The following is a 62,269-nucleotide window of genomic DNA, read 5'->3' as shown; positions in this document are numbered from 1 at the left end:
ATGTGGGAAGATTCAGGGAGGACAAAAGGAAGTTCTTTTCCAAAAAGCGCTTTGAGAGTTTTCTTTTACAACCAATCAGTGTATAAATCTTATGAAATAAATAAACAAATAGTATGTATCGATGTTTGGCTGTATCGATGGTTTTTTTAAAAAGTGTTAGACAAATTCATGGAGGAGAAGGCTACCGATACAGTGGTTGTTGTTGTTCAGTCGTTCAGTCGTGTCCGACTCTTTGTGACCCCAGGGACCAGAGCACGCCAGGCACGCCTATCCTTCACTGCCTCCCACAGTTTGGCCAAACTCATGCTAGTCGCTTCGAGAACACTGTCCAACCATCTCATCCTCTGTCGTCCCCTTCTCCTTGTGCCCTCCATCTTTCCCAACACCAGGGTCTTTTCTAGGGAGTCTTCTCTTCTCATGAGGTGGCCAAAGTACTGGAGCTTCAACTTCAGGATCTGTCCTTCTAGTGAGCATTCAGGGCTGATTTCTTTGAGAATGGATAGGTTTGATCTTCTTGCAGTCCATGGGACTCTCAAGAGTCTCCTCCAGCACCATAATTCAAAAGCATCAATTCTTCGGCGATCAGCCTTCTTGATGGTCCAGCTCTCACTTCCGTACATTACTACTGGGAAGACCATAGCTTTAACTATACGGACTATACAGTGGTACCTCGGGTTAAGAACTTAATTCATTCCAGAAGTCCATTCTTAACCTGAATCTGTTCTTAACCTGAGGTACCATTTTAGCTAATGGGGCCTTCTGCTGCCACTGCACGATTTCTGTTCTCATCCTAAAGCAAAGTTCTTAACTCAAGGTACTATTTCTGGGTTAGCGGAGTCTATAACCTGAAGCGTCTGTAACCCGAGGTACCACTGCACCTAGTAATTTGGATGCTGGAGGCAGTAATGTTTCTTAATACCAGTTTCTGGTGCTTTCTGGTGGGGAGGGCCCTGCTGTGCTCAGGTCCTGCTTCCTATTGAGGCATCTGGCTACCCAGAGTGAGAACAGGATACTGGACTAGACGGGCCTGTTGGGGGGGGGATGTCTTCTCCCCAATTGTGCTCCTGTTGTAAAAAATTCTGTAATTGGGTCCGTCTCCAAAAGGGAGTCCATAACTCCGCGAAGAGCGCTATAATTTAAGAGCCCCTTCCCAACAACGCAGCACAAAGACAAATACTGAGTCTCCCAAAGCAAGGCCTTGTTTATTAGAAACTGTTGCAGCAGGGTGTTTTGCAAGCCAAAGACCTAGAACAATGGAGCGCACGCTCCTATATAGACTTTTGAAATTGCCCCCCTCCAGCTCAAGACCACCCCTCCATACATCATACATACATCAGAATTACATCACAAATTGGGGTGGTCAGAGGAGGTAACTTGGGAATTTTCCACACCTGTGCCATCTCTCCTTGACCCCTCCCAGACACACATTTCTGCAAAACAAAAGTGTTCATGGTTTCCTGTCCTGGGCAGGCAGGGCTAATGACCGTCCTTTGTTTTGTTGTTGTTCAGTCGTTCAGTCGTGTCCAACTCTTCGTGACCCCATGGACCAGAGCACGCCAGGCACGCCTATCTTTCACTGCCTCTCGCAGTTTGGCCAAACTCATGTTAGTAGCTTCGAGAACACTGTCCAACCATCTAATCCTCTGTCGTCCCCTTCTCCTTGTGCCCTCCATCTTTCCCAACATCAGGGTCTTTTCCAGGGAGTCTTCTCTTCTCATGAGGTGGCCAAAGTACTGGAGCCTCAACTTCAGGATCTGTCCTTCTAGTGAGCACTCAGGGCTGATTTCTTTAAGAATGGATAGGTTTGATCTTCTTGCAGTCCATGGGACTCTCAAGAGTCTCCTCCAGCACCATAATTCAAAAGCATCAATTCTTTGGCGATCAGCCTTCTTTATGGTCCAGCTCTCACTTCCGTACATTACTACTGGGAAAACCATAGCTTTAACTGTACGGACCTTTGTCGCCAAGGTGATGTCTTTGCTTTTTAAGATGCTGTCTAGGTTTGTCATTGCTTTCCTCCCAAGAAGCAGGCGTCTTTTAATTTCGTGACTGCTGTCACCATCTGCAGTGATCATGGAGCCCAAGAAAGTAAAATCTCTCACTGCCTCCATTTCTTCCACTTCTATTTGCCAGGAGGTGATGGGACCAGTGGCCATGATCTTAGTTTTTTTGATGTTGAGCTTCAGACCATATCTTGCGCTTTCCTCTTTCACCCTCATTAAAAGGTTCTTTAATTCCTCCTCACTTTCTGCCATCAAGGTAGTGTCATCAGCATATCTGAGGTTGTTGATATTTTTTCCGGCAATCTTAATTCCGGTTTGGGATTCATCCAGTCCAGCCTTTCGCATGATGAATTCTGCATATAAGTTAAATAAGCAGGGAGACAATATACAGCCTTGTCGTACTCCTTTCCCAATTTTGAACCAATCAGTTGTTCCATATCCAGTTCTAACTGTAGCTTCTTGTCCCACATACAGATTTCTCAGGAGACAAATGAGGTGATCCGGCACTCCCATTTCTTTAAGAACTTGCCATACTTCCTTTGTTTTTGTTGTTGTTGTTGTTCAGTCGTTCAGTCGTGTCCGACTCTTCGTGACCCCATGGACCAGAGTACGCCAGGCACGCCTATCCTTCACTGCCTCTCGCAGTTTGGCCAAACTCATGTTAGTAGCTTCAAGAACACTGTCCAACCATCTCATCCTCTGTCGTCCCCTTCTCCTTGTGCCCTCCATCTTTCCCAACATCAGGGTCTTTTCTAGGGATTCTTCTCTTCTCATGAGGTGGCCAAAGTACTGGAGCCTCAATTTCAGGATCTGTCCTTCTAGTGAGCGCTCAGGGCCGATTTCCTTAAGAATGGATAGGTTTGATCTTCTTGCAGTCCACGGGACTCTCAAGAGTCTCCTCCAGCACCATAATTCAAAAGCATCAATTCTACGGCGATCAGCCTTCTTGATGGTCCAGCTCTCACTTCCGTACATTACTACTGGGAAAACCATAGCTTTAACTATACGGACCTTTGTCGGCAAGGTGATGTCTTTGCTTTTTAAGATGCTGTCTAGGTTTGTCATTGCTTTTCTCCCAAGAAGCAGGCGTCTTCTGATTTCGTGACTGCTGTCACCATCTGCAGTGATCATGGAACCCAAGAAAGTGAAATCTCTCACTGCCTCCATTTCTTCCCCTTCTATTTGCCAGGAGGTGATGGGACCAGTGGCCATGATCTTAGTTTTTTTGATGTTGAGCTTCAGACCATATTTTGTGCTCTCTTCTTTCACCCTCATTAAAAGGTTCTTCAATTCTTCCTCACTTTCTGCCATCAAGGTAGTATCATCAGCATATCTGAGGTTGTTGATATTTTTTCCGGCAATCTTAATTCCGGTTGGGGATTCATCCAGTCCAGCCTTTCGCATGATGTATTCTGCATATAAGTTAAATAAGCAGGGAGACAATATACAGCCTTGTCGTACTCCTTTCCCAATTTTGAACCAATTCCGGGCCAAATCCATGGGAAATGGCCCATCAGAATGCCAGAGATTATCCACTCAGGCAGAGGGCTGCTCACCTCCTCCCTCCTTGCAGAGAAACAGTTTGTCAGTTTGGGAGTGAAAAATGGTGTGAGCCCTGTTCTTCCTGTGTTTGCTTGGTGAATTAATAATATATATTATATATATAAATAAAAGACCTCAAATTCTTACAACACTCCCCAGCTATTGTGTCTAGCAGCAAGGCTCGGAATCCAGGCTTTAGCTTTCCCTTCTAAAACTACTTCCTTCCTACCTCCTACTTGGATTTCAATGTTCCATCTTCTTTAAAAGTGTCAACGGGACCCAAAGGCTAATGGATCTTTGAATGTATAAGGTCCGGACCTGAGCACAATTTGTTTCTCATCCTTAATCATTACTGAATGATGAAAATGTGTAAATGTGTTAAATACCCACAGTCTGCAGCAGCCTTTCGCAAGATGCTGTTGGACTCCTGTCATCCCTAGCTGGCAGAACCTTTGGTCAGGGATGATGGGAGTTGTAGTCCGACAACATCTGGGGACCCAAGCTTCAGAACGGCTGGTTTGCAGTGAGATCTGAAATTACCGATGCTGCCTGGCCAAAAATGGATGGTTCGCTCTTTATTTGGTAGCTACCACTTTCTGCCACAAGAGGTCACATTCGTATTTTACCACACACCATTTAACCAGGGGCTCTGCCTCCATCTACAATACCTGCTTTTACTACAATTACTACTTTTAAACTACAATTACTGCTTTTAAACCAATTTGATGGTAAGTTCAACTGTGTTAGCATGACCAACAAACCTGAGGAAGGTGGTCTTCACCAAAAGTTATTGGAACTCGTAGTGAGGCTATAATCCCCAGGGAGAGGTTTCAAATTGGTTTAAGGCCCCCGTCAGACATGCCTTTTATAATGATGATTATTGTCCATGCTTATGATAATACTGAGGAAGTTATACACATACTGCTTCAGTTCCAGTCGTGAATTAAGTTGGAGTTCTTATTGCTAAGTACACTGAAATAAATGTTACTAAGAACTCTGGCCGCAAGTTCCAACCCAAAAAGATACGTTTACTCGTGAGTAAATTCAAATACAGTATTAATCCTGTTAAGAATTACAGTCTTAAATGAAGAAAATGGTTTCACATTGAAAAGTCGTAGAAAACACAGGAAAACTTTCTCTAAGATGCCACATTTACTCAAGAATCAAAGAAATAGAAATTATATATTTTTTACACTTCTTAAAAAAAAACACAACGAGCTGAGGGAGGCGTCTACGGCGAAACGGGGCCCTGTCCTGGTCTCCAGTTGTTTCATCGTACACCTGACTCGCTTCGTAGAAGCCCTTACATCAACCTCTAAAAGACTTTCAAGAGACAATTCAATGTGAAACCATTTTCTTTATTTAAGACTGTAATTCTTAACGGGATTAATACTACCGGGTATATTTGAATTTACTCACGAGTAAACCTATCTTTTTTGGTTGAAACTTGCGGCCAGAGTTCTTAGTAACATTTATTTCAGTTCCAGTCGTTGCATGCCCTGTAACTTCCAGCTTGAAATCCCGTATCTTTTTATTAGAGAATGTTTTCATGACAGAGTAAGCTGCAGGCACTGAAGCAGAGTACACCATTCCTGTGGAAACTGAGCGCATGTTTTGGAGAAATTTATAAAGCGTTTTAACGAGAAACAGAAAGGACCAGCATCTATCTAGAAAGGTGTGTGAGTCCCAAGTTCCAGGGAAGGTAGGTGACAGGTCAGAATCCAGTTAAGGTGTTTTGAGGAAGGTGTATATTACACAATTGGAGCTTATTTTAGGGGGGGGGAACCCAAATTGTTGAGCTTTTATATGTCTAAGATCCAGTACAAAGCACTGCCTTTCAGAAATTCCCCCCAGGCATCAATTCTGCCTTTGTCCTCCACTGTATAACTTTTTACAGTGGTGCCCCGCTAGACGAAAATAATTCGTTCTACGAGTGTCTTCGTAGAGCGAATTTTTCGTCTAGTGAAGCGGCAATGCAGCGCGGAGGTTTTCGCGCTGAAAATTTCTTTTCCCCGTCTTGCGAGGCAGCTCCATTGACTTTTTCGTCTTGCGGGGCAGCCTTCCGCTAGCGAATGCCGTTCGTCTAGCGAGTTTTTCGTCTAGCGAGGCATTCGTCTAGCGCAGTGTTTTTCAACCTTTTTTGGGCAAAGGCACACTTGTTTCATGAAAAAAATCACGAGGCACACCACCATTAGAAAATGTTAAAAAAATTAACTCTGTGCCTATATTGACTATATATAAAGTAATTTTTCAATTTTTCCCACGGCACACCAGGCAACATCTAGTGTGCCGCGGAACAGTGGTTGAAAAACACTAGTCTAGCGGGGCACCACTGTATATAATTTTTATTGCAGGGTTTATGCACTCTTGATTTTTAAAAAAAATTAAAATGGCATATAAATATTTTTTATTTAAAAAAAGGACCTTTCATGTAGTGTCAAGGGCTGCTGTGACCTCAGCAGCCGGTTGACCAATCGCCTCTCCCGTTCTCTGTCGCACACCCCCACCCCAGCACATCTGAAAACGCTGAGCTCGTATCAGCGAGTTGGGTGTCACACGGTGTAGATCTCAAATGTTCTCATCCCCAGATGCCCAGCGGGGCTTTCCGACTTGAATGCCAGGCTCCCTCCTTCCAGCCCCCCAACATGTCGGTTCACATCTTAAGCTTGGGGTGATTTCAGAAGCAGCGATATGGCGACAGGGCAGTTCAAAGACAAATAAGAGGCGCTAATGAACTGCTGAGCTGACATCTATGCTTGCAGGCACGCCTTGCTGCTTCCTGGACCCCAGCCATGCGCTTGAACGAGTCAGCCGAAACATTTATGGGAACTTTTTGCTGCGTCATGCTCGTTGATAAAGGCAGAGTCGTGTGTGGCTCATCCTCAGTTGCAATTAATTCCAGCCGCTGGGCGCCAGGCAGAATCCGTGCCACCTGTCTTACAACCACTGCCAAACAACACAAGACGGAAAAGAAGGTGTGATAATGATGAACTGTTTGCAATGATGAACTGGGGGCACAAAAACAGTGCCATGGGTGTGTAGCCGGGATCCATGTTCAGGGTGCACATGACACCCACCTGTCGTCTTCTTCCTCTGTCTGGCTCTGCGGCAGATTCGGGATGGAATGTCTCAACATCAGGCGTCTTCAATTACTTTCTTTTGACCCCAAGGGCCCAGAAAAAAACCTGTCAAAATCTCCAGTCGTTTGAAAACTAGGAAGTTAAGCAAAAAAATTAAGTACCTTCCATGCGGTTAACGAGCATATTTTGCACAACTACAAAGAGCACGCCTTTTTACATCTTGTTTTAAAAAAAAATCTAAACTGAAACAAGTTTTCTTGGATTTGCTGAAAACCTTTTCAGCACTTTCTTCTCAAATAACTCCTTCCTCCCCCCCCCCGGTAGTTTTTCTGTGCACGCTCAGTAAGCAGAGCCCATGGAGACGCTCTCCTGTCAGCCAGGTCTTTACTCTCTGCAAGGTACTGAATGACCGCTCTACAGTACAAGCGACCTCAGCAAGCATTTCGATTTTGAATATTCTGATCATTTCTACTTTTAGTTAAGTATTTTTATTGATTTACTTGATTTAGGGGAGTCAGCTGCCCCTCCCTACCCCCTGGATACGCCCATCCACCCATCTTCCAATGACAAACCCCACCCCCAGCCAATACCACCTCTAGGTAAAGGTAAAGGGACCCCTGACCATTAGGTCCAGTCGCGGATGACTCTGGGGTTGCGGCGCTCATCTCGCTTTACTGACCGAGGGAGCCAGCGTACAGCTTCTGGGTCATATGGCCAGCATGACTAAGCCGCTTCTGGCGAAGCAGAGCAGCACACGGAAACGCCGTTTACCTTCCCGCCGGAGCGGTACCTATTTATCTACTTCCAGTTTGATGTGCTTTTGAACTGCTAGGTTGGCAGGAGCAGGGACAGACAGAGCAATGGGAGCTCACCCCGTCGCGGGGATTCGAACCGCCGACCTTCTGATCGGCAAGCCCTAGTCTGTGGTTTAACCCACAGCGCCACCCGCGTCCCTAAGTACCACCTCTAAGTCCGTGTAAATCAGTGGCTGGGCAACTTTTGGGGGGAGGAGGCGCTGAGGGCTGCAATGGGCAGTTGTCCTGGGTCCTGGCTGCCACCCCACTCTCTTTCATACAGACCAGGAGTGGGGGCTCTCAGGCCCAGGGTGCAAATTTGTCCCCCTCCAGAGCTGTCTAACAGGCCCCAGACCAAAGCCCTCCCTGCCCCTGCTACTCACTCTCCTTGAGTGCTTTCGCCTGGCTGGAACATGCCCTCGAACTCTGATCCTTCTTCCTGCTTGCCTGGATGGAGGACAAAGGCAGGTGCCCAAGTGTGTGAGGAAACCAGCCCACTGTAGAAAGGTACATATACAGGTGAAACTCGAAAAATTATAATATCGTGGAAAGGTTCATTTCTTTCAGTAATTCAACTTAAAAGGTAAAACTAATATATGAGATAGACTCATGACATGCAAAGCAAGCTACATCAAGCCTTCATTTGTTATAATTGTGATGATTATGGCATACAGCTGATGAGAACCCCAAATACACAATTTCAACTTTGCGGTTTTCATCAGCTGAACGCCATAATCATCACAATTATAACAAGCCAAGGCTTGACATATCTCACTTTGCATGTCATGAGTCTATCTCATCTATTAAACTCCAGTAGCTAATGAAAACAATTGCTTACATAAATGGGCTTTTCCACAATATTCTAATTTTTCGAGTTTCACCTGTAGTGGCACCTTAGTTCTCATCCTTAATCCCTTCTGGAAGTCCGTTCTGAAACCAAAGCGTTCCAAAACCAAGGCCACGTTTTCCCCATAGAAAGTAATGCAAAACGGATTAATCTGTTCCAGACTTTTAAAAGACCCTAAAACAGCAATTTAACATGAATGTTAACTATCTAACAAGACCACTGATCCATAAAATGAAAGCAATAATCAATGTTCTGTACTATAAAACAAATAAGACATTATTGTAGATGATAAAAAAATAAAATTGATTTTTCTTCTTCCCTGCACTGATGATAGTCATTGTTTGGATTGGGGGGGGGGGGCTTTTATCCATTTCTGCAGTCACACAATCAATCAATCAATCAGTCAATCAATCAGTAGCTGAACTGGGTTCCACACAGTCACAAAAACAAATTAACTGAAAAATCCTCAAAAACAAAAACACAAAATAAATAGCAAAAAGCGCTAAACTTCATCCATTCTGGAAGTCCGTTTGACTTCCGAAATGTTCAGAAACCAAGGCGCAGCTTCTGATTGCTGCAGGTGCCCCGGAAACAATGGCCAACAACCGCATCGGACGTTTGGCTTCCCAAAAATGTTTGAAAACCGGAACACTTACCCCCGGGTTTTCAGCATTTGGGAACCAAGGCGTTTGAGCACAGTCCTGAATAAACAGGGGAGGGGGATTCCCTAATTCTCACTTCCTGAAACAATGACGTGAAGCAAACCTCAGCCATCCTCTGAAATTTGCGCCTCTATGAATGTTGCCGTCCGTTCCTCCGACTCAGTAAGGTGTACAAGAACGCACATATCTCTCAAATTAGAGGACGTTACATTAAGAAGCGGCAATAAATGCATCCATTAGGCAAAACTGCTTTGCAAAAATGTGTCTGCTAGCAGAAATTCGCAGGAATTGTGGAATTGTAGAACAGTGGCGGTTATTTGTTTGTCTTAATGTTTATTTAAAGCACTACTTTTCGTATCCTTCCGTTCTAAAGTGAAAGTGAAAGTAAAACTCAGTGAGCACTTTGCCACTGAGATCACTCCGCCTAAAACTGTAGTTCCAGAGGTTTTTGAAGTTGTCAATGGACGTTTATTCTGCTTCCCGCTTTTTGGAGGGCAGCAACAGCGTTTCTATTGGTAATATATCGATCGTGATGTCACACTTGGTGATCAATAAAAGGCTGAGGCTCCCCGCTTAGGCAAGTCTTTTGTTTTAGGTCTTTCACCTTTTAGTTTCTTAGTCAGTTTAGTTTAAGGGGTTTTGGGGGCTGAGGGTTGGATGGGCTGGACGGGTTGGAAGCGCGTGCAGGTGGTAGTTAGGGTCTAGCTCGCGGAAGACTTGGCGGTGAAGGTTAGATAGCCCTTAGACCTAGCATAGGTTTCGATCGCGGAAGATCTGGCGGGATGTCTAGCTAGCCTTAGCATTGCGGAAGGTCTGTCGGTGCAGGGTTTGTTAGCTTAGGAGCCTAGAATAGTTTTAGGTCAGAATCAGTGTAAAGAGCCTATGCGGGTCAGCCAAAGCCATAAAAGAAACATCGGTGTCTGTCTTTATTGGGGAAAAGGTTTTTATTTTAATTTGAAAAACGTCAGGGGTTTCACCTTAGTGCAGGGGTCTGCAACCTTTAAGACAAAAAGAGCCACTTGGACCCGTTTCCGAAGAGGAAAAAAAACTGGGAGCCGCAAAACCATTGCGGCCAACAAAAATATAAACACCCAGAAGCTCATAGCACAATTTAGACAGGTAATGAAGAGCAGGTAATGAAGGCAAAATGGCAAAATATCACGAAACGCTCCCCCCCCCCAGCCAAACAACAAGCACTGTATTAAAGGAACCGTCTGAACGCCTGACGCTGCAGGGGCAAATCTAGAAGGGGAAATCCAACCCCCCCAGAATACTTCCGCCCCATGAACAGCACAAAAACCTCTTTCCCCCTTCTCTCATTGCACACACTTTGTAAACCAAGAAAATCTTTTTTTAAAAAAAACAATTTGGGAATCAAGTTGCGGTGAGGTAATAGCCCAGCTATTAAAGAACAATATGGCTAATTCCAAGGCAACTGAATAAAAAAGAGGCCAGCGATTAAGCTACAGTGCCTGGGGGGGGGGAAGTCAAAGGGCAATTCTAAAATGCAGCAGGGTGACTTTTAAAACGCGAAGTTTTTTACCCACCAAAAATGGTGACCTCCAATATGTCCCCAAACCACTGCCCAACACGGATGCAAGTACAGGCTCCAAGCACTATAAACACGCAGAAGCTCATAGCACAATTTAGACAGGTAATGAAGAGCAGGTAATGAAGGCAAAATGGCAAAATATCACGAAACGCTCCCCCCCCCAGCCAAACAACAAGCACTGTATTAAAGGAACCGTCCGAACGCCTGACGCTGCAGGGGCAAATCTAGAAGGGGAAATCCAACCCCCCAGAATACTTCCGCCCCATGAACAGCACAAATGCAACCCTAAAAGTTTAGCAAACTTATGCAAAAGCACACAGCATGCACACTGCCCCAATCACTATTGGCCAGCAGAGGGGCTGGGCAAGGCAGCTGAGAGGGGCTGAAGCAGGGGGCTGATCAAGTCCCCCCTGCAGGCACGGGAAAACATTCCTTCAGAATGGATAAAACCCTTCTTTCAGTCCATGGGACTCCCACTTCTGGGGGGGCGCTGCCCCCTCCTGCCCCCCGTCGGTACGCCCATGCTCGGGCCCCTTTCGCCACGCTGCTTAAGGGAAGTCTCCTGCGCGCCCCCGAAACAGAGCCCGGGACTGGTCGTCCCCTGAACTTTTTCACGCGCCCATCTCATCCCGTTGGGCCGCCCTTAGCTGAACAGCCGGGCTTTCTTTTCCTTCCCAGACTGCCACGTGTCCTGGAGCCGGGCCCTTCCACTTTTTTAAAAGAGGGCTTCCTCCTCGCCCGCCGCCCCTGGCCCAGCCCACAGCTGCCTCCTTACCTCGTCGAGTCGTCGCGCCTCGTCGAATCACAGCAGCCAGCAGCTCCACCAGCAGCAGCCAAACACAAGCGCTGGGACAGGCGCCAAGGAGGGAAGCTGCTGCGGTCTGCTGCTGCGCCTGCGCTGGCACGAAACGAGGCACGCATGAGCAGCACAGCCGCTGGCAAGGTAGAGAAGTGGGTGGGCGCAGGCGGGCCAGCAGCGCGGCGCAGCGCCCCCTACATTTCGCGCGCTAAACGCACCGGCCCTGCCCGGAGCCGCAGCAAAAGTGCAAAAGAGCCGCATGCGGCTCCAGAGCCGCAGGTTGCAGACCCCCGCCTTAGTGCTTTAACTTTGCCCTTAGTTTAATTGCTTTCACTTCAGTAACAGTACAGGAGGTCGCAAGTAACTTCAAGTTTAGTTCGAGGCATCCATTCACTTTCGAGGCATCCATTCATTTCCGAGGCATCATCATTTCCGACTTACTCACGCAACTTCAGATTATGAGGCTTGGCCGGCGCCCGTGCCAATACGCACGTGGAACGCTGGCCGCATTTCCCCGGCAACTGGTATCCCGTGTGTAGGTGGCCTATACTTACACACGGGAAGCTCCAGCACCGAATCCCCGCAATAGTGGGTTGCCGCCAGCGTCATACGGACGGTGCCGGGATCCTCTTCTCGTGGCTGCAGTCGCCAATGGACGATACTCTACATGCGGCTGCAGCCAGAAGCAGAGGATCCCGGGACTGTCCATATGGTGCTGGAACGGTGCCAGCGCCAAACCGCATACCTTGTCACCCCCAGAGACGTTGCACAGGGAGCGCACTGCCCCCCACGTTGCTACGCCACTGTTGTAGAGTTGGAAGGGACCATGAGGGTTATCAAGTCCAACCTCCTGCAATGCAGGAATCTTTTGCTCAATGTGAGGCTCAAACACATAACCCTGAAATTAAGAGGCTCGTTCTCTACTGACTTGAGCTATCCAGGAACGTTCCGATGAATTTTAACACAGGCTTCTTTCGAAGAAAGAAAAATCGCAAACTGAACTGTAAATGTGGATAACTGGACGTAAGTGGGGGGGGAAATGAAATTGAAACTGACAGATTCTCCCTTCCCTAGCCAGGAGGACATCTCCCCCCCACCCCCTGGCAAAGAAAACCAGGTGGCGCTGTGGTCTAAACCGCAGTGCCTAGGGCTTGCCGATCAGAAGGTCGGCGGTTTGAATCCCCGAGACGGGGTGAGCTCCCATTGTTCGGTCCCTGCTCCTGCCAACCTAGCAGTTCGAAAGTATGTCAAAGTGCAAGTAGATAAATAGGTACCGCTCGGGCGGGAAGGTAAACGGCGTTTCCATGCGCTGCTCTGGTTCACCAGAAGCGGCTTAGTCATGCTAGCCACATGAGCCGGAAGCTGTACGCCGGCTCCCTCGGCCAATAATGCGAGATGAGCGCCGCAACCCCACAGTCGTCCATGACTGGACCTAACAGTTAGGGATTCCTTTGCGTTTTTTGAAGGCCCCCAAATTGACTAAAGAGAGAGAAACGAGGGCTTCAAATAAACAGGCACAGTTAGAGATCATGCCATCCCAACATGTGCTTTCATTAATGCCCGTGTGAGTTTAGGAACTGGACCAACCGGAATCCATATCTTCTGCGACTGTCTCCTCCTGAGCTCTGAGATCTCCGAAGGGCGTGTGATCACCTGGCTACAGATGGATGGGGTGGGTGGGCCAGGAAAGTGCTCCACTTTCTTGGGAGTCAGCTTTTCCCTTAATGAGTTCCTTTACAAGACCACGCCTTCCTCGCCCGCCGTTTTGGCATCCTCTTAGGTGTGTGCGCGCACATATATTTAGAGGATCCCTCTGGGTATAAGCAGATCTTGAGCAGCTTCTTACTACCGCCAGACGCACAAACCCAGGCTGCGAGAAAATGTATCAGACAAAAGGAGGGGTTGTCCCGCAACAAGAGGAGCCCAACAAAGGAGGTAAGAAATGACCCTTTCTGTCTTTGGCTGGCTGGAGCAAAAATTAGCATTGTCTTTTCTTTTTATTATTATTATTTATATATACAGTATATGATTTTTATTAAATTTTCTGTTTTACAATTTAAAATACTCATTTTAACATCCTTAAAATATAAATGACTTCCCTCCTTCCCTTTCCATTGTTCATTTTGCATATCACAAATCCCTGCATATTTTACAAAAACTAAACCCTTCAGTATTCCATTATTGAATCCATCGAAGCTTGTTTACACTGCTGAATTTATCTTAATGCTGATGTTTTCAGGTGTACACAATTTCCCCCCATATATTTAATAAACGTTTTCCAACCTTCTCTAAACGTATGCTCTTTTGTTCTCTTATTCTATATATGTTAAGTCTGTAAGCTGCGCATATTCCATCAGTTTATGTTGCCGTTCTTATTTAGTTGGGACATCTCTTGTTTTCCATTTTGGGGCTAACAAAATACGGGCCCCAGTAGTAGCATACATAAACAAGCTTTTTTGATACCTGGGAATTTCAGTCTGAATTATCCCCAACAGAAAGGACTCTTTTTTTTTCGGGGGGGGGGGAGTACTTCTAAACATTTTTTTCAATTCATTATGGATCATTTCCCAATACTCTTTTACCCTTTTACAATTCTACCACATGTGAAATAACGCTCCCTCCACCTCTTTGCATCTCCAGCACTTATCTGATTCAGTCTTGTACGTCTTAGCAAGCCTACTTGGAGTTAGCATTCTCTTTTAGTTCATTCATTCATTCATTCATTCAGGGTCTCTCCAGACTGGTGAGGCTTTTCAGTAGTGCATTGGTGCTGGATTGATACCAGACCGTCCACCACTTCCGTTAGTTCTTTTTCTGCGATGCTTCCCCAACGTTACTGCACGATCGCCCTCGGGAGTGGGCACTTTTGCAAAACGAAAGCAGGACGAAAAATAAAGGGGAATGTTGAAGGTAGGATTTAGGTAGGATGTTACGGGAAATGCTCTGATTGGAAATGAAGCCATATGCCCTCCCTGAAGCTTTTGAAAGCAGGATTGTGTATAAGGGCCCTGACACCATCATGAGCACAAATCATCATGAATGCACAATGAAAAGCATAATAATAATAATAATAATAATAATAATAATAATAATAATAATAATTTATTTAATTATACCCCGCCCATCTGGCTGAGTTTCCCCAGCTACTCTGGGTGGCTCCCAATCGAGTGTTAAAAACAATACAGCATTAAATGAGAGCCAGTGTGGTGTAGTGGTTAAGAGCGGTAGACTCGTAATCTGGGGAACCGGGTTCGTGTCTCCACTCCTCCACATGCAGCTGCTGGGTGACCTTGGGCTAGTCACACTTCTCTGAAGTCTCTCAGCCCCACAGAGTGTTTGTTGTGGGGGAGGAAGGGAAAGGAGAATGTTAGCCGCTTGGAGACTCCTTCGGGTAGTGATAAAGCGGGATATCAAATCCAAACTCTTCTTCTAAATATTAAAAACTTCCCTAAACAGGGCTGACTTCAGATGTTGTATAAACGTTAGATAGTTGTTTATTTCCTTGACATCTGGTGGGAGGGCGTTCCACAGGGCGGGCGCCACTACTGAGAAGGCCATCTGCCTGGTTCCCTGCAACCTCACTTCTCGCAATGAGGGAACCACCAGAAGGCCCTCGGAGCTGGACCTCAGTGTCCGGGCTGAACGATGGGGGTGGAGACACTCCTTCAGGTATACAGGACCGAGGCCACATGACAAGGAGTGCTGAGGGGCACCAGAGGAGGAAGGCTCAGAGCCCAGAGATTGGTGGTGGGACCCTGAGGAGACGTCAGAGGGAGAAGATTGGGAGGAGGGTCTGGATGCTGAAGGGACGACAGGGTTTCGTCAGAAGCCACAGCTGAATAATATCTTACAGGTGGCCATCCAACTTCTGCTTGAAAACCAACCTCCAATGAAGGAGAGTCCAGAACCTCTTGAGGCGGTTCATTCCACGGTTGAACAGCTCTTACTGTCAGAAAGTTCTTCCTGATGTTTAGTTGGGATCTCCTTTCTTATAACTTGAAGCCATTGGTTCGAGTCCTACCTTCCAGAGCAGGAGAAAAGAATCTTGCTCCATCTTCCATGTGACAGCCCTTCGGATATTTGAAGATGGCTCTCATATCTCCTCTTTTCCAGCTTCCTCAACCATTCCTAATAAGGCTTGGCTTGCACACCCTTGATCGTGTCTTGGTCACCCTCCTCTGCACACATTCCAGCTTGTCAATATGCTTCTTAAACTGTGGCGCCCAGAACCGGACACAATATTCCAGGTGTGGTCTGACCAGTTTTGTGGTCTGCACCCATGCAAATGATACTGAGTTGGAAGAGAATAAACAACAGTGATTGACACGGACAGGGGAGTTTCCATTCAAGGGTGCACAGTCATCTACCAGGAGCTAATTGCTGGTGGAATCTAGCTAGATTAAATGGCCTAAATTACTCATGTGGATTAGTTTCTATTGGTCTACTCTGAGCAGGACTAACATTGGCTAGAACCCTGTGGATGGGCAACATGAAGGCCTTTCCTGTTCTCCCTTCTTACTGTATTTTACTTTATCTTTAAATCAGACCTGGACTAGATATAGGGTTGCCATATTCCCAAAAGTGAAAATCCGGAGAAAGTTGTTGAGCTTTATTTGTCAAAAAAAAATATCTAAGTATTGGGCCATTTCTTTATTTTTTAAATTATTTTATAATAAAAAATTAACCCCCCCAGTACACATCTGGGTTTCCCCAGACATTTTGCGGCCAAATCCCCAGATGTGTCTGGGAAAACCTGGATGTATGACAGCCCTGCTAGATAGCCCATCAAATAGGTCACCTTTAAATATAGGGTTCTCTTCTATAAAGCCTGTCACACACCCTCAAAATTAGTTTGGAGTGCATTAATTAATGGGCAGTACATGGAGATATCGATCATGATTTGTGGTATCATGAAGCAAACACTTTATGTGTGCATTACAGTGACAAACTAAACATTCTCTATTATTATTATTATTATTATTATTATTATTATTATTATTTTACAAAAGCTTTATTATAGGGTTGTAGCCAGAGTTAGATCTGCTCAGGGTAAATCTGTTGAAGTGAATGGAACTGATTGACTTGGATCCATCAATTTCAATGCGTCTATTCTGGATAAATCGCATAACTTAGCTGGATGCATCCCATAATTTCTATCTAAACAACATCATGCAACTTCATACTATCTCCAAATTCTGAGGCTTGTGTCTAACGTTAGTCCAAGTGCACCCATTAAGAATAAATGGGCCTGACAAACTAGGGCTATTCATTTGAATGGGTCACCCACAGTATAATGTACTTGGATCCAACCCATAATATTCCTTGACAGTCTCGGAATACTGTCCATTGTTAATCATTTCCTCCTGCCTCTTTTATGATAATCCATTTTTTTTACATGTTTAGGGAAGCTTTCAATGTTTAACAGACTATTGTATTTTAATATTTTGTTGGAGGAGGCAGCCCAGAGTGGCTGGGGAAACCCGGCCAGATGGGCGGGGTATAAATATATTATTATTATTATTACTATTACTATTACTATTATTATTATTATTATTATCATCATCATCATCATCATCATCTCCATTGTGTCCAAAATCCACCACTAAGCTAACAATTTTAAATGTTTACAATGGTATTTAAGGTTATAAATTTCTCCCATTCCTTATTGAAATTTTGGTCTGCCTGATTTCTGACACTTCCGGTCATCTAAGCCATTTCTGCATAATCCTTCAACTTGATCTGCATGAGCACATGTCCCCAAACTAAGGCCCGGGGGCCGGATGCGGCCCAATCGCCTTCTAAATCCAGCCTGCGGACGGCCCGGGAATCAGCGTATTTTTACATGAGTAGAATGTGTCCTTTTATTTAAAATGCATCTCTGGGTTATTTGTGGGGCATAGGAATTTGTTCATTTTTTCCCCCCCAAAATATAGTCCGGCCCCCCACAAGGTCTGAGGGACAGTGGACCGGCCCCCCTGCTGAAAAACTTTGCTGACCCCTGTGCATGAGACACTGGGCATCAAGTCTCCCTCTAGTGGTCCGTCCCCTATTAATGCCCCCCAGCCTTGACTCGTCCGTCCTTTATTGTGCTCCCCCCCCCTCTGCCTTTGCCACCCGCCTCTCTTCAAAAGACCAGAAGGGCTGTCGCACAGAGGTTGTGGGAATGGCTATACGGGTGTACAGCTCGACTCTTTCTCAACTCAAACTGCAAGCAGGTGCAAAGACTGGATACTGAGGAGGAGGAGGAAGAAGAAGAAGCCAAAAGGCTCTCAAGATTAGGACTAGCGGGCTCAGGGTGGAAGATTTCGGTTGAATATCGAGGGGCAGAGGGTGTATTCTTGGCGGCGGCATACATTTGAAATGTTATGATGCCATGTGGCGTCCCTCCAAGTATCCTGGGAGTTGTAGTTTCTTAAGGGTGCTGTGGACAGTTGTTGGGAGACGCACACACCCTATTCTCCTCCTACAACTACAGTTCTCAGAGCACCCTGTGAAGAGGGACTGATGGTTAAATCTCTCCGGGAATTGTAGCTGTGGGAGGGGAATGGGGGGGGGGATAGGGTTGCCAGGTGTCCACTATTTGAGTGGACAGTCCACTTTTTTGACATTATGTTCACTATTTCCCCCCACAAAATAGTGGACTTTCTTTATTCAAAAGCTTTATGATGAAATGTTATTTTAATACGTGTTAAAATGTTTGTAAGAAAATATATAATTTAATTTAATTTAAACCCCCCCCCCCCGCTTTTCCACTATTTTTGGGAAGCAGACCTGGCAACCCTAGGCATGGCTGGATTTAGGTTTGCTGGGGCCCCAAGCTACTGAAGGTAATGGGGCCCTTTATATGTCCAGCTGTCCTTAGTCAATATCAAATTGTAGCTGTTTTTTGTGTTGAATATATGCTATATGGTAATTTATGGACCTAAAACCAGTGATATATGAGGGAGCAGGCTAGCAGGCGGGGCCCATTACTTACCCCAGGAATCAGCAAACTTTTTCAGCAGGTGGCCGGTCCACTGTCCCTCAGACCTTGTGGGGGGGGTCGGACTATATTTTGGGGGAGGAAATGAACGAATTCCTATGGCCCACAAATAACCCAGAGATGCATTTTAAATAAAAGGACACATTCTACTCATGTAAAAACACGCTGATTCCTGGACCGTCCGCGGGCCGCATTTAGAAGGCGATTGGGCCGCATCTGCTCCCCAGGCTTTACTTTGGTGACCCCTGACTTACACCATAGGAGCCTACACAACACAAAACACTGTTGCTGTATGTAGGTTTTATTTTATTTGTTTTTTATCTTCTATTTTAGAAATGTACATCCAATGTTTTTTCCTTTAAATTTTGGGGGGGCACCCAAGAGAGTGAGGCCCTAAGCTATGGCTTGTTTAGCTTATACGTAAATCTGGCACTGGGGGGGGGGGTGTCCTCCTAAAACGCTCAGCGGCACTACAGTTCCCATGATCCTTTGCAGGGAGGAGCCACGACTGTTTACAGTATATTCTAGTGCTTTGAATTAAGTGGATGTGGCCGCCATAAGACAATGGACCAGGGCGGGCCTGTCACGGCGCAGCAGAAATTAATTGGCCTAAGGCAAGCCACATCCACAACGCACTTTTAAAAGAGCCACGATACCGCTTTAAACAGTCACGGCTCCTTCTGAAGAATTATGGGAGCTGTAGTTTGTCATGGGTGCTGGGAGTTGATAGGAGGAAACCCCTGTTCCCCCTCTCAGGGTTACAGTTCTCAGAGTGGTTTACCATCCAAACCCTTTCCCCTAAGGAACTCTGGGAATTGTAGCTCTGTGAGGGGAATAGGGGGTCTTCTTCTAACAAATCTTGGCACGCTTGACAAACTACAACTCCCAGAATACTTTTGGGGAAGCTGTGAGTGTTTAAAGCAGTGTCTCAGTGCTTTAAATGTGTGGCGTGAACATGGCCTTAGCCGTGTTCATTAACTTCATTGGGACTACTCTGAGTGGGACTAGAATTGAACACAGCCCTATGCAGTGCTTTTTTTCTTTTTAAAAAAAAGTTTAGGGGTACTCTCATTTTCCTACTCATATTGAAATACAGTGGTACCTCTGGTTGCGAACAGGATCTGTTCCGGAGCCCCGTTCGCAACCTGAAAGCTTTTTAAAAATGTGAATAAGTTTGACATCTTTCTCTGTTTTTTAATGCTCTTTTTAATGTATGTGCTTTTTATTGCTGCAAGTTAATAACAACAACAATAACAACAATATTTTTAAAATGTGGATATACTGACTCTTTCCCTCTCCCTCTTCCAAAACCTACAGAGCAGTGTGGATGTCATGGCCCAGGTTATGCAACACCTCTGGATGCTATGAGAGGTAAGTCTCAAATGGATTCCACCACCAGCCAGAAAAAAATTGAGACCTTATTTCAAGCCACACGACAATCAGGTTTAGCAGTGCTCCCAATCAAGATTGCTCAGGAGGAAGATTAAGGGATTAGGCACAAGTACAGAGGAGGTGTGAGGGATGCGGGTGGAGCTGTGGTCTAAACTACTGAGCTTCTTGGGCTTGCTGATCAGAAGGTCAGCGGTTCAAACGGGGTGAGCTCCCATTGTTCAATCCCTGCTCCTGCCAACCTAGCAATTCGAAAGCACGTCAAAGTGCAAGTAGATAAATAGGTACCGCTCTGGCAGGAAGGTAAATGGTGTTTCCGTGCGCTGCTCTGGTTTCACCAGAAGCGGCTTAGTCATGCTGGCCACATGACCCAGAAAAACTGTCTGTGGACAAACACAGTATACACTTCCGTGTTTGCCGCGTTCATAACCCGAAAGTTACGTATCCAGAGCAGTTCATAACTAGAGGGTCCACTGTATATGAAAACCGTAGGGCAGTCAGGAGGGCATCTCCAGATGATCACAGTGATCTGGCTGGTGTATAAGGAATAAAAAAATCTCTTCAGGTAACGTGGTTCATTTAGGGTTTTATGCACAAACTAACTGAACTTCTTGTTCAGTCATTCAGTCGTGTCCGACTCTTCGTGACCCCATGGACCAGAGCACGCCAGGCACGCCTATTTTTCACTGCCTCCCGCAGTTTGGCCAAACTCATGCTAGTCACTTCGAGGTCACTGTCCAACCATCTTGTACTCTGCCGTCCCCTTCTCCTTGTACCCTCCATCTTTCCCAACATCAGGGTCTTTCCCAGGGAGTCTTCTCTTCTCATGAGGTGGCCAAAGTACTGGAGCCGCAACTTCAGGATCTGTCCTTCCAGTGAGCACTCAGGGCTGATTTCTTTAAGGATGGATAGGTTTGATCTTCTTGCAGCCCATGGGACTCTCAAGAGTCTCCTCCAGCACCCTAATTCAAAAGCATCAATTCTTCGGCAATCAGTCTTCTTTATGGTCCAGCTCTCACTTCCATACATTACTACTGGGAAAACCATAGCTTTAACTATACGGACCTTTGTCGGCAAGGTGAACTTAGCTTGGTAATATACCAGTAGCCACTGCAAAGCTTTCAGTTTTGGAGTAATACACCCATTGTGTGCTAGCACGCCTGGCACTTTTATAAAGATATGAGTGCCGGCACCTTGTTTTTTTCACACACAAAAAGTACTGAATGCAGAACCAGCTAAAAGTCAAGACATTCTGCACTTGCTGCAGTTTCCAACTCAACGTCAAGGGTGGCCCCACGTGGAGCGCATTGCAGTAGTCCAACCTAGAAGTTACCTAGGCTTCCACCATTATGGCCAGGTTATATGAATGCCGCTTCATTGTCTGCATTCAAATACCCTTTCTGAAATGTATAAGAAACTGCACCCAGAGCGGTGTAGCGGTTAGAGCACTGGATTGACATCAAAGAGGCCTGGATTAAATTCCCCACTAAACACACATTAAGCCAGGCATCAACTGGCTTGATAAAGCGGTAGCAGGGACATTTACGCTGCCCTAAGGGTGAAATAAGAATTAATAACCACACTCAAAGTCTTTCGAGTCTACTATATTAACCTTCCCTGCCTGTTAACAGCGCAGCATATTACACTCAGCACAATAAAGGAAAGTTGTCCAAGCTGGCAGATAACAAATTACTTTCAATTCATCAAAGCTTTCTCCTTTGAAGGTGTGAAAGTAATAAACGAAGACATTCTACTCTGCCAGCTTATTAAAATTTCCCTGGGCATCTGAATTCAGAAAATGCAGAGTCATATGGGAATTGCGAATCAGAGGATGCTTCTAGGTGGCCTGTTGACTGAGCATTCATCTTAGGCTGTGGTGCGCACAATTCTTTTAAAGCTCCTCCAAAGCCCCTTCTCTCTCCCCCCCCCCCAAGGAATTCTGGGCACTGTAGTTCATTGCTGGGAATTATAACTCTTGTGTGAGGTAAACTGCAGTGCCCAGAATCCTTTGAGGGAAAGAATGTGTTTTGAATGTGCGTCAAGCTTTGGTTTCCTCCTTGCAGGGAGATCCTAGACGACGGTGGCTATTTAAAGAGGCTTCACTCTGATTTCACTTCCACAATTTCCAGGCACTTCTTTGTCACATAAAGTCTAATATTTCGTGGAGCGGTTTTGACGCAAGACCTTCCAACCATCTTTTAATTTGTGCCACTTGCATTTGAGTTGGAGCCCAGTGACATCTGGAGGCCCACAAGTTCCACTTCCCTTCCCTAAAGCAACTAGGCAGCTCTTTTAATCTTCCACTGAAATATTAAGAACATAAGGAGAGTCCGCTGGATCTGGCCAGTGGCCCATCCAGTCCAGCATCCTGTTCTCACATTGGCACACCAGATCCCTCAAGCAGGATTTTCAGTTTTAGGCTTTGGTGTATTGGATCATGACACACAGAGGATTGGACAAATTTGTGGAGGATGAGGCCACCCATGGCTATTAGCCAGGATGGCGATGTCATACTCGCCAAGTGTCCTGGGGGAAACGGGACATCCCATTTTCTCACACGAGATCGCGGCGGCCAACTTGGGTGCCACGATCTTGTCCTAGGAAAAGCACTTTTTTCGGGGCGATATCACAACGCAGGTCACGTGACTCGCCTGAGAGGGGACCCCCGGAAGACGCCCACCCGGGTTTTTGATCTGAAAAAGTTGGGCGGTATGTGATGTTCTCCCTCCACTGTTGGAGGCAGGGTGCCTTTGAATGCCGGCCCCTGGGAATCGCAGGTGGGGAGAGGGATTCTCCTGCGCTCAGTCTCACTAAGTAGCCTTAGAGAAATCACATTCGGTATGTAATATTGGGACAGATTGTTGCACATCTTGCAGGGATCGTTGAGACAAGGTGATATCGAAAGACTGTTAGGTTGGCATTAGAGACGGGTAACTTTTGCAAAAAGTTCACTAAGCTTGGCCTGAGTGGCTCGGAGCTCATCCCTCTCCTCACCCAAGACAGATCCCAAAATATGGACTTTCCCCCCTGTAGGTCCACGAGAGAAGCTGATCTACGTGCCCTGCATCTTAACTGGGACTGGAACACGGCAGCCTGATTACCTTGCCACGGTGGATGTGGATCCGGAATCTCCCTGCTACTGCCAGGTATCGCATTAGATCCTCCTTCTCTCGCCTGGTGCCCCTTCTGGCTGCTTCGGACTACAACTCCCATCAGCCCCAGCTAGCGCAGGTGGGGCTGATGGGAACTGTAGTCGGAAGCAGCTGGAGAAGGTGTCAGGCTTGGGAAAGCTGGCTTTAGGAATCTTTATCCCACAGTCAAAAGCCTGTCTTTGGGGACTGCAGCCTCACGAAAGATTCACCTCCAAGAATGGTTGATAAAGATAGTTCCAGTTACAGGTGGGTAGCCGTGTTGGTCTGCCATAGTTGAAACAAAATAGAAAATTCTTTCCAGTAGCACCTTAGAGACCAACTGAGTTTGTTCATGGTATGAGCTTTCGTGTACTGGAAAGAATTTTCTATTTTGTTTTGATAAAGATAGGAAAGACATTGTTTAGCAGCCAAACTATCTCTGGCCAGGGAAGAGAGCCTTTCTTCAGCGAGGCAGCACTCGAATTCAGAACCGCACTGCCCAAAGTGGGTCGGCAAAGGCATTGCGACTCAATTCCGTTCCATGTAAACGTGGGTTCTGACTGCTTTGTGTATTGCCAGCAGCGGTTAATTACGCTTTCTGCCACCGGCTGATTTATAGCCTGGGAATCTTAGCAAGGTGAACACTGGCGCCTGGCGTTCCTGGGCAGCTGCCAGGGGCCTTGGCACTTGGATGGGATCGACTGCTAATGTGAGCCCTGAGCGTGCGCGCACACACACACACACACCCCGCTTCCATTAAGTGTAGCCACCATTTGAATTTCCTACTGTTTCCCCTGCCTGGCCTTGCTCTGTGTGTCTGTGAGAAACAAAATAGAAAATTCAAACTCAGTTGGTCTCTAAGGTGCTACTGGAAAGAATTTTCTATTTTGTTTCGACTATGGCAGACCAACACGGCTACCCACCTGTATCTGTGAGAAATGTTACTGTGATAGAACCAGAGACTCAGAGTTGCATTCCAACCCCCTGCAATGCATGAATATGCTGGCGGCATTATCACTCTAACCAACTAAGCTTTTAGTTGCATTTATACCCTGCCTTTTCTTCCAAGGAGGTGGCGAACATGGTTCTCTCCCTCCTCAGTTAATCCCCACAAGAACCCCCGTGAGATTACGTTAGGCTGAGAGGGACAGTGGCTGCCCCAAGCTCACCCCAAGTGAGCTTTGTGGCCAAGTGGGGATTTCAACCCTGCTCTCTCCCAGAGGTCCTAGTCTGGCACTATAGCCACTGCACCACGCTGCCTGTGTGGCAGAGATGGTGGCTGAACCCAGGCACCCAAGGCTGCTCTGAGGGGTGCTGCTTTGCCGCCCCCCTCCAATGGCAGAGGGCTTCTGCCCCAGGGCGATTCACCAGACTCCCATTGGACCTGAGTTTGGGCTATTTCCTTGTTCCATCTGCCACATGGCAGGGTTTTCTTTCCTTTCGTTGTGGAGATGCAGTGCTAGACGCTTTTAAACAGCAGCGACAGGCAGCCTTGATTAGAATCGTCTGGAAAGACAACCCCCGGGGGAAAGATGGAAGAGAGATCAAACCTAAGGGGTGGGGGGAGAGACTTCAGAAGGCGTCGTGGAATGGCTCTGAGCACCAATGGGAACCTCAAAGATGGTCGGAGTTTCTAGGGGAGCATCTCTGCCTTAAAAGTCCTCTTACGGGTTCATTATTTGACACTCCTCATTCCCCGAAAACAAAGCCCTCTGCAGAAACCGGCTGCCGAAAAGCTGAAAGGCGGAATCAGCAAAAGGCAGATCTTCTTTGCACGGCGGAGATTCTGTCCTGAATTTTCCAGCATTGGATGAGTTGAATGCCCATGAAATTCTAGGGTTATGAGAGAAGGAAGGAGAGGGGGGGGGGGAATTCTCCATCCACTTTTCTCCATTCCATGCTTAATTTTATATGCTTCTATATCGTGTCCCTTCTGTCCTGTGGGACATCTTGTGGGAAGGAGTTCCGGAGTTTAACTATGCACTGTCTGGAAAGGAACTTTATATTGCCTCTTCCGATCCCAACCTGATCTAGCACGGCTCTCCTTACCTCCTTGGCTCATTCGTTTTTTGATGAGCCATTCCGAAATCTGGCTAGCTCAGTTGGTTAGAGCAAAATGCTGATAATGGCAAGGTTGCAGGTCCAATCCCCGCATGGGACGGCTGCATATTCCTGCATTGCACGGCCCATTTGTATGTGCCCTGTGTTATTTCCACCCCCTCTCCCAGTTAAGAATATTGGGAAGGCGTCCGCCTAAGATACTTTTTTTGCTAACGAATGGAAAGGCGAAGACGAAGCAACTTAATAAGACCTGAGAACAATTAACATGCGTCAGATTAATAGAACAGTTTCTTCCAGATTGGGCAGAGCTGTGCACCTGCAGTTCATTTGCATGAACTGCACCCCAGGGGCGAAATCGACCTTTTTTTTCATATCGCTGGAATCACCACTTTAAGTGCTAAGTGATAACTTGTTCAGGTTCCTCAAATAAACACACCCTTAAATGAAAGCACATGACTCGTCTGGGAAATGCCACCAGCTCCGGAGCAACTCATTTAGGCCCATTAATTCCATCGTATACAACCCCATAGTCGCTAATGCGCATCTTAGCATTATTCATTGTATAAGCACCACTTGTATATTTCCCCTTTCAGTATTCATTGCCTAGTTGTGGCTCTCCTAAAAGAAAAAGAAAGACGTTTCCATTTTTTAAAAATAAAAAGAATAGAGTTACCCATGTCAAAATACGCCCCTTCATCAGCAGAGTCCGGGGCCAGCCCGATTGTTAGGCAAAGTGAGCCACCTACTTCAGGCGGCAGCGAGGGCACGGCCATGCAATGAGCAAGGATGGAAGAAAAAATGAATTCGATTCAAATTTCAAGGGGCAGGGGCGTAGCAAGGGGGGGTGGGGGTGGGCCGCCCCGGGTTCCATAATGGAGGGGATGACAAATTATCAAGGAACAATTTTTTTGAATTTTTTTTTAAATGCCTGCTCCGAATGTCTTATCTTACTATACTAGGGATTATATAGCTATATATGAAATTTCATGCATATCGGTTAATATCTTGACCCTCCTCCACCAAAATAGCTGTTCACTCAGCTGTTTTCCTGTGTCATGAAGGCTGAAATTTCATTTCAGAGAACACTTACTGTTCCCAACCCTAACCCTGTGGAAAGCCATCTAATTAGACTTTAATTTTGAGAATGTTTTTAGGAGGTAATTTAATGATTGTTTGATTTTATACCAATGTTATGTATCTGATGTTAGCCACCCTGAGCCCGACTTCAGCCAGGGAGGGTGGGATATAAATAAAAGCTTTTAAAAAAAATTATTACTTATTATTCCTTTGTAAGAAAATATGAAATAACGTAAAACCATTTTCGCGGGGGGGGGATCAATGGGGGGGGGTGTTGACAAGAAATTTTCCGCACCGGGTACCACCTGACCTTCCCATGCTTCTGTGGGGGGGGGGGGTTGACAAAATTTTTTTGCCCCCGGGTACCAATTTAGGGGAATCTATTCAGTTTGCACTTTGGGAAATGAGACGCACATGGAAGCGCTTTGGGCAGGGGGTGGACATCTCCCCCCCCCACCTCGCCCAGAATCTTACCTTCCTCTCCCGTCTTCCCAACAGGTGATCCATCGCCTTCCCATGCTGTATATCGACGATGAGCTGCATCACACGGGGTGGAACGCCTGCAGCAGCTGTTTCGGGGACACCAGCAAGAAACGTAACCGCCTGGTCCTCCCCAGCCTGGGGTCTTCCCGCATTTACATTGTGGATACGGGGACGGACCTGCGAGCCCCCAGGATGTTTAAAGTACGTCTTCCCTCAAAGGAGCGGAACTGAGATAGGCGTGGGGAGGGTGGGGGGGGGGAGGGTGGGGGGTGTAGCTGAAGGGTCCTGAAGACATCGTTCATTCATTTCATAGAATTTAGTTCCTTTTGATTGTAAGAAGAATAAAAAAAACCCACCTCCCAAGCGGTTTCCTAAAAAGAAAAGAAAAAAAAACCACCAATGAAAAACAGTTAAAAACAAATGTTTAAAACAGTGGTTCTCAAACTTTTCCCTCTAGGCCACACTTTCAGAAATTCGCTGGCAGCACAACAATTTTTTTTACTGATAAGAAATACATTGGAAAACGAAAAGAAACAACTCCTGGCCATACTTGATTTATAACATAGAACAAAACTGCTGTGTGTGTAATATGATCGTGGAACTTCGGCAAAGTATAAAACAGCACAGCAGCCACCTAAGAACATTTGAATCATTCCCAAAATGTAACACTGATTGCCCTCGAATATTCCTGCCACATCTACCATCCTCCCCTGCCACACCAGCGTGGCACGCCCTTTGAGAACCACAGATTTAAAACATTTTCTTTTTTTAAAAATTACAATCAGTGCTAAGCTAAAAACCAGATGAAGACACATGTCAACACCCTGCGTGTCTGGGGGGAAATGTTCTTAGCAGACGCCGAAAAGAGGGCAGCGAAAGCCCCTCTCTGACACCCGTAGGAAGGGAGTTCTGAAGTGTGGGTGCTGCCACATTAATAGCATCCGTGATGTGGGTTGAAATGTTCCAAGGGTGGCAGTGGCAGGTTTAGAACACAGGGGTGGAAGCCAGATGCGGCCCTCCAGACCTCTCTGTCTGGCCCTCAGGACTCTCTCCAGGCAACGCCCCCTCCTAAGCCACGCCCCTTCTTAGGCCACACCTCTTACTCGCCCTCCTTTGCATCCTCCTTGAGTTTTTGCCTGGCTGGGATGGATCCCTGGACTCTGATGAGGCGGCAAATCATAGAAATGTTGGAAGGGACCCTGAGGGTCATCTAGCCTGACCCCCTGCAATGCAGAAATATTTCGCCTCAACGTGGGACTCAAACCCATGACCCTGAAATTAAAAGTCTCGCTGACTGAGCCCCTTGCTTGCCTGGATGAAGAATGGCAAAGTATCAGACTCTTTCCGGGCAACCCTCCCGTGGGCAGCGTGCCAGCAGTGGGCGGGGTCAGAGGCAAAAGTGGGAGGAGCAACAGATGCAAATTATACCTATGTAAAGTAGGTTGATTTCTGCACACGCCCCTCTCTGTCCTCCATTCAGGCCTGGTCAGGGTTCAAGCACACATTGCAGTCAGGTGAAAGCATTCAAGAAGGATGTGGCGCAGGGTCAGTAGGGGTTTTGGCCTAGGGAGACTTCCGAGAGCCAAATTATGGGAATGTTCAGGGAGACAGGAGAAGATATATTGTTTGTTAATATCCTTCCTAACTTGCGCTAGCAAGTTCTATAACTTAGCAGAGTTTTACATTCCCCTTTTAAAACACACTGCAGGTAGCTGGTTGCAGGCTTGTTTAAGCCTCTCAATATCATACAATTCAGTATTGAATTGTATGTTCCTGGTAAGTCCCCTTTATATCCCTCTTAAAAGAATAAACACGCCACAATCTTGTGTAAAGTATATATAAAAGAGATTTACTCACATCATCAGTTCACAGTTGGAACCCTGAAGGCAGACTTAGTTACAAATATGTACATATGGATCTACCCCATATGGGGGGTTAATCCCAGTGACTGCAAACTGGCAGTCACTGCAGTTCACACGATAAAAGGAAGATGGAGAAGAAGGGAGGGAGGCTGCGTGCCTTGTGCTTTTGTTACCTGCACAGGTAAGGCCACGCCCACCTCTAGTCACATGCAAAAGGAAGGATGCTCCAGCCCAGCAAGTTTTTGACTGGCTGGAACAAACATCCCCTTTGCATGTCCACTCTAGGAAAACAAGGAATGTTGTACTTTACTGCTACTTATGTATCACATCCCACACAATTGGAGTGGCTGGAGGGCCGCATTATCCTCCCAAGTTTCCCACCCCTGAACGATCCAGTTATTACGCCCCACGTCAAAGAGGCTAACCGATGAATAAAATGGAAACGAGCACAAAGCTTTTAATGAGACCAGACGAGGGGAACAAGAAGCCACCCTTGTGATTTGGTTGCTGATGAGGAGAAGAGTAGAAATTAGGGAAGGTGTATAGGTAATATTTTGCTGACCCAGAAAAACACCTTTGGCTCACTCCATTATTGGCTGGGGGGGGGGGTTTGTTGCGTTGCAGAAGCCGAGGTTAGGCTTCGGAGGAGGTGGAGGTGGAGGAGAACGATACATAATTCATACAAAAGCAATTACGCCTGGAAACTGTAATTAGAGCAGATGATATTGAGCCACGGTCAGCAGAGGCGGGTCCCCTCCCATCAAAAGTGTTGGCTTTGGCGGGGGTTGTTTAAAATGTTTTCAGAGGATGCAGTCAAGATTGTGAGATCAGAAATAGATGGGGCATTAAAAGTAAACCTGCCCAGGAAGGGGTAAATTGATACGGTTTTCCTGGTGATCTAGACCAGGAAAACAGAGAACAGACAGAAAGCTGACGAACGTGTCAAAAAGAAACAGATTTGAGTCCCCCATCTCTTAACTATGCCTTAAAATTCAAATGAATGTATTTGAAACAAGACTTTATATTGCAGTTTATATATATGCATGTATGTATGTATGTAAATGGGAAGTAAATTGAGTACAAAGTCTGTAACTAAATTCTAATCAGAAATTCATGTACTTAAATTATTGTCTTGTAATTTCAATAGGTCTACTCTGAATAGGTCAAGCATGCAACCTCAAGAATTGAAATATGTAACAGAAACTCACCATTTATCTAAAGCAAGTGATTCCTTTAAGAATCCTGGGAACTGTTGATTACCCCTCACGATGCTATAATTCCCAGCATCTATAACAAACTACAGTCCCCAGGGTTCCTTGGGGGAAGTCATGTGATGTAAATGTGTGGCGTCCACACAGCTAAAGTAGCGAAAGATGAAAGATCTAGAAGAGAAGCGAGACAGGTTTTATAAGGAGCAAAGAACCATCAACAGGAGAATAAATTTCTCTGAGAAAAAACATATCTATATAGAACATGGAGCAGTTAAGAACTGGTGAGTTCAGCAAAACTCACACGATCCAATGGAGAAGATCATTTTAATCACATCACAGCCCTCGTTGGTGACAGTCTTTGGAGTTTGATCTGTGGGTGCTGAATCCTAGATTTTAAGAAAAAAGTGCTTTTGTGTAAAGAACAGAAAGAATAATCACATCAGAAGCTTCTGGTTACGAAACTGTTGTTATCCCAGGGTGCTCTTTTGCTAATGGGGCCTCCTGCTGTGCGCACGCCTCTGGCACGCGATTTCCGTTCGCATCCTGGGGCAAAGTTCGCAACCAGGAGCGGCTACTTCTGGGTTAGCGGAGCCCGTAACCTGAAGCGTTCGTAACCAGAGGTACCACTCTATTTCTCTCCGTAACTCTCCTCGCAGGTTATTGAGCCCAGGGAAGTCATTGAGAAGTGCAACTTGACTTTCCCACACACATCCCACTGCCTGGGTAGCGGAGAGGTGATGATCAGCGCTTTGGCCGACACATTTGGCAACGGGAAAGGTATGGCTAGCTGTGTTTGTCACTTAGGACATAAAGGGTGTGGGAGGCAGAGACCCATGATGCAAAATATATATGCAATTGGCATATGGTACTACAGTCGTACCTTGGCTTAATCCATTCTGGAAGTCTGTTCAACTCCCAAAACCGTTCGAAAACCAAGACGCAGCTTCCGATTGGCTGCAGGAGCTTCTTGCATTCAAGCAGAAGCTGCGTCGGACTTTCGGCTTCCAAAAAACGTTCGCAGACTGGAACACTCCCTTCCGGGTTTGCGGCGTTCAGGAGCCAAAACGTCCGAGTATCAAGGTGTTCGAGAACCAAGGCACGACTGTGTATGTTTATAGATGCCTCTGGGCAAATATTTAGATGGCGAGTGGCTGTGGCCTCGCCAGCCCTGCATTCTGCACCCAGGGACCCTGTAAGAATAGTTACAGAAGAACTACCAGTATTAAGAAACATGAGGATAGCCGTGCCGCTGGATCAGGCCAAAGCAGGGCTCATCCAGTCTAGCATTCTCTTCTCACAGTGGCCAGGGCTGGATTAACCATTCGGCGAAATAAGGACATGCTTAGGGCATTGAGGGGAGGGGTGAACCACACAAATTTTCCATTTCCAGATTTACTACGGACCATATTGTGAACCAGGTTCCACAAAAAAAGCCTTCCACAATAAAAGAAAAAATTACATACACACACACACACACATATATATTTTATTTTATGGTTTATTATGGTTTATATTTTGAATTAGAGATATATATGGAGGCACCAAAATCTTTAAGTGTTTGGGGCTCTAATGGTTTTAATCCAGCCCTCCTAGAGTCCTCCCAGAGATACCCTAGTGGAAAACCTACAAGCAGGAGCTGAGCGCAAGAACGCACTCTCCACCTGCGATTCCCAGCACTGGACCTTTGGCTTAACACAGCAGGGCTTTCCTGATGTCAACTCCCATCTCCCCCAGCCACCGTTGCCAATGATCAGGAAGGACGATGGGAGTTGAAATCTAGCCATACCTGGAGGGCCACAGGCTCCCCATTGTGGGATTCTTACAGTGCATCCTGGATTATTTAAAGTAAAAGCCTAAAACTAGCCTATCTAAGCTCCCCTTTTCAGCTGCAAAGGGATACACTCTGCTGAACAGCAGACATGAGGGAGGAAGGATAATAACAGCTAGACTGGAGGAGGCTGGGGGCGGCCACCGAGACCACATAACACCGGTCCCGAAAGACCTACATTGGCTCCCAGTACGTTTCCAAGCACAATTGAAAGTGTTGGTGCTGACCTTGAAAGCCCTAAACGGCCTCAAAGGCCCAGTATACCTGAAGGAGTGTCTCCACCCCCATCGTCCAGCCTGGACACAGGTCCAGCTCCGAGGGCCTTCTGGCAGTTCCCTCCCTGCGAGAAGTGAGGTTACAGGGAACCAGGCAGAGGGCCTTCTTGGTGGTGGCGCCCTCCCATCAGATGTCAAGGAAATAAGCAACTATCTGACTTTTAGAAGACATCTGAAGGCAGCCCTGTTTAGGGAAGATTTCAATGTTTTATTGTGTTTTTAATATTCTGTTGGGAGCTGCCCAGAGTGGCCAGATGAGCAGGGTATAAATATTATTATTATTATTATTATTATTATTATTATTATTATTATTATTATTATTATTATTATTATTATTATTATTAATATCTAATAAATATATTGTCTCCTGGCATCTACTCACATCCTTGCACCCTACCCCAGGCTTCACACACAGACAAATGTGTTCCTCCCCATGCCTGTTTGAATTAATTTGCACCCCTGCTCCCCAAAATGACCTCAACCCAAATCGTAAGTTCACGCTTATTTCCGTAAATACGTTGCTTCTCCGAGAACAGTTGTTGTTGTTGTGACTCCAGGCGGATTCATCCTTATTGACGCGGAGACCTGGGAAGTGAAAGGGACCTGGGAGCGGCCGGGGGACGAGCCCCCACAAGGCTACGACTTCTGGTACCAGCCGAGGCACAACGTCATGATCAGCACTGAGTGGGGAGTGCCCAAGTACTTTGTGAACGGTTTGAACCCGGAGGATCTGAAGAAAGGTACATCCTTCGTTCGAGGGGCCCCTGCCGTTGAGGCGGTCGATTTCAAGGCCGCCTTCAGGTCCCAGTGGTTCGTGGATTCAGAAAGCACGGAAGGGGACTTTCTCCCAGCCCTAGTGGCAGCTAGACTGGTGATGGGAACCACCGACCCTTGACACTTGTGGACTGGTTGAACGCAGAGGAATGGTGGGGGGGAACCAGCTGGGGAACCCCCAGAGGAAGATGGCTCAGAGCCCAGGGGGGTGGGACAACATTGGGTGGTCAGGGAGAAGACAGGAAAGAGCAAGTGTCAGAAGCTGAAGAGGCAACAGGATTTAGTGAGCGGGGAGAGTTTGTGGCAGAGGGAAGTCCAGAATCAGAATCAGGAGAGGAGGGGGGCCAAGAGGCAGAGATGAGAATCAGACCGGTGAAGTGTCATGGGTGTGTCCCCCCTTGTTGCAACAAGTCCCCCTCCTCCCTGGTCTCCCAGAACCAGAAGAGGCATGGAAAGAGCAGAGGAGAAGTTAGCTTCGCACAGGCACCGTCTCTGATTGCTTGGAAAATGAGTTAGGCCTGAGATTCCTTCGCAGATTGTGTTTTTGCTACTAGAGAGTTAATTCCAACTTGCACAGTGTGATTTACTGCTGGCTCGTTCCTGACAAAAGCCCTGAGTAGCCTGTTTCCTTGGGCGTTGCAGGATCGTGACCAGGGTCCCTCTGTGGTTGATGTTGTCCTTGTTTTGCTCCTCTGCAGAGCGCTACGGGCGTCGCCTGAACGTCTGGGACTGGACGACTCACTGCCTCATCCAGCAGATTGACGTTGGGGAGGATTCCGCCCCGCTGGAGATCCGGTTCCTACATAACCCCGACGCCGCGCACGGAATGGTGGGCTGCACATTGCAGAGTTCCATCCATCATTTCTTCAAGACAGAGGTTAGAATGAATGGGGGCAGGGGAGCCCACAGGAGTTTTGGGGCCCAGTAAGCATTTGGTGGATTGGGCCCTCCGACTCACTTGGGAATGAGGACGCAGATTTGCATAAAATCTGGGCATTCCATTTGGGGAAGGGATTCTGCACCCTCCACCCGCACTTCTCGTGTAGCAGTCCTTGGAGAAATTAACCTCTAGGGAGTACCTGATCTCAGACGAACCCACCATGGGAAGGATGCTTCCTGGTTGCTAGGAAAAAAGGAAGGACAAACTACAGAGATTTCAAGGGCCAGAAAATGAGACAGGAGCAATAAAATACTGGTATCACTATTTTCTTATCACCATTGATGCCTGAACAACCCACTTGTCAGTCACAGCTCCAACCTCACTCATTGGCTAAAAAACACTGAAAGACAGCTCATCTCACAGAAACTGCTTCAATGGGTACCAGGACATTTTGATCCGTAACTAACTTACTAGGAGGGCTGCAGACTGACCTTGAAAAACAAAAACAAACTCAGGGTCTGAAGACCTTGCTTGCCACAGTGGATCCAGCTCATCAGTATTCCTGGTACCTCCCTCTTGGCAGCCCTGAATTTCAGGAAGAGCGAGTGAGAGAGAAATTAAGTGGATCCCAATTTTATGGATCTGTTGCAGGGGGAACGGGTTACAGATTAAAAAATAAAATAAATTCCTTCCAGTAGCACCTTAGAGACCAACTAAGTTTGTTCTTGGTGTGAGCTTTCGTGTGCATGCACACTTCTTCAGATACACGAAAGCTCATACCAAGAACAAACTTAGTTGGTCTCTCAGGTGCTACTGGAAGGAATTTATTTTATTTTGTTTTGTTTTGACTATGGCAGACCAACACGGCTACCTACCTGTAACTGGGTTACAGATTAGCATGCTAAGTTCCAGGTTCAATTCCTGGCATCCCTGGATACCAGATCTCAAGAAGCACCTGCCAACCCAGGCTGACAGCATGGAGCTAGATGGGCCAGTGGTCTGGCCCAGTGTAAGGCAGCTCTTCCCACGAGTCCTTCTATTTCAAATGTCCAGGGTGTGTGTAACGTTCCTTTGTTGACAAGCTGGAACGTGGAGGGCAACCAAGATGATCAAGGGTCTGGAAACCGAGCCTTATGGGGGGGGGTGCTTGTAGGAGCTGGGTATGTTTAGCCTGGAAAAGAGGAGACTGAGAGGAGATATGATTACCATTTTCAGATATTTTCAGATATCTTCAGATATCTCAAGGGCTGTCACATGGAGGAGGAAACAAGCTTATTTTCTGCTGGTCTGGAGGGTAGGACCCGAACCAGTGGATTAAAGTTGCAAGAAAGGAACATGAGAGCTGTTCAACAGTGGAACAGTCTCCCTCGGGGTGTTGTGGACTCTCCTTCCTTGGAGGTTTTTAAGCAGAGGTTGGATGGCCATCTGTCAGGGGGTTGGACTAGATGACCCTTGGGTCCCTTCCAACTCTACGATTCTATGATTCGATCCCTTGCACAAGAGGGATAAAAGTGGAACTGCCCATGATTCAACAGCTTTGGAGGAAGCCCCAAGGTTTGTAGGAGTACAGACCTTCCTTCATAGGTGAATCCCAGGAAGGGAACCCCAAAACATAGCCCACAGAGAGCTGTGTGTGCAGATTGGTCAAGGAATGCTGACTGGTGGTTGAGCGGGGGAAATTGAAAGCCAGGGGTTGGGGAGGGATGGTGTGTCTGGGCTCTTCAGGAGAGATCCCTCCACGCTGCAGCATCTTGGCGCAGCGGATCCCCCTTCTCAACATGCTTTTCTGCTGCAGGATGGGGACTGGGCGGCCGAGAAGGTGATCCAGATTCCAAACAAGAAGGTGTCAGGGTGGTACTTTCCTGAAATGCCAGGTGAGTAAAGAACGAGAAATGGGCGGCCGGTGGCTTGCTTTCCACGTTCCTTTCAACTGAATCCAGCAGTCACTGTTCCCAGAATAAAACCTAGCGTCGGATTTGGTTGATAGGGCAGCTAGCGCCACTTTCTGGAAGACAGAGAACCGGCCGCTGTCGTTCCGTGCTTTCTGAACCCCTAGATTAGACTACTGCGATGTGCTCCACGCAGGGCAGCCCTTGAAGGCGGCCTGGAATTGCAGTTCTGGGTTGGGAGCTTCCTGACAACTCTCGGCACCCTCAACAAGCTGTACTTCCCAGAATCCTTTGGGGGCTAGAGGAAGCCATTACTGCTTAAAGTGGCGTCAAAGTGCTTTCAGCGAATGGCGTGGTCTTTGAGCCCGTGTGGCAGAAAATAACCTGGTGAGCCTAAGGAATAAAAGAAAGCCGAATGCTGACCTGCCCCCTCTCCTCCTTCAGGTTTCGTCACCGACATCCTCATTTCGATGGACGACCGGTTCCTCTACTTGAGCAACTGGCTGCATGGCGACCTCCGCCAGTACGACATCACCAACCCGTTCCGCCCTAAACTGGTTGGCCAGGTAAAAGAGCCAGTCTTTGTGGGTTCCCAGAAGCTTCTGGCTGACCACAGTTGGAAACAGGATACTGGGCTCAATGACCACAGAGTTCTTATCACATCCACACTCTTGGTTCAGTTACACCTCAGGGTTAATAATAATAATAATAATAATAATAATTTATTACTCATACCCTGCTCATCTGGCTGGGCCTCCACAGCCCTTCTGGGTGGCTCCCAACAGAATATTAAAAACATGATAAAACATCAGTCATGGAAAAACTTCCCTAAACAGGGCTGCCTTCAGATGTCTTCTAAACGTCAGGTGGTGGTTTATTTCTTTAACATCTGATGGGAGGGAGTTCCACAGGGCGGGGGCCACCACCGAGAAGGGCCACATTCAACATACACCTGTCAATCCCTGGACTTCACAGTGGCGAATGGGGATTTAAAATTACCTCGCAGGCAACAAAACATGGTTAAAATGGAGGAAGAAGGCTCTGTTTTAGCAGGGGGTTGAGTGTTCCTTGAACTCCCAACTGATGCTCTAACAACAACAACAACAACAACAATTATTATTATTATTATTATTAATATACCGCCCTATACCTGGAGGTCTCAGGGCAGTTCACATAAAAAAAATCACAGTATATAAAATAAAAATTAAAGCAATAAGCCAATAATATCCCTCCCCCCCAAAAAGAGCCATATTTTAAAAGGGTATGGGATGTTGATCAGGTCAACAACATTCCTTTTAAAGGAATGTTGTTGCCTGGTGCCTAAAGGTGTATAATGAAGGCGCCAGGCGAACTCCTCTGCTTCACCCAAGGAATCCTGGGTACTGTAGTTTGCAACCCCCCCCCCGGTGCTAGAACTCCCAGCACCCTCCACAAACTACAGTTCCCACAATTCTTTGCAGGGGAAGCCGCATGTTTTAAAAGCGTACGGCATGGATATGACCTTGTCAAGCCAAAATCTCACAGGCAGCTCCTTGGAAGATGCTGTTCCTCATGAGCTCAGCTCAGCTGACCCTCTCTCTGTCTCTCTCTCTCTCTGTCTGGGGTTTCGGGGGACTTGTTTTGCGCTCCCAGGTGTTTGTTGGCGGGAACATTTACAAAGGCGGCGTGGTGACCGTCCTGGAAGACGATGAGCTGGACTGCCAGCCGGACCCGTTTATGATCCAGGTGAGTAAACTTGGAGCCGCAAGGGTGGCGAGGGAAGAGGAGGAATCCAAACTGAACCTTCCTCACCCCGCATTTTCTCTGCCTTTAGGGGAAGAGGGTCTATGGCGGACCTCAAATGATTCAACTCAGCTTGGATGGCAAGAGGCTGTATACAACTACCTCTTTGTACACACCTTGGGACAAGCAGTTTTACCCTCAGATGGTCAGGTGAGAAAATCAAGTGGCTAACTGGCTGATTCCGCCCCTTCTCCCCCAGCTCTGTACTGAAATCTGGTATGTGTGTATCGTAAGTTCAGGGGGTTGGTCTAGATGGCCCTCGGGGGTCCCATCCAACGCTACAATTCTATGATTCTTTAAGTGTCACAATCTCCCTGCCAGGGAGATGCTGGGTGGGGAACCTGGCACCTTCTGCAGGCTCAGCTATGCCCCTTCCCTTAAATATACTAGCAAGATTCCAGTCCTCGGGATACTTTTTCTTTTTTAAAAGATTTTATTAAAACAATCTAAATAAGAACAAAGAGAGAAAGAGAAAACACCAAAGGAAAACAGAAAAAGAGAAGGAAAAAGAGGAAAGAAAAACGAAAAGGGCTTCTGGTTTTCCGTCTGTCAGTTACATAAAAGAAATGATTCAAAATATTCACTCTAGAATGACACCCAACTGATCTACTTTCTGTTCTGTTTTCCCAGATTGATTAATTCATTTTCCCTTTTACGCAAAAAGTCCAAAGGGGAGTCTCTCTGATCATTATCATTAATAAATGCCAGCAATGGTTTTCCTCTAATCAAACCGATCAGCTTTGTCTCCCGTAACTTCAACGAGCCTTCCTCCATATTAGACAACAACAGGTCTTTCCATCTTGGTCCACACAAGTGTCTCTCCACTGTGATCCTATATTAAAATAGTATCCCATAGTTCTTTGCTTATTGTGTATAATACGGTCCCCGTGGTTCTGATGAACGGTCTGATTTATGCAGGCACACAGGGATGTGCCCTGCACTGAGTCCGCCCCCAGGTGGATCTGGTTCTGTCTGCACTGACCGGCAGCACCCCTCCTGCTTCCAGGCACAGAGTTTTTCCCACTGTACCTTGAGATGCTGGGGAATGGACCCTGTGGCCTTCTGCATGCCAAGCGAATGATCTGGCGCTGAGCTCCCTTTGCCTTCTTCCTTTTGCAGGGAAGGGTCAGTCATGCTGCAGATCGACGTGGACACCGAGAACGGCGGCCTCAGCGTGAACCCGGACTTCCTGGTGGATTTCGGGAAGGAGCCCTTCGGTCCCGCTCGCGCTCACGAGATGCGCTACCCCGGGGGAGATTGCACCTCGGACATCTGGATCTAGGGCGGATCTGGGTGGTCTGGGCAGGCACCTCTCTCCCCTCCTTCCTCCTGCTAAGCTAACTTTACGGGAGCGCGCCCGAGCGTCTCTTCATCACAGGTTTTCACCCTTTAAAAATGTCTGTATGCACATGCTGATTCATTGAATTGCATCCTCTCTCTCTCTCCTGAGTCAGTTTTCTTCCCTGCCTGCTCCCAAAGTATAATAATTATTATGTTTTTTTTATATTTCGTACAATAAACCAATCTAAAGCTGGGGGGCGGGGAATGCATAGGGTGGTTTTGGCACTCAACTCATTGCATGACAAGACTGTTGAAAACAGAACTGCAGAAAATGAATAAACTTCTTTTTTTTAATCTCACATGCTTGATACACGGCCCCTTCATTAACGGGTAGCAGGTGGTCTGACTGTCTGATTTATTTACATAACTGAAGAAGGGAAACTAGGAGTTATCAAACGGACCACATTTAACCTTCCCTTGCACCTCACGTCTATACTGTGCTAAATGCGCAGAGAGCATTCATCATTATTATATTTATTTATATTCCACTCCCCCCCCCCCCCCAGACCAGGAGGACTCAAGGCGGCTTACAGAAATCAAAGCAACACAGTTAAAATACCGAAAGCTAAAATATATATAAAAGACTGGCTGGCCTGGCCACGCGTTGCTGTGGGTTTTTATTTTTTATTTTTTGCTTTTTAAAATTCTCCTGGCCCCAAGAGTATTCTGGAAGCTCCTGTTTTCATTCTTCCCTGTCCCTTTAGAGCAGGGGTCAGCAACCTTTTTCAGCCGTGGGCACAACTTTCCTGCCCTGTGGTCAAGTACCATTTCCTATGCAGAAGTTCCCAGGTTCGATCCCTGGCATCTCCAGATATATTGCTGCGATGCTCCCTGCCTGAAACCCGGGAGACCTGCCCTCCCCGTGCCTCCAAAAACACCCTCCAGACCCAGAAGAATGGGCAAGACCCAGTTTCCTCAAGCTCATTCATTCCTGGGGCTGCAGCGTCACCTGGTGGCCAAACAGCCACATAGCAATTTAAACAGCATCCTTCCTGGAATAAAACGTCCACCCAGATCCCTTGCAGGTATAGGGATCCAGTATAGTATAGGGCCCAGCCCTCTGGCACCCTAGATTGTCTACCTCCATTATTGTTGGAACCAAGGGGAGACTGTCCTTAAACCACTTTTAGTTCTTGACGGAAGCAAAGAGCTCTGCGTAATAAATTTTTGACCCAGCCTGCATTTAAAGGCAAACCCCGTGCAATTTGTACTTTCTGAAGCAATCTGCAAACAGCCACACTGCAGAACGTGCCCTTTTCTTAATTTTGCAATGCAGCCAAGTAATGGGTGCAAAGATGCAATGCTTTTTTTTCTTAAAAAAAATGTTTAGGGGTACTCTTCTTTGGACTCGAGAAAAACCACCATTTTATCGTTCAAATTGGGAAAAATAAATGCAGTAAATGGACCAGAGTACAAAGATTCACATAATGTTTAGGGGTAGGTGTACCCCTGCGTCCCTCTTGGGGGGGGAAAGCACAGCAATAATGGATATGCAAAGGTTGAATAAGGCAAAGGATGTGTGTTTCAGCAAAATGAACAAGCAATAATCATTAAGCCACTTCGCAAGGGTTAGTTTATTTATTTGTTTGTTTCCTTCGTATTCCATTCCCCGCCCCCTTCCTGGAGCTCAACAACAAACAAACAAAACAAAAAACAAAACAAAAACAGTTGATTACAATATAAATTAGAATACAGTTTAAAATGCAGCTTAAAATGCAGCCTCGTTTTAGTGGTAGCCTATAGATCCAAGCCATAAGGGGGGGAAAGTCAGATATTCACCGGGGCCAACTATCCATGCTGGTCCCTACATGGGCCATCAAAAAGAGCCGAGGGAAAATTTATATACAAATCCCATATAAGGGGTTCCACCAAATAAATAAAGAAAGAAATGGATGGATGAGAGGGGGGGGGGTTAGACTGAGTCCAGCCCAAAGGCCAGGCGGAACAGCTTCGTCTTGCAAGCCCTGCAGAATGATGTCAAATCCCGCAGGGCCCTGATCCAATGGCGTAGTGAGGGCGGGGCATTGAGGATGGTGCGCCCTGGGTTCCATCCTGGAGAGGGTGACACTCTGTGCCACCACCACCCCACGAGTGCGACTACCAAGCCGCCATCTGGCAGCACTTCCGCCCGAGCAGCTGCCGCACGGAAGGGGTGCCGGGTGGCAGCTTGGGAGTCCAGGTGGACTGCGCATGTCCGCAGCAGCCCGCAGGACTGCGCATGTGCGGACATGCACAGTCCACCCAGGCTGCTGCGGACATGCGCAGTCCGCCTGGGCTGCGCTCCATAGCGCATGTGTCATGATGCATACACTATGGAGCCCCTGGGGGGTGCCACTTGGCTTGCCGCCCCCAGCCGGCAGCCAAGTGGCTCGGTACGCCTCTGCCCTGATTTCCTGCGGTAGGGCATTCCACCAGGCTGGGGCCAGAGCTGAAAAGGCCCTGGCCCTGGTGAGGCCTGTCTAACCACCTTGGGGCTCAGGACTTTCAAAGTGTTGTTATTTCTGGACCTTAAGGTCTTCCGCGGGGCATACCAGGAGAGGCGGTCCCGTAGGTACGAGGGTCCTAGGCAGGGTAGAGAGGCAGGGTCTGGCCAGTGGCTACCTCCATGGCCGAGTGGCGATCTGAACCCGGGTCCAACCCTCTGGCCGCCACACCACACCTCTCTTTGTGAAAAACCGCATAGTAAAATATTTAGATGAGGTGTAAACTGAAGTGATCGGGAGTATTTGGTGCTCTAGAAGTGTATCACAGGATCGTTGAGTTGGAAGGGGCCCTTGAGGGTCATCTAGTCCAACCCTCTGCAATGCAGGAGTTTTGCTCAACATGGGGCTCGAACTCACGACACTGAGATTAAGAATCTCATGATCTACCAACTGAGCTAAGGTAGGTTTACAGGGCCTAAGGGTGCTTCAGATCACTGGTCTTCACTGGGTAAGTCAGGACCGCTTAGTGGGTCTCAGCCTGGTCCAAACTGGGTCACAGTACGGCCACGCAGATAGATGGCAAAAAGTTAAGAAACAGACCTCTAAATGCACGTTTGGCTTAAAAGTGGGTTCCTGAATCTGAAAAAAGTTGGTGATACCAAATGTTGATGCTGGCAGAGTGCCCCCTCAGGGCGCTACAATTCCCAGCACCCTTGAACTACAATTCCCAGTGTAATTTCGTGATGGGGGAGTCCCGTGCATTAAATGTATGGACACCACAGCCGAGGTGCCTGCCCCCACCCCACCAAAAAAGTATGATTTTCGAGAAAAAGGAGCGAGGGAAAATGGCAATAAACAGGGGGGGGGGGTCGTTGGGAAATGACTTTTTGTGTGGCCCTGGGTTTTGGAGACCTTTGCATCCTAGCGACCCTCGGGGGTTAACGTGACCCTACTACAGCCAGTCCAATCCTTGCAAAAAAAAAAAAAAGGAGGGGGGAATAAATTAAATATAAATATAAATGCAACCCTGCGCGCCTTGTTTGTGTGCCCGCGCGCCCCTTTTCCTGCTCCGCTCCTGAACTGGCCACAGCTCGCACCAACCAGAAGCGCGTTGCTAGGCAGACTTCACGACCCCGCTGGCCAATCCGGAGCCGAGCCCGAGTTGTATCCGGGTGGAAAGCAAAAGAACCACGCGGCAGCCATTTGCATTAAAGAATAGCGCCGTATCCGGGCAGACCAGAGCCGGGCGGGCCAATCAGAGAAAAACAAAACCCCGCCAGCCCCGCCCACTCCTCCTCCCTCCTCCCTCTGGTCGTAGTTTCTTTTTCCCTTTTATTTTTGCAAGCGAAAGTGCAAAAACTGCGAGAGGGTCGCTGTTATTTAGCACGGGGCGGGTCCTTTTGCAAGCAGAGTAGGAAATCCGCATTGGGGGGAAAGGGGGTCAAAAAGGGCCAGGAAGACTCAGGAAATATTATTATTTTTTGGGGGGGGGGGGAAGGAATCCATTAACTCTTTGGGGAGCAGGGAGAAGTTTGGGGCTTGGAGCGATGTTTGCTGCTGCTGAGTTCCTGAGCCTTCCCCTTTTGCAAAACGCGGCCCGAATCTTAAAAAGCTGCAGAAAGAGGAATCTGAGCCTGAAATAAAAGGTAAGTGCCATTTCACCTTCTCTCCCCAAATATACGTATATATATTTAGAGAGAGGGAGGGAGAGGTTGAGTGGTTGGGGAGGGGGAGTTTACAATTCTGGGGGTTCCCCTGGGAAACCTTAGATTAAGGAAACGGATCGAATCGGGTGTGTTCGAGGGAGATCTTGGAAGGAAGAGATCGGTTTCCAAAAAGAGGGCATGGATCCAGACAGTGCCCACCCACCCCCCATCTTTAAAATGCACCTGGACTGATGGAGGAACTTTGCTAAAAGGCGCCTGGGTTTGTTTTTTAATGGGGAGTTTTTGGATTGAGGTGCATGCATCTTAAGAGTAGAAACAGACTCCAGAAAAATGAGGGTTTCTGAAAATCATGTCTGGGTAGGAGGATGGGGAAGAAGAGGTGGTTTGTGATCCCAATCTCTCTCTGCAAAGGGAGGTTTCGGGTTTCCCACATCATCATCACTCCAGGAATTCGAATTTCCCTCCTCCTGGAATTTAAATACGTGGTGCAGCTGCTAGGATGATCATCACCCGCCTCTGGGGCACGGAGGAGATCAACTTAAGTTTCCCGCCCAAGGAATGTGCGTGTTTATTATGGGGTGTTTAGATTTTAATCTGGATCCAACAGAGGGAATCCAATTGGAGTAGCAATCTTGGTGAGTTACCGTAATCCCCCCCCCCCGCAAGGCAGAAATGTACCGTCAGCAGAGACAGATTGTCTGTCAATGATATATTTTGTATATTTATAAAAAGCACCCAGCAGCCCTTCACATGAGCTCTCCCTGGAACCCTTTTGGGAGTTGCTTAAAAGCCAAAACAATAGGTAGGGCACTGTGATGAACAACGGGTATTTCTTTCTCTGTAATGCACACGTCTAGATTTGCACAGCTGCTGAAAACCTGACACGAGGGTGCTTAGCCGAACTTCTGAGTCAGCTCGGCGTGGGATGCAGGAATTTAAAATTAAAAGCCTGATCTTTAACGTCTAAAATGTACGCTGAGGGGGTGGCTGGCCTTCTGCGATCAATCCAGAGCATGAAAGGTTGATTTCAGCATGTTCAATGCTTAAAACAGTCCCCAGCTTTCTCTCCCCACACATGCCTTTAATGGTGGGCACAGGTCTCTGCCCCCAAGGAGCTTACATTTGTTTGAAAACTGAGTTTAGCGCATTGTACATTGCCACAGGTGCCTTTGTCGGCTGACTGGCAGAAATGAAGAATGAAAAAAAAATGTTTAAAATAAATTCATAAGATAAAAAGTAAAACATTTTTTAAAAAATGAATGTATTGACTTATGTGCATATGTCTGTTTTCCTCAGGGAACTGAAGGTGGGATACATGTTGCTGTATTCCCCTCTCCATTTTATCGTCACAACAACCCTGTGAGGTAGGTAAGGCTTGATGTGTTCGACTGCTGGCTTCAGGGTCACACCTGAGAATCCCGGGAACTGTAGTTTGCTCAGGGTGTTTGGAATTGTAACTCTGGGGAGTAAACTACAGTTCCCCCGATTCTTTTGGGGCGATGTGGTTTAAATTTATGAGTCCAAATCTCTCTGCCAAAGCAGCTGGTGAGTTTCTGTTTGTTGTTAAAAGCTCAGGAGCCTTGGCAGCAAAAAAGAGTTGGCGACTTAACTGTGATGGGCGGTTTGATGAGCAGGCGGTTTGACAAGAGACTGAAATCTCTTGTTAACTTGTTTGCATGTCAGCAATGTACAGGGCTGTTTATGGTCAGGAGAAAGTTCCCTGCCCCAAAGAGCTTACAGGTTTGAATTACCCGGGTTCTGCTCTGAATACTGTGAAGCCTCTGTCAAGAGGTGGGTGCCTTTGATCACGCACAGAGTGCCCAGATATTCACATCAGGTTGCAAAAGAACTGGCTTTTGGGCTGATGTGGGATCTAATTTAAAAAAAAAATAGAATTACAGGGCTATGCTTAAGGGAGCATGTGACAGATCGCATCCCAACATTAGGATGAGAAATAGTGGGTGAGGGAGAGCAGGTTTGACGGCTTATAGTTAGGAAACGTTTCATAGCAACGGTTTGAAACTTGGCAGAGTAGGGGAGGAAGGATTGAGGACAGCCCCTGCTGAATTTGGGGTGGAAAGGGTGAGAAACGGCTGAGTTTGAGCAAGTTAACAAGAGGCTGTGGCACACTGGCAGGTGCTGTTGTGTGATTTTCATCCATGGGCTTTGCAGGACTGCTCCTCCCCAGGAAGATTGTATTCTGCGCTTTGGGAAAACGGGTAGTTTTTTTTTTTTTACTTAAAACGCTTCTTTTTTCTCCCCCTGGCCAGTGTTAAGTCACTGGACATGCTCGTCTTGCTGTTGCCATGGTTTCTGACCAATCTCAGCCCCCAGAAGTGGAGGATCTCGCTGTTGCTAGGCAGGATTCTCTCACAAGGCCATGGACCTTGGAGGAGTTTGCAGTTCAGGTGAAGGTTAGAACGGAGGTGTGAAAGGAGCTCATATCTCCCGGGAGATGAGTCTGAATTTGTTTCAGAGGCATTGCGGGGGTGGGAGGAAGAGAAATCTTATCTTGAGGTCCACAGGATGGATGTGGTATGACGGGCAGCTTTTGAAGGCGTGGAAGAAACAGTGGAACTCACTGCCACAGGAGGAAGTGAGGACCACCAGCTTGGATGGCTTTAAGAGAGGACTGGACAAATTCAGGAGTGATCATGTTACTGACTGCTTGCTTTTTCAGCCGAATTTCCTGCTTGCCTGTTGCAAGCTCTGAAGGTTATTATTTTTTCAGTTTATACACCCCAAAATAAACATTTTGCATAATACCATGTAACAATTGACTTCCCTCCATCCCCTTTCACGGTTTATTTTAACTTACTTATCTTTCCTGCATATTTTACTATAACCAATCCAATCGTTTCTCCATTTTGCAATCCTTCAAATAATTTACCATACTGTTGAATTTATCTAAACTCTACCAGCGTTTTCAGTTGCACGCAGTTATTTTCTAAAGATTCAGCCAAAAGATTCCACTCCTCTTTGAATAAAGATTCTTCTTGCTCTCTTGTTCTATAAGTTAAACCTGCTTCCTCCGCAAATTCTATCGTCTTAAGTTGCCAATCTTCCTAAATAGGGATCTCACTCCCTTTCGATCTTGGGGCTGGCAAAATTCGAGCCGCTTTGGTTGCGTACGTAAATAACTTTTTCTAACAACTGGGAACTTCAGACTGAACTTTTCCTAACAAAAAGTCCTCAGGTTTTTGGGGTGGAATGTCATTTTAAACTTTTTTTTTTACTCATTGTCAATCATTTCCCAATAGCCTTTCACCTTTTCCCACGTCCACCACATGTGAACAAATGTTCCTTCCATTTCTCATCATTTCCAACGCAGATCTGATCCTACTTTGTACATCTTAACCAACCTATTCAGTGTTAAATACTATCTGTGTATCATTTTCATATAATTCTCTTTCAAAGTATAACAGGCGGTAAATTTCGAAACACTCTTCCAGAGTTTCTCCCAGAGGTTTAGGTCTATGTTATGTCCAGTGTGTCATTGAAGTTTTGATTAACTAACTCATCTTTTAAAACAAAATAAAATAAAAAAATCCTTCCAGTAGCACCTTAGAGACCAACTAAGTTTGTTCTTGGTATGAGCTTTCGTGTGTCTCTGAAGAAGTGTGCATGCACACGAAAGCTCATACCAAGAACAAACTTAGTTGGTCTCTAAGGTGCTACTGGAAGGAATTTTTTATTTTATTTTGTTTTGACTATGGCAGACCAACACGGCTACCTACCTGTAACCGTAACTCATCTTTTGTTTCCCATTCTAATAATAAGCTATACATTTCTGACAATAATTTATCCTTATTCCATAACAGTTCTCTTTCAAACTGTGAGCTTTGATCCGGAAACCCATTTTTAAAAATCTAATTTAAACGTGTCATATATTCGATGATACTGTAACCGATCCGTAATTTGGCGCCTTACTTCTTCCATTGGTGTAACCTCAGAAGGTTAGGCTTGCCAGCTGACCTGGAAATCCCCAGCCAGACTTGCTGCTGCGCCTTTTAGCATCCATACAACATGCAGAAATCGGCTCTGCTCAGAAAGACACCCATTAAGATAAATGGACACGACTAACAGAGGTCTATCGAATTTCGAACGGTTGTCCTCTGAGCAGGGACAATGCAGGGCCTGTCCTCATCCCTCCACAGAAGACCAGTTCAATTTCCAGTTCTGCAAAGGGAGCGAAGTCTTAGCATGGAGACCAGAATTTACAAGCCGTGAAATATTACCAGTTCCCGTTTGTACACACCAAATAGCCAATCCGAGCAAATCAGGCTGCGAGATCCTGGCCAGATCGTTGTATCCCATTCAGTTCTGCTCACAGTAGAGGCATTGAAATGAATGAACTTAAGTTACTGTTAATTTCAGTGGGTTTACTCTGAGTAGGACCGGCACTGGGTTGTTTTTCTCCGGGGGTGGGTGGTCATGCGCCATGCGCACACGCAGGCTGCTCTGGACTAAGGCGTTGGGGGTCCTCTTTCTCTCTTTGAACCAGGGAACCGGGTGCCATGGCGGACGACAACGGACTTTATACGAAGATGGCGGAAAACGTGAGCGAAGGCTTAGAGGCGGATCCGCAGGGCGTCGCCATGGAGTCGAGTACCTTGCTGCAGAAACTGAGAGGCACCATTTCGTAAGGGAGACGCTTCTGATTCCTTTCCCCTTCCTTCCTTCTCTCCCTCCTCTTTCCTTCCTTTCTTCCTTCCTTCCTTCCTTCCTTATTCCCCCTTTGCACCAGATCTACCAGTTCCATATTTGCAAGAAATCATATCTTTTAGATATGATTTCTTGCAAATATGGAACTGGTACATCATATCTTGACTGTGTCGACCACAGCAAACTATGGCAAGTTCTTAAAGAAATGGGAGTGCCTGATCACCTCATCCGTCTCCTGAGAAATCTGTATGTGGGACAAGAAGCTACAGTTAGAACTGGATATGGAATAACTGATTGGTTCAAAATTGGGAAAGGAGTACGACAAGGCTGTATATTGTCCCCCTGCTTATTTAACTTATATGCAGAATTCATCATGCGAAAGGCTGGGCTGGATGAATCCCAAACCGGAATTAAGATTGCCGGAAAAAATATCAACAACCTCAGATATGCTGATGATACAACCTTGATGGCAGAAAGTGAGGAGGAATTGAAGAACCTTTTAATGAGGGTGAAAGAGGAAAGCGCAAAATATGGTCTGAAGCTCAACATCAAAAAAACTAAGATCATGGCCACTGGTCCCATCACCTCCTGGCAAATAGAAGGGGAAGAAATGGAGGCAGTGAGAGATTTCACTTTCTTGGGTTCCATGATCACTGCAGATGGTGACAGCAGTCACAAAATTAGAAGACGCCTGCTTCTTGGGAGAAAAGCAATGACAAACCTAGACAGCATCTTAAAAAGCAGAGACATCACCTTGCCGACAAAGGTCCGTATAGTTAAAGCTATGGTTTTTCCAGTAGTAATGTACGGAAGTGAGAGCTGGACCATCAAGAAGGCTGATCGCCGAAGAATTGATGCTTTTGAATTATGGTGCTGGAGGAGACTCTTGAGAGTCCCATGGACTGCAAGAAGATCAAACCTATCCATTCTCAAGGAAATCGGCCCTGAGTGCTCACTAGAAGGACAGATCCTGAAGTTGAGGCTCCAGTACTTTGGCCACCTCATGAGAAGAGAAGACTCCCTGGAAAAGACCCTGATGTTGGGAAAGATTGAGGGCACAAGGAGAAGGGGACGACAGAGGATGAGATGGTTGGACAGTATTCTCGAAGCTACTAACATGAGTTTGGCCAAACTGCGGGAGGCAGTGAAGGATAGGCGTGCCTGGCGTGCTCTGGTCCATGGGGTCACGAAGAGTCGGACACGACTGAACGACTGAACAACAACAACAACAAATATCTTTTAGTGTGACAGCACTCCTTGCCTGTTGACACATCCCTGTCCTTTTTTTAGGCCCCTGCTAGAACCATCTTTGCTTAGGCACAGCCTGCATCCAGACATGTAGAAAGTTGGCATGCATTTTAATCAGGTTTCCAGCTTATTGCTGGTTTTAATTAATTCCGGATGTTTACAAAGAGTCGTTTTAAACTGCTTTTTTTTCCTGGTAACGTCACCGTTTTCTTTTGTGAACTGATTTGAGGTTTGTTTTACAATCAGGCGGTATGTGAATTTTGTGAACGAATAAATATATATTCCCCCCCCCCCCCGAATAAGAACGATAGGTTTAAAGCAGCCCCATGCCACTTTAAACAGTCGCAGCTCCCCCTAAGGCAGGCACCCCCAAACTCTGCTCTCCAGATGTTTTGAGACTACAACTCCCATCATCCCTAGCTAACAGGACCAGTGGTCAGGGATGATGGGAATTGTAGTCCCAAAACATCTGGAGGGCCGAGTTTGGGGGTGTCTGTCCCAAGGAATCCTGGGAACTGTAGTTTGCTCAGGGTGCTGAGAGTGGTGAGGACGAGACTTCTGTTCCTCGTCACAGGCCTACCATTCTTGGAGGGGTTTAGCGATCCATCCCTGAGCGGAACGGGGTCTCTTAACCACTCTTAGCACCCTGAACAAGCAACGAGAGAGAGAGAGAGAGAGACCTGTTTGGCGCCTGATTCTGAGGTTGCCTACACATGTCCTAGAGGGTGAAGGGAGCTGAAAAAAATCAAGAGAGTAACACATGGTTTTCTTCTTACAGGAAATCAGTGCAGTGCAAGATCGACTACATACTGGTGAGTGGCCTGATGGGGCACTTCAAAAGCAGCTGGGGAACTAAAATAACATGCATCTGTTCGTACAATATGTGTCTGATGAGTTGCGCTTTGGGTAAATATGGTCTGGGTTTTCCCTCCCGTGTCCTAAGAGGCAGAATACCATCCGCTGGGAGACTGGGACAGTCGCTTTCGCACTAGTGTCCTGCTTGCCAGTTGCATCTGATAAGCCTCTGTGAGAACAGGATGCTGGGCGGCTTCCGCCTGACGCAGCGCTTCTGATATTCTTGTAGCGCAGCGATCATCACCTGGTCTGGACCCAAGACTGGCTGCCAGCCTGCAACCTGGGACCCACGTCCACATTTTTTCCCCATTCCAATTTATCCTTAGCAATGCTAGCAGTGCACATCATTAATCCTAAAACGGCGCTTACTAAAACTAGCATTACTCCTAAATGACAAGCAGCAGTTTTTACGCCTTAGCCGAAAGGCTGAGGAGCTATTGAAAAAAACGGTGATTTTTAAAATAATAATAATAATAATTATTATTATTTTGGGAGGAGTCTAGAAAGCCACAGAAATAGACCGGAAAGGAAACTGAGCATCCACGCTCCATCCAGAGTTCCCTTGCTTAAAGGCAAGGGAGGTGTGGCATGTGGTTGGCCAGAAATTTGTATCTTGTAAGAAAAATGGTTTGTGCCTTTCTCATTCCGTTTTCGCAGCATTCATGGAAATTGATAGAACGGGTGTCTTGTCAGAAGACTGCATTCTAGTGCAGGGCATGGGTTACTCTTTTGGTCTGGTTGAGTCGTAGCTGGAGTTGATTGTGGCAGCAATAAAATCTGCCATGTCCTGTCCGGTGTAGCCTCGCGATTCACCTGTCGTTCCCGATCGATGTTTTAGAGGGTTACTGCAAGAAGCTAGTAGGGACGCGAGTGGCACTGTGGGTTAAACCACAGAGCCTAGGGCTTGCCGATCAGAAGGTTGGCGGTTCGAATCCCCGCAACGGGGTGAGCTCCTGTTCAGTCCCAACTCCTGCCCACCTAGCAGTTCAAAAGCATGTCAAAGTGCAAGTAGATAAATAGGTACTGCTCCAGGCGGGAAGGTAAACGGTGTTTCCGTGCGCTGCTCTGGTTCGCCAGAAGCGGCTTTGTCATGCTGGCCACATAACCCGGAAGCTGTACTCCGGCTCCCTCAGCCAATAAAGCGAGATGAGTGCCGCAACCCCAGAGTCGTCCGCGACTGGACCTAATGGTCAGGGGTCCCTTTATAAGAAGTTAACTACAAAAACAAAGCTAGAAGCAAATTAGAAGCGCTATAATAAGGAGAAAGCGGGACGTGGCACATTTCAGTGTGGAATATGCTCGGGTCGGACCTTTAAATAAAGAATTGATGGGCGCAGGAGTTACTGGCGAGTGTCTCTAGGTTAAAGGAATAAAATGAAGAAGAGGAAGGGAGACCGATGGGCGGATACCTTATTTACCTGTCTTTTTTTCTCGGAAAGGAAGCTCAGGCAGCGGAAGAGGCTATTGGCAGGGGAAGATGGCATTTAACCAGAAAGGATGCTCCGAAAAATTGGAGAGCAAAAGTCGGTGGGCAGAGGGCAAACACCAGGTGTATTCCAAAGCATGTCGTTAACATGATAATAGTGTGTTAGCGGTGGATCATTTGCGCAGCATAAAATGAAAGCGGGAGGAAGGGTGAAAACCCATTCATGCTTTTAAAAGGCAGGAATGAAGCATCCCACCCATTGGAAAGGACAGAATAATAGAGCTGTAGAGCCGGAAGGGACCCTGAGGGTCATCTAGCCCAACCCCCTGCAATTGCAGGAATCCTTTCCACAGCTGTCCCTGGGTGGGCTCGAACCACCAACCTTCTGGTTAAGGGCCAGGTGCGCTGACCCATTGTGCTGCAGGCGCCACTGATAATTAAAAACCAAAGGCCTGGTGGAAAAGAAATGCTTTTTTGCCTGGCGCCTAAAGACAAGTAACGATGGTGGCGCCAGTTCAGCCTCCCTGGGGAGAAGGTTCGACAAGCAGGGAGCTACCACTGAAAAGGCCCCGTTCTCATGTTGCCGCCCTCCAGATCCCCCCATGGAAGGGGCACCCGGAGAAGGGCCTCAGATTATGACCGCAGGGTCCGGGTCGTTTCCTGTGGGGAGAGGAAGTCCTTGATGTAAAAGCTGGCCACAAGACATGGCTCGTGTTTACTTCGTTTATATCTGTGGGTGGCAGTTGGCAGCTTTCATTTCCTGGTGGTCTTCACGTGTCTCTTCTTTCCCCACTCTATGAAAACAGCAAGATGTCCAGAGGTTTACTGACCATGCCAAGCTCTATCTCTACCTCCAACTTCCTTCTGGCCCAAGTTCCGGGGAGAAAAAGTGAGTGATTCCCTAATCTTGTTCGTTTACTGCTTTATATATACTGGAGGGATGGAAATGGTGTGTGGAAAGGCAAGGAAATTAGAAAGCTGGTTTCTTTAAAATTAAAATAAAAATCATTCTGGGGTCAGCAACTAGCAGCCTCCGAGCGAATCCAGCCCCATGGGAGATGTATTCTGGGCCTGCCCTCATTGCCCACATAAACGAGTGTAGGAATGAAACTTGGAAGCAAAGCATTGTAGGCAGAGGTGGACCCTATAGGGCGTCACTCAGTTGGCAGCCGGCGGCCTACAGCTTAGCCGAACCAGTGAGACTTCCCCCAGAAAAGATAGAGTATTTTTTATGTATGCCACAACAGCTGCTAGGATTTTGATTGCTAAAAACTGGAAAGGTGAAGAGCTCCCAACAGTAGAAGATTGGCAGATGAAGTTAATTGACTATATGGAACTCGCAGAACTGACCGCGAAACTCCGAGACCAGAGGGAGGAGAAGGTGCACGAAGAGTGGAAGAAATTTAAAGAATATTTGAAACAACGTGAAAAGTTGGACATTTGAAGTGAAATTGGTGAATATATAGGCGACAGCTGTACAATGTTAGGTTAAAATAGTATATAAGAAGTTAAGATTGTGATTTTTTATGCTAGATACCATGGTTATGAATAAGTTGATAGAGATAAGATAAGATGTTAAATTAGGATTAAGAATAATTGTTAATGAGTGCTAAAGTAGTTACAAAGTTACTAAAGTAAATTTGAACTGAACGCAGAAGAGAGAACGTGAGGAAGTCCCCTAAGTAAGATTTGAAATAAGGTTAAAATAATTATATTGGTGTGTTCCTGTGTTCCTGTGGGGTGTTAGGTATGTATTAGTTTTATTTGATTGTTATTTGTATTTTGTAGTGTGTTTGTATTTTATGTAGTATGTATGTTTTTGATTTGTTATTTTGTGTGGAAATGCCAATAAATTCTTTATTAAAAAAAAGAGAGAGAGAGACTTCCAGCTAGGCCTAAAAACCAACAAAGTGCTGCCGTGGAATTTAAAAACAAAAGAGCAGGTTTCTAGTCCTTATAGATCCGGAGGATGCAGGGGTCTGTGAGGTGCAGGCCTGAGAATCCACCCTTGGAATTGCCGTTGAAATTCAAGTTGGTGGACCTCATGAGGCAGGCTTTGAATGCGAGAGGGGCAGGGTTTGAAAGATGTCAGGTGTTCCTCGAGGGACACTTGTGTGCTGGGAAAAGGAAGAGGGTGCTGAATTTACACACATTTTGCCAAAAGCCGGGGAGGTGGGGATTACTGGGTTTTTTCTTTCTTTCTTCATTATGTGCTTTGTGTTTTTATATTGTGCTTTTATGCTGTGACCATCCTTAGGCATGCAGGTATAGGTCGGTATATTATTTATTTATTTATTTATTTATTTATTTATTTATTTCCTTTCTCGGGGCCGCCAGCCTGGACCTGACTTCTCTGAGCTCAGCTGAGCACATGCATGCTTGCACCTGGATCCGAAATCACCTCGAGGAATACCCGGACACCTGCTTGCCCAAACAAGACGTCTTCGATGCTTACAAGTGAGTTCTGGCTCCGAAGACGGGAACCAGAGGCGTCTCTGCAGGGTGGGGAGAGGTTGCCTGGAGAATCAGACGGGGACTGTTTGTCCAGAACCTTCCCCTCCGAAGTCTTCTTCGCTGCATCTCTGAGTAGGACGGGGAAAGACCCCAGGCCTGGAGAGCTGCTACCAGTTAGTGGGTGGACCACACCCAGCCAGGCAGACCCCAGTGATAGGGCAGCTTTCTTGGTTGGATGTGGGGGAACTTGAGTCACAGGACCTCACTGCTGCATTCCTGCGTGGTCTTGGGAGGGCTGCACCACTCACACACAACAGGGAAGTTTTTCGTTTAATGCACCAGGATAAAATATTATTAAAGAAATCATTGGTTCTTAAAGGTAAAGGGACCCCTGACCATTAGGTCCAGTCGTGGACAACTCTGGGGTTGCGGCGCTCATCTCGCTTTATTGGCCAAGGGAGCCCGCGTACAACTTCCGGGTCATGTGGCCAGCATGACTAAGCCGCTTCTGGCGAACCAGAGCAGCGCACCAAAACGCTGTTTACCTTCCCCCCAGAGCGGTACCTATTTATCTACTTGCACTTTGACGTGCTTTCGAACTGCTAGGTTGGCAGGAGCAGGGACCGAGCAACGGGAGCTCACGCCGTCGAGGGGATTCGAACCGCCGACCTTCTGATCGGCAATCCCTAGGCTCTGTGGTTTAACCCACAGCGCCACCAGCTGTCCTTAGTCAATATCAAATTGTCACTGTTTTTTTGTGTTGAATATATGCCATATGGTAATTTATGGACCTAATAGGTATCTAAAGCCATTTGCACTTGTTGCCATGCAACCAGTCCACGCAGAATGCAGGCACCCTATATATAGAAAGGACCCATGGAGGGGAGGTGGGAAGTCTAGAGATTCAGAGGAATCAGTATAAATGTGTACGTGAATGGTAGTATTGTTAAAATTTTATACTTGTAAAATCAAAGAAAGACTATTTCAAAACAACAACAATATAAAATCACAATATAAAAACACAAAATACTTAATAAAAACAAGATACATAATAAAGGTGCCAGGCGAACTTCCCTGAGGAGAGTGTTCAACAAACGAGGAGCCACGGCAGAAAAGGCCCCGTTCTCGTGTTGCCACCCTCCAGACCTCATGAGGAGGAAGCACACAAAGAAGGGCTGGGTGGGACAAGTATTTATCGCAAACAGCCCCAAAAAGGCCAAGGGTGTGGCTATCCTGGCACAAAAAGGATTTTTGATTGATGCACAGCAGACTGTCATTGATGTTAATGGGCGCTATTTAATTTTATGTGCTAAAATAGCTGTGGCCGATATCTGTGGTCCTGATATGGGTAGGTTTCATGATTGTTTTGCAAATTTGAATCAGTTTGTCTATTGTAAGTTGTTGTTGGGTGGAGATTTAAATACTAGACCCCCAACATGGATAGAACTCCACCAATAAAGGAAAAAATAAAAACATCTTTAGTGAGACAAACAAGAGGTATGTGGGAGAATTGAGCTTAATGGATCCATGGCGTTTAATTTATCCTTCTAGAGGAGAATATACCACTTAATACGTGATGGGGGTGTTTTTCGTAAACACATTGTCCTCTTCTTTGGCGATCCCTCGTAGCCGAGTCAGATTGTCTTCCATAAACACGGTTTTAACAATGAGTCCGTAAGTGCCTGGGGAGGCCAATTCTGGATCCACACGTCCTTCCACAGTGGGGACATTGGTTTCCGGGCAGGAGTTGATCACGGTGTGGATTTGCCAAGCATGCCTTCCTCTTGGCACATTTCTCCCTTGCGTCCTGAGTTCAAGTGTCTTCAAAGCCCATGACACCTTTGGTAAAGGCTGTTCTCCAACTGGAGCGCTCGCAGGCCAGTGTTTCCCAGTTGTTTATACTACATTTTTTTAGATTTGCCTTGAGAGAGTCTTTAAACCACTTTTGTTGACCACCAGCATTACGCTTTCCATTTTTAAGTTGGGAATAGAGTAGTTGCTTTGGAAGACGATCATCAGGCATCCGCACAACATGACCAGTCCAACGAAGTTGATGTTGAAGAATCCTTGCTTCAACACTGGTGATCTTTGCTTCTTCTGGTATGCTGATATTAGTTTGCCTGTCTTCCCAAGCGATGTGTAAAAATGTTCGGAGACAACATGTAAACCATAAGCGAGGCAGCGGTGGTGTAGTGGTTAGTGTGTCGGATGTGGACCCGGGAGAGACCAGGGTTCAGATTCCTTTTTGGCCACACGAAGCTCCCTGGGGGTGACTTCTCAGCCTAACCTGCCTCACAGGGTTGTTGGGATTGAACAAGGAGGGGAGGGAACCGTAAATGCTGCCTTGAGCTCCTGGGAGGGGAAGAAGATGGGATCTAAATGCAACTGATAAATAAACCGGCTTTCCTTTTTTGTCCTTCCCCCGGCAGGCGTTACTGCGACAACCTTTGCAGCCGCTCTCTGAGCGCAGCCAACTTCGGCAAGATCATCCGGGAAATCTTCCCGAACATCAAAGCGAGGAGGCTGGGGGGCCGCGGGCAGTCGAAATATCCTTGTGTGTGTGTGTGTGTACAAAGCGTGGGTGGCAGAAGGGGTGGCAGTGAGGTCCGCGAAAGTCTGCGGCGGTCTGTCTCACGCCCCCCCAAACACATGCAAGCACAACCTTTCTGTGCTCCGGAGGGGGCCCAGCCGCACGTCCCACCTTCACAAAACTGGTACCTCCAAACGAAAAACAGGCGCAGTGCAGATTCTTCTCCCCAGCCATGAAATAAATGGATGTGGGCAATGGAAACGCAGCCTTTCGAGTTTCCTCCTTAACTCTTCCCCCCCCCCCCACGTATTGCTACAGCGGGATACGGAGGAAGACTGTGGTGAACATGCCCCCACTTCCCAGCCTGGATCTGAAAGAGACGGAGTCGGTAAGGCCCTGGTTTTTGTCTCGTTATTCTCTTGAGCGTGTCTCTTGTGTTTTGAAGAGCGTTAAGGAAGTTAGCCAAAAAGACTCGCCTAGCCCAGCGTCCTCTTCCAGGTAGCAAATGATCGGGTATCCCTGGAGGACCGCAGAGCCTCCGGCGTGACGATGGCAACCATATCCTGTCACCTGTCTCCAGCACCTGTTGTTAAGAAGTAGAGTGCCTCTGCACATGGAGGTTTCATTATTTTGCTGCTGCTGCTTCTCACCAAGACAGGGATCTTTGTACTGTTCTTAACACCTTGCGGCCAATAGTAAAGGAATATTAAATGTCACGCATACGGGGTAGCTAACTCTGTGGCCTGCAGGTGTGGCTGGCACCCAGCTCCCAGCAGTTAGGTGGTATGGGGAAGCCCAACATCTGTTGTGTCTGGTGTTTGCCCTATTGCCCACCCCCCTGCCCTGTGATAAGGAATGGTTTTAACAAGGCAAAGACAATTGAGGGTTGCTGCAATGTGCTCTGCATGGGGCCTCCCTTGCACTCGATCCAGAAACCCGCGGTTAGTGCAGAACGCTGCAGCAGAATTGCTGACAGGAGTGAGGTCTGGGGCTCAGCTACACAGCTGCAAATAAAACGCTTTAAGTGTGTTTTAAGTGCGATATACAATGTGACACCAGGTGGCGATGGTGAGCCTTATGGAAAATTCATAGTGGGGTTTTTTGTTTTTTTTAACGCTTTTTAAAAAAGCATTTTCAAAGCGGTTTTTATACATGTCTAGATTCCACCCTGGTCTGCGTATAGCGGCTGTGTTCAGAGAACTGCCAATTTGCCACTGGGCCGGGTTCAAGGTGTTACTATAGGCATGCAAAGCCCTTAACAACTTGGGACCAGATTACCTGTGGGATCGCCTTAACCCAGGGGTCAGCAACCTTTTTCAGCCGTGGGCCGGTCCACCGTTCCTCAGACCATGTGGTGGGCCGGACTATATTTTGGAAAAAAAATATGAATGAATTCTTATGCCCCACAAATAACCCTGAGATGCATTTTAAATAAAAGGACACATTCTACTCATGTAAAAACACGCTGAATCCCGGACCGTCCGTGGGCCAAATTGAGAAGGCGATTGGGCTGCATCCGTCCCATGGGCCTTAGGTTGCCTACCCCTGCTCAAGACGGAGGTTGCGTGTACAACAGACAGTGGCATCTCTGGGCCCAAAGCGGCGCTTCAGAGCCGCTTTTGAGGGCAGGTGGGGAAACTGTGCCAGAGGAGGCCTGGTGCTGCTCACTGCTCCTGTTCTTCCTTCCTCTCCTGCAGCCGGAACGGCCAGAGGTGGTCCAGTCCTACAGCGACGAGGTGATGGAAGCGGCCTGCGCCTTGACCTGCGACTGGGCCGAGAAGATCCTCAAGCGCTCGTTCAACAACATCGTGGAGGTGGCCCAGTTCCTCATCCAGCAACATATCATCAGCTCCCGTTCGCCCCACGTCGACCTCATCATGGCCATGGTGGTCTCAGGTGGGAGACCCCTCGCTTCGCCCACCTCCATCGCGCTGCCCGCCGGGTTCTTCTTAGAATCCTAGAATTGTAGAGTTGGAAGGGACCTCCCTGCAGTGCAGGAATCCCAGCAGGCAGCCACCCAACCTCTGCTTAGAAACCCCCAAGGAAGGAGAGTCCACCACCGCTCCTGGGTGTCTGCCCCACTGCCAAACAGCTCTTAATGTCGGAAAGTTCTTCCTGGTGTTTAGTCGGAAGCTCCTTCCTTGCCACTTGAAGCCACTGGTTCGAGTCCTACCCTCGGGAGCACGAGAAAACAAGCTCGTTCCCTCTTCCAAGGGCGGCAGTCCTTGAGGTATTTGAAGGTGGTTTTCTTGTTGATATAATTTAATTTGTAAATTGCCGCAGGCTTCTAAGCGGCCTGCGAGTGTAGATAAGAGTGATGCCCACATTGGAATACAAAATATAAACCTCTTGACTTACGAGATAAAACAGGTGGGGAACATCTGGATCGCGGGCCACTCTTGGGGGTCCCAATTTGGCCCCTGAGAAAGCCTCTGTCAGCCTGCAGGCAACACTGAGCTAGATTGGTGACGCAGTCGAGAGCAGCTCCTGAGTTAAATCGGTCAAAACCATGAGGACTAGAATCTTGCTTTATGTCTACAGCAAGCTCAGGGGTAGAGCGTTTGCTTTGCATGCAGAAGGTCCCTGGTTCCATCCTCTATTGGCGTCTTCAAGTAGGCCTGCCTGAAACCCTGGAGAGCCACTGCTGCCGGCCAGTGTAGATAATACTAAGCTAGATGGACCAATGGGTTGGTTCTGTATAAGGCAGGGATTTCCCCATTTTTTTTCCTATTTTGTAACTGGGAGCTTCGTTCAGAGAAGGGTCTCTTGATCTAAATCTTTTCTGGTTGCAGAAATTACCGAGAACCACCGTGACAAACGGCCGCCCCAAACCGTGAAGAAAAATGAGCCAGGAGGCCTGGAGAGTTCAGACAATAAGCAGACCCAGGTAGTAGTAGTAGTAGTAGTAACAACAACAACAACAACAACAACAACAACAACAACAACAACAACAACAATTTATTACTTATACCCCACCCTTCTGACTGCTTTGCCTCAGCTACTCTGGGTGGCTTCCTGCATAAAAGTTTCCCAAAAGCTGCCTTTAGATGTCTCTGGAAAGTCTGTGGTGGTTTATCCCCTTGACATCTGATGGGAGGGCGTTCCACAGGGCGGGTGCCACTACCGAGAAGGCCCTCTGCCTGGTTCCCTGTAACCTCACTTCTTGGGAGCTGAACCTCAGTGTCCGGGCAGAACGGTGGGGGTGGAGACGCTCCTTCAGGTATACAGGACCGAGGCCTTCAAGGTCAGCACCAACACTTTGAATTGTGCTCGGAAACGTACTGGGAGCCAATGTAGATCTCTCAGGACCGGTGCTATGTGGTCTCGGCAGCCCCTCCCAGTCACCACTCTAGCTGCCACATTCTGGATTAGTTGTAGTCAAAGGTAGCCCCACGTAGAGCGCATTGCAGTAGTCCAAGCGGGAGATAACCAGAGTATGCACCACTCTGGTGAGACAGTCCGCGGACAGGTAGGGTGTCAGCCTGCGTACCAGATGGAGCTGGTAGACAGCTGCCCTGGACGCAGAATTGAGCTTTTAGTTGGACCAGTCCAACATCATATTGCCACCGTGCCCAAAAATGCCCCTAAGGCGTGATCTGGTGCAATGTACAACACCACACTGGAAGAAGTCTAAAGACCCAGGTGTGGTGGCAGGTGGGGCACGGAGATTCAAAAGTCGAAATTCAGCTTTGTGAGGGGGAACCACACCCCCAAATGGGGCAGGATTCTTGCTTTCTGCAGCCCCATCTGTAGTTGACCCATTTTATCTCTGGCCTTGTGGCTCATCCCTGGGTTTGGGCCTCCAGCCTACGGCTCAGCCGAGGGCCAAAGGGCAGTTGAACCCGACGCTTCTCTTGTCCTTTCCTCTCCTCAGGCCAAAGCAGAAAACGCCGCCAAGCCCTCGGCCACAGCTTCGCGGAGTGAGGCAAAGAAGCCGGCGGACGCCCTGGCGAAGTCCGCCAGCAACCCACAGGTCAACGCCTTGGTGGCTCGGCTGCCACTGCTGCTGCCCCGTGTCCAGGTCCAGCCCGGGGACAGGCTGGTGGTGTCTCCGGGGGTGGCAGCCATGCACCCGTCCCCCACCGTCTTGGCGCCCAAGCTGACTGCCTCGGGGGGCACAGTCAAGATGGCTCTCTCCGTGGGACCGGGGCCGTCCACTCTGTTGGCCCCCGCGGTGAACGGGCCAGCTGGCATGGTCAGCCCTCCGAGCGCCGTACCGGTCATCAACATGATGCCGGTCATCAACGTGGCAGTGCCCCCCGTGACCGAGGTCCCGCTGAAGCCCAAGAGTGCCCCTGCCGGAGGAGGGGTGAACGGCTGCGAGGCTCAATGGAGCCCCCACGACCCGCAGAGAGCCAAGCCCCCCGCCAAGCGGCCCGCAGAAGCACCCGGGGAGGCGACGGCAAAGAGGAAGCGGGGTCGGCCCCGCAAGAAAGCGGACCCCCCTTTGCTCGAGAAGGGCACCTCTAAGGAGGGAGGACCCAGTACCGAGGAGGATTCGGACATCATCGTCGTAACTGTGGGTTACGGCGACCAGGCCACGCGCCCCTCCTCCCGCTCCGGGTCTCGGGAAGAGAGCGCGGAAGTGGAGGTGGTCCATGTTGGGAAGCCCAAGAGCCCGTTCCCCCAGGAGACGAGCGCAGAGGGCCCTTCCCGGGCCGGCAGCCTCATTGTCAGTCCTGCCCCCAAAGCCGCTGTCCTGCCCACCCAGGTGAGCGTCATCAGGGGCCGGAGGTCCGCCATGCCTGTGGTTGTGAAAGAGACAGGAAGTGACTGGAAGGAGACAGGAAGTGGCTCCAAAGAGACAGGAAGTGGCTCCAAAGGGACAGGAAGTGGCTCGAGGGAGCCCCGGCAGTTGGCTGAAGGCGCAGCAGCTCCAGGGATTGGGACCAGAATCACCGTCGCGAGGGACTGGGAGGATCCGGAGAGCGATAGCTCCTCAGAATGTGACCTCCAACCCACCGATCTTTCCATGCGCAAAGTTGCCCCGCCGCCCACCAAGGGTCGCTTAGAGGCCTGTGGCTTGCGGCCGTCGTCCGTAAACTTACACAGGGTCAGCGCGGACCAGGGGAAGGCGGCAGAGACGGCGAGTCCGCCAGGGACATCGGCACAGGCCCCCAGCCGATAACACCACCCCCACCCCTCCTCTGGCGTGCGTCTCCCAATGCCAAACTCTCCCACGCAAAGGCACCCCGGTTCTGCTTGCTTTTACTAATTTGATGCACGCGTGTAGGGGGGAAAATGCACGGCGATGTGAGCTTGCAAAAGCGACTTTCCGTCATGCCTCTTCCTTGGCCTCCATGCAAGGCCATGTGGCTGAGAAGTTGGCTGTGTGCAACGCCCCCCCCCTCCCCAAATAGTCCTTTCTCAGTGGATGCTGGTCTCTGCCTGACGTGGGCTCTGGCGCCACCTACTGTCCGGCTCCCGGCTTCCTGGCCCACCAGTGCCCATCGCACACCCGGCCCCTTTTCTCGAAAGCCCAAGTGGCCTACCCCTCTCTGATCAGGGGAGTGAAAATGTCGGGAATTAAACTGCGGTCAGGAAAGGTTCTTGCGAAGGTCATTTGGGCAGGCCACATCTGTGAATGGGAATGGGGGGTATTTACGGGGAACCCCCCCCCCCAATACCGATCTCTCTCCTTGGGACTTCAAAGGGCTGGGCAGGGGGAGGAGAATCTCACGTTTGGAATCTCTGCACAAATATTTCTCTTGTGTTCCGAGTGCGGATCCTGACCTTGACCCTGACCCCCCCCCCAAAAAACCCCTTCCACTCTGAACTTTAGAGACAATCATCTTGCAGCCAACATCCCAAAGAGTTTTGTTCTTCTCCCCTCTCCATTTCCAGCTCAGGGGCTTGGAGGGGTGTGTGTGTGTCCCTCCTGATGTTGCTGGACTCCCAGCAGCCAGCAGGCCTAGTGGTCAGGGAGAGCAAGAGTCGTAGCCTGGCCACAGGCCAGTGGCGCCCTCATATCCCCCAGTCTCTCTCCCGGAGAGCAGTGGGCAGTTTAAAAAAAAAGATAATACTCGGATTTGCTGCTCCCTTTTTTTGTTACTCGTGTGAGTTGCTACTCACCTCTTCTAAGTTCTCCTTTGCCGTCTCTTGTTTTGATTATAAATACCGAAGAAACCATATGCACATTAAATTTTTTTAAAATAAAAATAATAATGGTTGTATATGTTTTGTTAAAAGTTGCTTCATTTCCTCTGCCGCTCCAGACCTTAAAAATGGTGGGTGAGTTCTACTCTTGAGTTAGACCCGTTGAAATTACTGGATAGGCCTATCTTAAATCCATTTTTTTTTTTGTGGGTCCATGCTGAGCAGAATTGTATAAAACCCTGTGCCTCTTGGATACTAGGATTAAACAAGCTGTGGCTTTTTAAACTGGGGAGGAGGTTGCTGTTTTTGTTTGTCAACATATTAAGTATTTTTGTGTTTCTATATTATTATTATTTAATAATAATAATAATAATAATAATAATAATAATAATAATAATAATAATAATAAAATTTTATTTATACCCCGCCCTCCCCAGCCAGGAACATTGTATAGCATCCTCTGATCTTTGGATGAAAGGTGGTTAAAAAAATTAAATTTTGGTGAAGAAGACCTCAACTGCTTCTGACAAGAAGCCTCTTTAAAATGCTTTGAAACCATTCCCTCCCCCCGAAAAGACTCCTGGGAGCTGTAGTTTACCCCTCACGGAGCTACGATTCCCAACTCCCTTAAGAAACTACACTTCCCAGGATTCCTGGGGTG

At 47.5% G+C, this 62,269-nt stretch overlaps 2 protein-coding genes across 3 annotated transcripts; both read left to right on the top strand.

Annotated features, from left to right (window-relative positions):
- Positions 1-13,144: 13,144 nt before the first annotated feature.
- LOC117039195 (methanethiol oxidase-like) lies at positions 13,145-38,292 on the top strand. 2 transcript variants are annotated; one of them, XM_033136265.1, is made up of 12 exons: positions 13,145-13,214; positions 19,579-19,632; positions 22,684-22,796; positions 26,418-26,603; positions 30,132-30,252; positions 32,136-32,318; positions 33,051-33,229; positions 35,028-35,106; positions 35,566-35,687; positions 36,754-36,846; positions 36,935-37,053; positions 38,023-38,292. In XM_033136265.1, exons 1-12 carry the CDS (start codon positions 13,160-13,162, stop codon positions 38,183-38,185), a joined length of 1,467 nt encoding a protein of 488 aa, XP_032992156.1. In that variant the 5' UTR covers positions 13,145-13,159; the 3' UTR covers positions 38,186-38,292. The 2 variants fall into 2 exon arrangements, with proteins under 2 accessions (XP_032992156.1, XP_032992157.1); XM_033136266.1 differs by lacking the exon at positions 13,145-13,214 and adding an exon at positions 17,408-17,494 and having other exon boundaries at positions 38,023-38,185.
- A 3,921-nt stretch (positions 38,293-42,213) lies between these two features.
- Positions 42,214-60,867, top strand: RFX5 (regulatory factor X5). The gene is made up of 12 exons (XM_033135923.1): positions 42,214-42,313; positions 42,782-42,969; positions 43,631-43,698; positions 46,839-46,976; positions 49,026-49,059; positions 51,335-51,417; positions 52,866-52,985; positions 55,412-55,528; positions 55,819-55,900; positions 57,210-57,408; positions 58,305-58,399; positions 59,387-60,867. Exons 4-12 carry the CDS (start codon positions 46,852-46,854, stop codon positions 60,638-60,640), a joined length of 2,109 nt encoding a protein of 702 aa, XP_032991814.1. The 5' UTR covers positions 42,214-42,313; positions 42,782-42,969; positions 43,631-43,698; positions 46,839-46,851; the 3' UTR covers positions 60,641-60,867.
- The last annotated feature ends 1,402 nt before the right edge of the window (positions 60,868-62,269 follow it).

The sequence above is a fragment of the Lacerta agilis genome, chromosome 17 (genome assembly GCF_009819535.1).
Source record: "Lacerta agilis isolate rLacAgi1 chromosome 17, rLacAgi1.pri, whole genome shotgun sequence".
Classification (NCBI taxonomy): Eukaryota; Metazoa; Chordata; class Lepidosauria; order Squamata; family Lacertidae; genus Lacerta; species Lacerta agilis.
Note: the sequence above shows the minus strand (reverse complement) of the source record. Positions and strands in the feature narration are given on the sequence as shown.

Excerpts from the sequence above, each read along its gene's own strand:
- RFX5 (XM_033135923.1), top strand. The coding sequence starts at position 46,852 with ATGGCGGACGACAACGGACTTTATACGAAGATGGCGGAAAACGTGAGC. Across the intron at positions 51,418-52,865 it reads CCAAGTTCCGGGGAGAAAAA|CCTGGACCTGACTTCTCTGA; the intron begins GTGAGTGATTCC and ends CGGGGCCGCCAG. Across the intron at positions 58,400-59,386 it reads CAGACAATAAGCAGACCCAG|GCCAAAGCAGAAAACGCCGC; the intron begins GTAGTAGTAGTA and ends TCCTCTCCTCAG.
- LOC117039195 (XM_033136265.1), top strand. The coding sequence starts at position 13,160 with ATGTATCAGACAAAAGGAGGGGTTGTCCCGCAACAAGAGGAGCCCAAC. Across the intron at positions 22,797-26,417 it reads AATCTCCCTGCTACTGCCAG|GTGATCCATCGCCTTCCCAT; the intron begins GTATCGCATTAG and ends TCTTCCCAACAG. Across the intron at positions 26,604-30,131 it reads GAGCCCCCAGGATGTTTAAA|GTTATTGAGCCCAGGGAAGT; the intron begins GTACGTCTTCCC and ends CTCTCCTCGCAG.